The sequence below is a fragment of the Lepus europaeus genome, chromosome 1 (genome assembly GCF_033115175.1).
Source record: "Lepus europaeus isolate LE1 chromosome 1, mLepTim1.pri, whole genome shotgun sequence".
In the NCBI taxonomy this organism is placed as follows: Eukaryota; Metazoa; Chordata; class Mammalia; order Lagomorpha; family Leporidae; genus Lepus; species Lepus europaeus.
In genome coordinates, this window is record NC_084827.1 from 78,651,165 (window position 1) to 78,723,253 (window position 72,089).

Genomic DNA, 72,089 nt, shown 5'->3' on the forward strand with positions numbered 1-72,089 from the left:
AAAAGAAATAAGACAGACCCAGAAAGACAAAAAAAAAAAAAAAAAAAAGAGATCCATTCAACAGGAAGATATAACGATTATCAATGTATATGCACCTAATTACAGGGCACCAGCTTATTTAAAAGACTTGTTAAGGGACTTAAAGGGAGACTTAGACACCAATACAATAGTACTGGGGGACTTCAATACTCCACTCTCAGAGATAGACAGATCAACAGGACAGAAGATCAACAAGGAGACAGTAGATTTAAATGACACTATAGCCCAAATGAATCTAACAGATATCTACAGAACATTTCATCCTACATCTAAAGACTTTACATTCTTCTCAGCAGTACATGGAACCTTCTCTAGGATTGACCACATACTAGGCCATAATGCAAGTCTCAGCAAATTCAAAAGAATTAGAATCATGCCATGCAGCTTCTCAGACCACAAAGGAATAAAATTGGAAATTAGCAACTCGGGAATCCCTAGAGCGCGTGCAAACACATGGAGATTGAACAACATGCTCCTGAATGAACAATGGGTCATAGAAGAAATTAAAAGAGAAATCAAATATTTTCTGGAAGTAAATGAGGATAAAAGCACAACATACCAAAACCTATGGGATACAACAAAAGCAGTGTTAAGAGGAAAGTTTATATCAATAGGAGCCTACATCAAGAAATTGGAAAGGCACCAAATAGATGAGCTTTCAAGTCATCTCAAGGATCTAGAAAATCTGCAGCAAACCAAACCCAAACCCAGTAGGAGAAGAGAAATAATTAAAAATCAAAGAAGAAATCAACACGATTGAATCCAAAAAAACATTACAAAAAATCAGCCAAACAAGGAGCTGGTTTTTTGAAAAAATAAACAAAATTGACACCCCATTGGCCCAACTAACTAAAAAAAGGAGAAAAAAAGACCCAAATCAATAGGATCAGAGATGAAAATGGAAACGTAACAAGAGACACCACAGAAATAAAAAGAATCATCAGAAATTACTACAAGGACTTGTATGCCAGCAAACAGGGAAATCTATCAGAAATGGACAGATTCTTGGACACATACAACCTCCCTAAATTGAGCCAGGAAGACACAGAAAACCTAAACAGACCCATAACTGACACAGAAATTGAAACAGTAATAAAGGCCCTCCCAACAAAGAAAAGCCCAGGGCCAGATGGATTCACTGCTGAGTTCTACCAGACATTTAGAGAAGAACTAACTCCAATTCTTCTCAAACTATTCAGAGCAATCGAAAAAGAGGGAATCCTCCCAAATTCTTTCTATGAAGCCACCATCACCTTAATTCCTAAGCCAGAAAAAGATGCAGCATTGAAAGAGAATTACAGACCAATATCCCTGATGAACATAGATGCAAAAATACTCAATAAAATTCTGGCCAATAGAATGCAACAACACATCAGAAAGATCATCCACCCAGACCAAGTGGGATTTATCCTTGGTATGCAGGGATGGTTCAATGTTCACAAAACAATCAACGTAATACACTACATTAAGAGACTGCAGAAGAACAACCATATGATTCACTCAATAGATGCAGAGAAAGCATTTGATAAAATACAACACCCTTTCATGATGAAAACTCTAAGCAAACTGGGTATGGAAGTAACAATCCTCAATACAATCAAAGCAATTTATGAAAAACCCTCGGCCAGCATCCTATTGAATGGGGAAAAGTTGGAAGCATTTCCGCTGAGATCTGGTACCATACAGGGATGCCCACTCTCACCACTGCTATTCAATATAGTTCTAGAAGTTTTAGCCAGAGCTATTAGGCAAGAAAAAGAAATTAAAGGGATACAAATGGGGAAGGACGAACTCAAACTATCCCTCTTTGCAGATGATATGATTCTTTATTTAGGGGACCCAAAGAACTCTACTAAGAGACTGCTGGAACTCATCGAAGAGTTTGGCAAAGTAGCAGGATATAAAATCAATCCACAAAAATCAACAGCCTTTGTATACACAGGCAATGCCACAGCTGAGGAAGAACTTCTAAAATCAATCCCATTCACAATAGCTACAAAAACAATCAAATACCTTGAAGAAACTTAACCAAGGACGTTAAAGATCTCTACGATGAAAACTACAAAACGTTACAGAAAGAAATAGAAGAGGATACCAAAAAATGGAGAAATCTTCCATGCTCATGGATTGGAAGAATCAATATCATCAAAATGTCTATTCTCCCAAAAGCAATTTATACATTCAATGCAATACCAATCAAGATACCAAAGACCTTCTTCTCAGATCTGGAAAAAATGATGCTGAAATTCATATGGAGACACAGAAGACCTCGAATAGCCAAAGCAATCCTGTACAACAAAAACAAAGCCGGAGGCATCACAATACCTGATTTTAGGACATACTACAGGGCAGTTGTTATCAAAACAGCATGGTACTGGTACAGAAACAGATGGATCGACCAATGGAACAGAATAGAAACACCAGAAATCAATCCAAACACCTACAGCCAACTTATATTTGATCAAAGATCAAAAAGTAATCCCTGGAATAAGGACGGCCTATTCAATAAATGGTGCTGGGAAAATTGGATTTCCACGTCCAGAAGCTTGAAGCAAGACCCCTACCTTTCACCTTACACAAAAATTCACTCAACATGGATTAAAGACTTAAATCTATGACCCGAAACCATCAAATTATTAGAGAGCATTGGAGAAACCCTGCAAGATATAGGTACAGGCAAAGACTTCTTGGAAAAGACCCCAGGAGCACAGGCAGTCAAAACCAAAATTAACATTTGGGATTGCATCAAATTGAGAAGTTTCTGTACTTCAAAACAAAGTCAGGAAAGTGAAGAGGCAACCGACAGAATGGGAAAAAAATATTTGCAAACTATACTACAGATAAAGGGTTGATAACCAAAATCTACAAAGAAATCAAGAAAATCCACAACAACAGAACAAACAACCCACTTAAGAGATGGGCGAAGGACCTCAATAGACATTTTTTGAAAGAGGAAATCCAAATGGCCAACAGACACATGAAAAAATGTTCAAGATCACTAGCAATCAGAGAAATGCAAATCAAAACCACAATGAGGTTTCACCTCACCCCAGTGAGAATGGCTCACATTCAGAAATCTACCAACAACAGATGCTGGAGAGGATGTGGGGAAAAAGAGACACTAACCCACTGTTGGTGGGAATGCAAACTGGTTAAGCCACTATGGAAGTCAGTCTGGAGATTCCTCAGAAACCTGAATATAACCCTACCATTCAACCCAGCCATCCCACTCCTTGGAATTTACCCAAAGGAAATTAATTTGGCTAATAAAAAAGCCATCTCCACATTAATGTTTATTGAAGCTCAATTCACAATAGCTAAGACCTGGAACCAACCCAAATGCCCATCAACAGTAGACTGGATAAAGAAATTATGGGACATGTACTCCATAGAATACTATACAGCAGTAAGAAACAACGAAACCCAGGCATTTGCAACAAGATGGAGGAATCTGGAAAACATCATGCTGAGTGAATTAAGCCAGTCCCAAAGAGACAAATATCATTTGTTTTCCCTGATCGGCAACAACTGAGCACCAAAGGGGAAAGCTGTTAAAGTGAAATGGACACTATAAGAAACAATGACCTGATCAGCTCTTGTCCTGACTCTAGATGTACAATGTAATACTTTATCCTTTTTAGTATTTGTTGTTGTTGTTGTTGTTCTAGTACTAATGGTTGAACTCTGTAATTAACACACAATTATTCTTAGGTGTTTAAATTTTAACTGAAAAGTGATCCATGCTAAATTTAAGAGTGGAAAACGAGAGGGAGGGGATGTACAATTTAGGACATGCCCAATCGGACTTGCCCCAAATGATGGAGTTAGAAACGTGCCAGGGGATTCCAATACAATCCCATCAAGGTGGCATGTACCAATGCCATCTCACTAGTCCAAGTGATCAATTTCAGTTCACAATTGATCACACTGATAGGTCTAAGAGTCAAAGGGAGCACACAAACATGACAAGTGTCTGCTAATACTAACTGATAGAATCAAAAAGGGAGAGAAAGATCCAACATGGGAAGTGGGATACACAGCAGACTCATAGAATGGCAGCGTCCTAAACAACACTCTGGCTTCAGAATCAGCCCTCAAGGCATTCGGATCTGGCTGAAGAGCCCATGAGAGTATTGTAGGCATGGAAAGCCAAGACACCATGGAAAAGATAAAAAAAAAGAAGACCTAAATGAAAGATCTCTGTGAGTGAGATCCCAGTGGAAAGAACGGGGCCATCAAAGAAGGAGGTACCTTTCTCTGAAGGGAGGAGAGAACTTCCACTTTGACTATGACCCTATCGGAATAAGATCAAAGTCAGCGAACCCTAAAGGCTTCCATAGCCCTGGCAACTCATGACTAGAGCCTAGGGAGATTACTGACGCCATGAACAGGAGTGTCAAATTGTTAAGTCAGCAACAGAAGTCACTGTGTACTTGCATCCCATGTGGGATCTGTCCTTAATGTGTTGTCTAATGTGCAGTGATGCTATAACTAGTACTGAAACAGTATCTTTACACTTTGTGTTTCTGCGTGGGTACAAACTGATGAAATCTTTACTAATTATATACTGAATCGATCTTCTGTATATAAAGATAATTGAAAATGAAAAAAAAAAACCTGGTGTTAAATTGGAAATGGCATAGAAAATTAATTAATTTTTAAAAAAAATATTATGTAGGATATCTGTCTTTAATGTGCTGTACACTGTTATTTAATGCTATAACTAGTACTCCAACAGTATTTTTTTTTTCACTTTGTGTTGCTATATGGGGGAAACTGTTGAAATCTTTACCTAATATATACTAAACTGATCTTCTGTATATAAAGAAAATTGAAAATGAATCGTGATGTGATTGGAAGGGGAGAGGGAGCGGGAAAGGGGAGGGTTGTGGGTGGGAGGGAAGTTTTGGGAGGGGGAAACCATTGTAACCCATAAGCTGTACTTTGGAAATTTATATTCATTAAATAAAAGTTTAATAAAAAAAGGAAAAAAAAGTATTAATTTTTAAAAAAATCTAATGCATTGCCTTGGCAGTTTGGAATGTCGCAGGTGCAGAGATTTCCTGAGCAATAAACATTCCATTAGCCTTTAGATTATCTATATATTCCTCCAGTTTCATTAGGCCTGGGGATCCAGGCCCAGTGACCTAACCAGCTTGATCAGGCCTCAGTGGCCTAAAAGGTTCTACCAACTTTAATTCAAATACAAATTGACAGTAGATCTGAATAGTTTTCAAGGGAAGAAAGGAAATGGCCAACAGATACATGAAAAAAAAAAAAAAAGCCTACTGTGGGCAATACAATAGGGAGAGTGGCTACGATTCTGTTCCTGATTTTATGAATTAACAATCACATGGAGACAAGCAAGGGATTTCAGGCAAATATACTATACAGCCACAACACAAAGATGATTCCTTTCAATCTTTCAAGAGGATCTGAAATCAAGAGTATGGGTGCTATTCCTTTGGAGGGAAATGTGGGCGACTTCCTGAGAGTGGTAACATGGAGAACGGGAAGTTTTTCTGAGAATGGATTAGGAAGAGAAGCAGCTCACTCTAGAAGTAGCAACTGTTGTGAGGAAAGATCGTAGGCAGGATGTGCAGCACAACTGGACGGGAATGCAATGGCAAACCTACAGCAGAATGGAACACAGTTCTGGTTAATCACTGGGGGCCACAGAATGGCTCTACTACCTAACTTGGGGGTCAATGGGGGAGAGGAGTGGCTTTATCCAGATGAGCTGCTTTTTTTTTTTTTTTTTTTTTTGACAGGCAGAGTGGACAGTGAGAGAGAGAGAGAGAAAGGTCTTCCTATTCTGTTGGTTCACCCCCCAAATGGCCTCTACGGCCGGCGCATCGCGCTGATCCAAAGCCAGGAGCCAGGGGCTTCTCCTGGTCTCCCATGTGGGTGCTAATCCTCCGCCTTGTGGCGCCAGCACACAGGGTTCTAGTCCCGGTCGGGGCGCCGGATTCGGTCCCGGATACTCCTCTTCCAATCCAGCTCTCTGCTGTGGCCCAGGAGTGCAGTGGAGGATGGCCCAAGTGCTTGGGCCCTGCACCTGTATGGGAGACCAGGAGAAGCACCTGGCTCCTGGCTTCGGATCAGTGCAATACGCCGGCCGCAGCGCACCAGCTGCGTTGGCCATTGCAGGGTAAACCAACGGTAAAGGAAGACCTTTCTCTCTGTCCTCTCTCTCTCTCACTATCCACTCTGCCTATCCAAAAAAAAAAAAAAAAAAAAAAAGAATCTGAATATGGTAAGAAAAAAAAAACCTGTTGGGCTCTGTGTGACTCTTGAAGTAAACAATTTCTTCTTAACCAAGTAGCACAGCATACACCCTTCGTGAACAATTGTTCAATAGATGAGTATATAAATGAATGAATTTTATTTAAATTGAGTGCCAAGGAGAGGAATGGAAGACGGTAATAGAAGAAGCAAATGTTTGCTGGTCAGTTTGAGGGAGGGGAAACCTGGATAGAGATAAGGAACCTGCAAAGACAGGCCTGATTTTCCAGGTATGAGTGAGAGCCAGAAGGAACTAATCTACGCCACCACTTGTCTTTGTGCAGCCCATGAACTAGCAATAATGTCCACACTTTTAAATTGTTGAAAAAATCCAAAGCAGGGTACTGTTTTGTGAGACATAAAAACATGAAATCTGAAACACATTTTTCAGTGTTCATAAATAAAGCAATAACATTTTTTGGTTGTTTTTATTTTTTCAGAAGAAACCAACCTGCACTAAGTTATATTTAGTTAGGAATAAAAAGTTCTTGGGATCTATTGCATAATAAGGTGATTTAATGTTAATGTATTGTGTATTTCTCTCTATAAAAACAAAAAAACTTAGAAGATGAGATTTTGGATGTTTTCACCTTAGAAATGTTGAATGTTTGACAATATAGACATATTTAATATGATTTGACATTACACAATGCATACTTGTATTGAAAGCTCATATAGCAACATATAATGCGTATAATTTTGTTTGCTAGATTTAAAAAATAAAGCAGTAAAATGTCATTTAAAAATAAATTTATAAATTTAAAATGGGCACATGTAGACCATGTAAAAGCAGCATTCAGGAGCTCAATGCACGTGTTGCGTGTGGGTGGCAGTAACCCAACTGCCTGAGCCACTGCCTGCTGCCTCCCAGGTATATACCAATAGGAAGCTGGAATGAGGAGCAGAGCCAGGACTCGAAATCAGGCACTACAATATGGGATATAGGTGTCCCAAGTGGTGTCTGATCTGCTAGGCCAAATGCCCGCCCCTATATCATTTTTACTACAACTCTATGACATAAAATTCATTGTTCCCATTTACCAATGAGCAAACTGCAGCATATGCTTCAGCCAAGGGCACACAGCTCATTAGTGGCAGGGACACCGACATCCATCAAACCTTTCCAGCTTGGCTGTAAGAATAGTGAGACCAAGACATGCTTGTATAAAGGGGTTGGGAGTATTGTGGATGCTAAGAAGACAGTTTTGGAATTCAGTCAGTAAAAAGAAATATTTTAAGAAGACACATTTGCAAGTGGTTTACATGAATTGGGTCATTTAATTTGTAAAACTGCTCCATGAGTTGGACACTATTATTACCAACAGTAGAGTGTACTTCAAAAAATTCATGTAAAATGGAGTTAAGAGATGTTCACTGTGGTGTAACAAAGTTTGAAATCCATGCAGTTTTTAAAATTTTTGAAAACTCTATTATATGCATGAATTTCAACAATTTTTGAACCAGAATAAACTTCAATTTTAATTCAATTCCACTAACTCCAAAGTCTCATCATATGTTGGATAAAGAATGGTTTTGGAGTTGGCATTGTGGCACAGTGGGTTAATCTACTGCCTATAATGCCAATATCCTGTATGAGCACAGGTTCGAGTCCTAGCTATTCCATTTCCAATTCAGCTTCCTTCTAATGCACCTAGGAAAGCAGTGGAGGATTGCTCAAGTGCTTGGGGCTCCTGCTACCCATGATTGAGCCTTGGATGAAGCTCCCAGCTCCTGGCTTCATCCTGGTTCAGCACCAGCCATTGGGTCCATTTTGGGAGTGAACCAGGGAATGGAAGATCTCCCTGTCTCTCCTTCACTGTCTCTGTATGCCTTCCAAATAGATAAACCTTTAAAAATAAATTCTCATTAAAAAAAAAAAAAAAAAAAAAAAAAAGAGAGAGAATGATCTTCCAGCCACTGCCTAGACACAAGGCCCAGCCTTTGTGGGGACACTTGAAAGCTTTGTGTCCCTTGGTGGATGAGCCCATTGAACTTTCTTTTTTTTTATTAAATTTTTTTAAATTTTTATTTATTTTTTGACAGGCAGAATGGATAGTGAGAGAGAGACAGAGAGAAAGGTCTTCCCTTTTGCCGTTGGTTCACCCTCCAATGGCCACTGCGGCCGGCGCATCGTGCTGATCCGAAGCCAGGAGCCAGGTGCTTCTCCTGGTCTCCCATGCGGGTGCAGGGCCCAAGGACTTGGGCCATCCTCCACTGCACTCCCGGGCCACAGCAGAGAGCTGGCCTGGAAGAGGGGCAACCGGGATAGAATCCGGCGCCCCGACTGAGACTAGAACCCAGTGTGCTGGCGCCGCAAGGCGGAGGATTAGCCTGTTAAGCCACGGCGCCGGCCAAGCCCATTGAACTTTCAAAAGCAAATGCATCCAACCCAAAAACTGTATAATCCCATGTGCAGAGCAACTAGGGAGGATTTCTTTAGACAAACATTTGCCCTGCTGTCCTGCACTCTTTCCCAAGTCCTCTCTCAACCCTTTCATTCCCCTCCAATGCTGCAACTTCTGATACCTCTTGGCTAATAGCTCTTACGTGCCTCCCTAATGATTTAGTCTGAAGAGACTTCTTGAGACATATTAATGCTTTATTTTTTTACATCTAGCCAACATATAAAATTATATGCATTGATATGTCGTCAATCGGCACTTGAAGAAATGAAGCACAGAAGTTTAAAAGTGCCAGTGCTCAGGGACATGAAGGCAGAAGCTTCTGTGCGAAGCACAAAGGCAGGTGATAATCTTCTGCCAAAGATTTCAGGGCTGTAGATTTTTGAAAGTGCCCAGTAGCCCTGTAACTGTGCTGTTTATTCCTATGTTTCTTGCACTTCACAGCCATGATCCCACTTGGAATTCATTTGTGGCAGCTACTGACCAAATAGGAAGTGATTTGAATGCAATCTGTTTTTAAGGTTTTCTGTACAGCAGGGCTTTTAAAACAAGTTTTAGCTGTGGATTCATTGCCTTGCTTTATTACCTCTCTTAAAAAACAACTGGGCTGGGGTTAAAGTATCAGCCCAAAGTCCTGAACAAATACGGAGTGGCAAGTTCTGCATGCCAGCCTTAAATTCAGAGCAAGCATCGTCGTGTGTGGCTGGTGGTGTTTTTTTCTTTTGGATAGCAACTAAAGGGGGTGGGGAGAGAAAGAAGGAAATGAGGAACTGAAAAGAGAAGGAGAGGAAGTAACAGCTGACTTTCCTCCCTGTCTCCCTCAGAAAACTAAATATGGCATCTTCCATGAGGAGCTTGTTTTCTGACCACAGCCGCTATGTCGAATCTTTTCGGAGATTCCTCAGCCATTCCACGGAACACCAGTGCATGCAGGAATTCTTGGACAAGAAGCTGCCAGGCATAATAGCAAGGTAACAAAAAGGGATGTTTTCGTCAAAGAGACAAGCCTCTGCTCGCTGTACGCCGGTGATGGATGGAGCCGAGCTCGGCAGGCTGGGCACGGGGACAAGGGGAGTTACTGATAGCAGCTCCCTCTCGCCCCTCCTCGCTGCCCTGCTCTGCCTTCCTCCTGCGGTGCTTTGGCTGGCTGGCTGCTTGATGCTCAGAGCCGCCAATGTGAGCTGGATTTCCAGCTGCACAGAGATAAGCGTTAACCATTTGAAGGCACAAATCCCTGTTCATTTAGGATAAGATAGAAATCTTTGAACTTCGGTTTTTCAACTCTCCTCCAAATTTTACATTTCAAAAAAGTCCCCCGGGAAGTCTGGCATTCTTTTCTTTGGAATCAAATATAAATAATTGCCAAAGACTGTTTGCCCCTGAGGACTGAGTGGGTGCCTCTCATTTCTCATTTCTTGGATTATCCATTTTAATTCATTTTCCTTATCCATTATTAGCATTATTACTTTCACCCACCTCCCCCATTGTCTTTTCTTTCAACTTAATGTTAGCACTGTGATCCTTTAAAAAGAGCATTTTCCCATTATCAGTGAAACTCACTAATTCCCACCCTTCTTGCAGACTTATTTTTTTTTGGGGGGGGGGGTAGGTGGGGGAAGGGTGACTAATGTGTTCAATTTATGCCAGAACTGATAAGCATTATGAGAGTAACAGATTCTGTGTGCTAAAGATAATCAAATCACCTATCTGGGGAAGAATTGCCATACATAACTCACTCTGCTTTAGGAAATAATGATGGAAAACTAGGGAGAAATGATTGACTGTGGATCCAATTTGCAAACAGCAGAGGTACCAGATATTTTATCTCTTGCTGAGTTTCTCTATTGCAGGCTTGAAATTCTCTCGCCAGGGCGGTGCCTCTGCCTGAACAGAGCAGGCCTTGTTGGATGGATATGGAATCCTATTTCCCTTCTTATGTTCTATTTCACTTTGTTCAGTTTTAAAGATTCATTTCCAAAAATATAATATAATATAATATATTTATAATTAGTATGTAATAGGATAGCCACCCAGAATCAAAGCAGACAGCCAAGGCAGACAACTTCTTATCTGTGAAGTAATACACAGTCTACTTCTTTGATTCTTTTTGTTCATTTTTAAAATTAAAAGTAATGAGTTAATTTTTCAGTTATCTCCCAATACTAAAAGTATGGCTTCCTTGCTGTATTTAAGCCAGATGTTTGGTTTTCTTTAGCCAAATGGTTTGATTTGAAGAGGGACCCTGAATGGATATAACATCATGATGAACGGATGACCCCTTCCCTGTCTTCCAAGCAAATACAATCTCACTGGAAATATTGAATGTCACACTTGTGAAAGCCTAAGAATTTTTTTAAAGGCAAAGCTAAATGTGCACTATAATAAAAAATAATTAGGAATGATCTGAAATCAAAGTGTTATTTATTAAGAAGGTATTTTTTTTTCCTGAAGGTAGTGATTGAAATGAGATTTAGTTGAAGATCATTTAAAATTACTACTTAAAGTTGTTTGTAATTTGTGGGGCACTAAAAGACAGTTTGGAGCCTGTGTGTATCGAAGGTAGAGTTTGATAAGTGGGTGGCTCACCGTAGTGACTGGTTGTGGTCAGCTGTTTATTTGGGTGTGGACTCAAATTACTTAAATTTTAACATTTTTTAAACCAAAGCATGCTCATATTTTAATAGAACTAAAACTTCTAAAAAAAATAACAAAAACAAAAATATAGTCTTGTTCCATCCAGTCTGCCCCTAATTCCCACATGCCAAAAGGAGCCACTTTAAATACTTGGAAGTCTTTTAACTGTTTTTTATGGGATTTCCTTTTATAATTCTAAAACAGATGTTATTACTCAATTTTTTTAAAAAAAAATTATTTATTTTAAAGTTATAGGTATAGTAAGAGGGAGAGACAGAGATCTTCCATCTGCTAGTTTACTCTTTAGATGGCCGCAATGACCAGGGCTGGACCAGGCTGAAGTCAGGAGCCAGGAGCTTCATCTAGGTCTCCAACATGGGTACCAGGGGCCCAAGCTCTTGGACCATCTTCCACTGCTTTTCCCAGGCCGTTAACATGGAGCTGGGTCAGATGTGGAGCACCCACGACACAAACTAAGGTCCATATGGTATGCCAGCATTGCACGTGACAGCTTTACCCACTATGCCATGACACTGACCCCAATAAGTAAATCTCTTCAAAAAATGCCTTCTATGTTCATCTTTTTTAAGATAGTTTGGATATAGAAATGTATACTCAAAATGTTTCTGTATCACAAATTTAAAGGTATTTCCCCATTTTCTCTTAGCTAGTAGAATACCTATTAAGGAATCCAATGGCATTCAAATTCCTTATCTGTAACATGTGAGCTCTTTCTATTGCTTTGTTTCATTTTCCCTACTTTAAAGTTCTTAGGATCTTCTTATTTCTAGTATTCTAAAATTTAAGATACTAAGTTAGGGGTAAGGTTTCAAAGTCATTTGAAACCTGGATCATTTCATTTGGGATTCAGATCCATTAGTTTTGGGAATCTTGACATTTTTAATTTTTAAATTATTTCACTCTCTATTTTCTCTTTCTGGAAATTTTATTCACCAAATACCAGACCTTCTGTATGAACTGTCAAATTTTGATATATTTCCACTTTTTTTTAAAGATTTATTTATTTGAAAGGCAGAGTTACAGAGAGGCAAAGGCAGAGAGAGTGAGGTCTTCCATCTGTTGGTTCACTCCCCAAATGGCCATAATAGCCAGAGCTGAGCTGATCCGAAACCAGGAGCCTGGAGCTTCTTCCAGGTCTCCCACACAGGTGCAGGGACTTGGTCCGAATTCCATTGCTTTCCCAGGCCATAGCAGAGGGCTGGATCAAAAGTGGAGCAGCCAGGACTCCAGCTGGTGTCCATATGGGATGCTGGCACTGCAGGAGGCAGCTTTACCCGCTATGCCATAGCACCGGCCCCTATTTCCACGTTTTCTACAATGTTACCTGTCAGCCTTTCCACTAATGTCTCTCTTGCTTTTATATTTTGAGTTTCTAAGAATGCTCCTTTTTTATTGCATCCTTTTTGTCTGCCACAGATGTAATGCCTTCTCTTTTCTATTACAAAATTTTCCTCTGCTCTCAGTGTGTATCTTCTGAGTTTCTTTTTCTGTTTATTTTAGTCTCTATTTATCACGTAAGGGATCTCTCCAACTACCTGATGAGCTTGGATTGTCCATCCAATCAAATAAGGAGGCACTAAAAAGCAGTTCAGATTCTACTTGTATATATAAGGACAGGTTTTTGAAAAATTGCATTTATTTGAAAGACAGACATAGAGAGAGACAGAGACAGAGACAGAGATAGAGACAGATAGATCTCTCATCTGCTTGTTCACTCTCCAAATGCCTACAACAGCTGAGGCTGGGTCAGGCCAAAGATAGCAGCTAAGATTCATTCTGGGTCTCCCATGTGGTTGTAGGGACCAACCTACTTCACTTTGCCTCCCAGGGTGCATTAGCAGGAAGCCAGAATGGAGAGTGGAGCCAGGACCTGAAGTTAGGCACTGCACTATGGGATTAAGGCATCCCAGGCAACATCTTTTTTTTTTTTTTTTTTTTATTAGACAGGCAGAGTTAGACAGTGAGAGAGAGAGAGACAGAGAGAAAGATTTTCCTTCCGTTGGTTCACCCCCCAAATGGCCGCTACAGCTGGCGCTGTGCCAATCCGAAGCCAGGAGCCATGTGCTTCCTCCTGGTCTCCCATGTGGGTGCAGGGCCCAAGCACTTGGGCCATCCTCCACTGCCCTCCTGGGCCACAGCAGAGAGCTGGACTGCAAGAGGAGCACTCAGGACTAGAACCCGGTGCCCATATGGGATGCTGGCGCTGCAGGTGGAGGATTAACCCAATGAGCCATGTACTGGCTCCCCAGGCAACATCTTAAGTGATGTGTCAGAAGCCCACACCAAGAAAAAGTTATTGAATGACAGGTCCATTGTAGTAATTGGGTGTGGACTCAGCTCTTTCCTGGGAGATCCTCATATATCAATACAGGTAAGTCTGTTCACTGATGGTTTATTTCCTCAGGGAGGAAGTTTTCAATCTCTGATTTTGGGCAGAGGGTAAGGTAGGTATTGGGAGACTATGTAGCCGTAAATAGTAAACTTTATGGGTGTTGTGGTTACATGTTACATTCAGTTGCTTATCTGGAATACAATAAGTTTTCAGGAATTGTTAGTTATAATTATAATACATGAAATGAATAATAAAGGTGACCAACTCATAGAGGATTTGCGAGATTCAGAGAGTTAATTCATATGAATTGCTTAGCTTGGCCTAGAATCACAATAATTACTAATACATTTGTCCTCTTACCACCTTCCTTATTGGTTTTGTTAACTCTGCTTGATATCAAATGAAAAATTCCAGAAATAAACAATTTGTAAGTTTTAATTAACTTTTATTATAATATATCGCTGTAATTATTCTATTTTATTATTAGTCATTGCTGCTAATGCCTTACTATGACTAATTCACAAATTAAACTTTATCATAGGTGCGTATGTATTAAAAACCGGTAAATACTTATATAGGATTTGGTTCAATCTGCAGTTTCATGTGAACCCCACAGTCATGGAACATGTCCCTCACAGATCAGAGAGGACCACAGTCAATGTTAAGTGCTTGTCACATGCAGATTCACTTCTAAGGTATTTACAGGGATTAAATTATCCAGTTATCTTAACTCCTTCATAACTTTCAGATATAATTATTAACAGTTGTATAAAGTAGGTGGTATCATTATCCTCTGTCACAGAGAGGTCAAGGATCTTGCTCGAAGTAACACAGCATGAAATTGGGATTCCAACCTGGATGCTCTGCACCACAGCCTTCCTGGCTGTCTTCAGATATAAGTGAACAAAAGACAAAGATGGGGACAAGTGTGTAAAGACTCAGTATTATGAGCTGGAAGGTTGTTAGAACTCATTCAGACATAACTTTGACTCCAGCCTTCCCAACTTCCCTTAGGACTTGCCTACAAACTATGTCTTCACCTGATTGTGCGGTACAGGCTGTTTTACACATATCAGCCAAAACACAGGCAAGCTTACCATCCCACAGTGCAAACACACACCATCCCTTCGGTTCATCTTTCCTTCTAGCATTCCTCTCTTCTTCTCACCTTTTCAGCCTGCTTCAATATTCTCCAGAGTTTACTTCCTCTCTGTTGAGTTCACTTTTAATCCTACTGCCATCTGACTTCAGTCCTCAACCTCCTTTTAAAATGGTTATTATCAAAGACATCCGTACTGTGAAATTCAATGGAGAATTTTCCTTTTATAGTAGTACAGGCTGCTGCCTTTGACACTACTGATGGCTATCTCTGTCTCCAATTCTCCAAGCCCCTCTCTGACTTTTATCACCTTCCTTCTGTCTCCTTTGTGTATTCCTCACAACCCAATGCCTTTTAAAAGTGGGGACAGTATCATCACAACACTACTTTAGTAACTCTTTGCAATATGATTGGGTGATGGAATCTACTCTCCTAGTTTGGACCACTACTTACGACAATCATTTTTCAGAATATCCCATTGACCCTGCTGTTTCTCCTATCCAACTTAAATCTTGCATATCCAAATGCTTGTGAATTTAGTTTCATTTTAGAAAAAACTAACAAAATGTAAACAGGCTGCCAAACTATATTCTGAAGCTTCGAAAGGAAGCTGCCCTTTGCCCAGTTATCCAAGCTAGAAATAGGGCAGCCAATGTGCACTCGTATGTTTTTCTGACCTCTTCACATCCATCTAAAAGTAAGTCCTATTGGCTTACTTTCCAACCTGTCTATTCCACTCTATTTCTAGTACTAGAGTCATAATTAGGGTTTTATTACTTCCCATTTCAATTTGAGAGCAAAGTAGTGTCTCATTCATTTTTATAACCATAATGCCTATGATAGGCACATCATAAATAGTTATTTTTAATCATTTTTAAACTTTAATAAATATAAATTTCCAAAGTACAGCTTATGGATTACAATGGCTTTTTCCCCTCTACAACCTCCCTCCCACGCACAACCCTCCCATCTCCCGCTCCCTCTCCCATTCCATTCACATCAAGATTCATTTGCAATTCTCTTTATATACAGAAGATCAATTTAGTATATATTAAGTAAAGATCTCAACAGTTTGCACCCACACTGAAACACAAAGTGAAAAATACTGTTTGAGTACTAGTTATAGCATTTATTCACATTGAACAACACATAAAGGACAGAGATCCTACATGAGGAGTAAGTACACAGTGACTCCTGTTGTTGACTTAAAAAATTGACACTCTTGTTTATGGCGTCAGCAATCTCCCTAGGCTTTTGTCATGAATTGCCAAGGCTATGGAAGCCTTTTGACTTCACTGACTCCGATCTTATTTAGACAAGGTCATAGTCAAAGTGGAAGGTCTCTTCTCCCTTCAGAGAAAGGTACCTCCTTCTTTGAAGGTCCATTCTTTCCACTGGGATCTCACTCGCAGAGATCTTTCATTTAGGTTTTTTTTTTTTTTTTCACAGAGTGTCTTGGCTTTCCATGCCTAAAATACTCTCCTGGGCACTTCAGCCATATCTGAATGCCTTAAGGGCTAATTCTGAGGCCAGAGTGCTGCTTAGGACATCTGCCATTCTATGATTCTGTTGTGTATCCCTCTTCCCATGTTGGATCATTCTCTCCTTCTTAATTCTATCAGTTAGTATTAGCAGACACTAGTTTTGTTTATGTGATCTCTTTGACTGTATCATTTTGAACAATTGTGAACTGAAATTGATCACTTGGACTAGTGAGATGGCATTGGTACATGCCACCTTGATGGGATTATATTGGAATCCCCTGGCACGTTTCTAACTCCATCATTTGGGGCAAGTCCGATCGAGCATGTCCCAAATTATTATTATTCATATATTTGAAAGCAGAATTACAAAGCAAGAGAAGGAGAGATAGAGAGAGAGAGAGATCTTCCATCTGCTGGTTCACTCCCCAAAGGACCACAACAGCCAGTGCTGGGCCAAGCTGAAGCCAGGAGCCTGGAGCCTCGTCTCCTCTCCCACATGGGTTAAAGGGCCCAAGGACTAGGGCCATCCTCCACTGCTTTCCCAGACACGTTAGCAGGGAGCTGGATTGGAAGTGGAGTAGCTGAGGTCCGAAACAGCCCCCATGTGGGATGCCAGCTTAAACTGCAGCGCCACAGCGCTGACCCATATAAATGCTTTATGAAACATTTGTGTAGTGAGAAGAAGGTGGAAAGAAGAAAAGGTATAAGGCAGACTTCATAAAGATAGTGTGAATCCCCTATAGAATTTCCCCCAATTACAATAAATGATTGATTATATTATCAGGCTCTAGGGTCCACTTTTCTGCTCTTGTTCTCCTAACTGATGTCATCTCTCCCCTCGGAGATGTTCCTGGTGCTGTTTCCATATCTCTCAGCTCACGATTATTAATTAATGGAACCTATATTTTAAAGATTCCCTAAAGACAGCAGAATACTGGGATGATTGAGAGCTTTCCTGTTGTCTAGTTTTTATTTCTTTTTATAAGTCTTTGTCTATTCTCTGACACTAGCCTTGATAATCAGATTTTACAGAGCACTAAGTGCATTTTTCTTAAACTAGCTTTTTTGTTTTTGTTTTTCAGGATTGGGGATGTAAAATCAGGAATTAAGATTCTGAGCATAGGAGGAGGTGCAGGTATGAATAACGCATTTCAGAAATTTGCATTGCACTCCAAGTATCATGTTATTAAAATAATGTTTTCCATTCTTCAGGGAAAAGTACTTCCTTTTGCTTTTGAAGAAAATTTTCTTATTAAAACTATCAACATCATATAAACTAAGGATAGATTTATAGGGTTTAATTATTAGCCTTTATAACTATCTGTTAAATAAATGATCTGAATTTCTTATTCTTCTTTATATATGGAAAAAAATTATAAGAATAATTTTAAGAATCTATGGAAAATGAAATAAATATTTTAGGTTCATAAATTTTTTAATTCGACGCATGCTTTTTCATAAAACATTTCAATGAAATTTTTTAAACTTATTTCATTTTCTCTTCTTTTTAAAAAGATTTATTTATTTATTTGAAAGACAGAGTTACAGAAAGGCAGAGGGGGGAGAAAGATAGATAGATAGAGAGAGAGAGAGAGAGAAAACTTCCATTGCTGATTTACTCCCCAAATGGCCGCAACAGTTAGTGGGCCAATCTGAAGCCAGGAGCCAGGAGATTCTTTTGGGTCTCCCACGCTGGTGCAGGGGCCCAAGGACTTGGGCCATCTTCTACTGCTTTCCCAGGTCATAGCAGAGAGCTGGATTGGAAATGGAGCAGCTTGGACTCCAACCGGTTGTTACATGGGATGCAGGCACTGTTGGCAGATGCTTTACCTGCTACGCTACAGTGTTGGCCCCTTTCCATGAGCATTTTTAAAGACCCCTTTATAGGATAACTTCAAGGATAACTTATATCCAAAATGACCTACTGTTTACAGAAGAGGAAAATTTCATAAAATGTTCCTTTTACTTTGTGCCTCTTAAAGCATGGTCATTATACTGGTTATTAGTGTGCAAACTGTTACTGATCTGTGAAGAGGTTAGAAATGTGTACTAGAATGTAAATTGATGCACAGCTTCCTCATTGAGGAAGTCTCGCTATAGGGGAAAACATGCAGTTACCTTACATTATTGTGAATCTGCTCTTTGATTTACATTGGCCTACACCACTGCCTTCCTCTGACTGAGCTCTAGAACTGCCTTCTAAGTATTCAAAACTCTCCCCAACTCACTTTGACTTGTTTAAGCATTCCATAGCCTAACTGCTCTTAGAACTGGTATTTTTATCTTGGTGGAAAATTGACATGGATGCCATTGCTGAGTCTTTTCCCAGTGGACTATTTGACCTTGGCTGAAACATAAGCTTCAGTTTTCTCATCAGTAAAATGGGAAAATGATTTCTAATTTATTCATATGTTATCATATAGGTAATATTTACAAAGGGCTTAACACATTATTATTGCTCCTATAAGGTTGTTCTCTTCTGCAAGAATAAAGCAAGTTTCATCTCAAAACCATCTCATGTCAAACTCCTAAATAGTGACTGCTTTACTTTTAAGTTGCAAGTTACCTGGAAGTTTGGGTTAAAATATTTGTATATAAAAGTATGTTAACATTTTTATATTTTTATGACTTTAGTTAACACTTTCTTTTGTCTGAGTGATGGCTTAGTACTTGGTAGCAAGTGCACACTATACTGCTACTTGGTGCCTGGTGTGCAGTGGTAATTCCTTATGTCTGTTAAGCATGAATGCTGTAGGCCCAAAACATGAATTAATTGATTTCTTGCCCATATTACCAAAAAGATAACCATGATTCTTCTAATGAAATGAGATAGCTAGTTTTTGATACAATTATTTATTCATTATTCATAGAATACACTCTGATATAATATAATAAGAACTAATCCTTAAAATTATTTTCCATTATTGTCTCTCACTAAGAAAATAGAAACCAACAAGGAAAAATAATGAAGAATATTTCCATGAGTAATATTATAAACAGTGTTTGAGCTAAAATACTCTATTATTTCTTACAGATACTTTAAGCCCAAAGGATTATAATAGTGATGAATTGTCCAAAGAATACCCTATTAATTCCCTAAACCAAGACAGCCATTTCCAGTGTGTTTGCATATGAATTTCAGGCAACCAACAGGCAATGAGACTATCATTTGATAGTGTCACTTGTACTTAGAAAAGAAGAGAAGCCCTACAAGGAAAAGTAATTAAAAACAATCTCTATCATGACCAAGTTAATTGACCTTTCAATATAAAGTTAATTGAATTTCTAATGCAAATTTATCCAGATGCTTATAAGCTATCTAGAGAAGGGAACATTTGGCCTGCACAGTGATTCTTTACATAAATGTGCACATAGGAGCTAATATAGAAACTTTTGAAAATAAAGGGAGCATGACTTGAAGTTCTTCTGACTGAGCCCTAACATTGTATTAATAACAGGCTCTGCTTTAGGAAGAATAGGGCTGCCCTTTAAGGTCACCCTTCATAAGAAATTGATCTGAAGCATAAGAAGTCCAAGAAAATTCAAGTTTTGAATGCTTTGCTTTCACTATCCAATCAAGCTACTTGAAATAAAAGGCAGCACATTTAAAATCCCTTGGCCTATGTGCCTTTATTATGGAAGAAAAATATTTGAGAGGAATGAGCACTTTACTTCAGTTGGTTAGAATGCTCTTATAGCAACAGGGAGATAGTTACCTAATAACTTGTCATTGCCCAAAGAACAATGATGCATTATTTATAAAGGAAGGAATTCCCTATCCTCGTCTTAGAGAAATGGTTTCCCCCATGTTCTAGGATCCACAGTGTGCCACAGAGTTACATCATCCTGTGACATGAGTATCCCTTCAAGTCAAACACTTGATTCCAATCCCTGGTAAATGTGGCCATCAGCCCTGCACTGCACTTGGTGTTTTGTATATATGTTTTCCAGTTTCTGTTTTCTACTTTTTTCTTAAGATTTATTTATTTACTTGAAAGGCAGAGAGAAAGGGAGGGAGGGAGGAGGGAGGGAGAGAGAGGAAGAAGAGAGAGAGAGAGAGAGATCAATCTTCCATCTGCTGCTCATGGCCCAGATGGATGCAACAACTGGGTCTGAGCCAGACCGAAACAAGGAGCCTGGAACTCCAACAGGGTCTCCCACATGGGTGGCAGGGGCCCAAGCACTTCCATTGCTTTCCTAAGCACATTGGCTGGAAGCTGGATTGGAGGTGGAGCAGCAGGGACTGGAACAGGTGCTCATAAGGAATACTGGTGTTGCAGGTGGTCAACCTCTCTGTTCTCAATTCCTAGATGTTCTGTTGTTGGTTGCCCAGACCCCTGTAGATTACTTTAGACATCTATTGCAAATATTCTCTCGGCTTTGATAATTGTGCTGCCCCTTCTGCCACAAATGAAAAACATACCAAAAGAAAGAAACTAATAGCCTCTTTAGGTTAAATTCCTGCTTTTATTACCACTACTGCCCATGTTCCTGTGGCCCTATTTGATTTTCTTTTGAGGAATATGAGTACAGAGGTGGTATAAGTGCAACCTATCTACTAGCTTTTTTTATTCAGAGGCTGATGTTTGTGTGGAGAGTTGCCATGACTTAAGAAAGAATGTGAGTTATAAAAAAATATGTTTGGCACTTCAGTGCTCTGAGAAACTAGACTAAAACAGGCAATTGATGGCAAACTCTGGTGTAGTCTATGTAGTGTGTATCTCAATAAAATACAACTGATAAGTAGTATTGTATCCAGGGTATATATAGTAATGTTAGTAAATGTATGAAATTAACAGCATATGACCCTGATAAAATGAAACAGAGGAAATTAAGGGGAAAACAGATCATAAACAGAAATATAGAATACATGGCTTTTATGGAGGCCCAACTGGGCAGTGTAAAGATATGTGTATGTGTACCTGCACATGAGTGTGTATACTTTAATGAAACACAATGGAAATCTGTGATTGCTTTATTCAAGGTCTCAAAATATTCGTATCATTAACTCCAGCAACTGGTTTTGGGTTTCGAAAGTAATTGCCTTATATTCTAAGTCTCATAGATTCTGTTTTTTGGTCCGTTGTCAACATTGGTGCTTCCTAAAATTAAACTACCCAATGCAGTTTCATTATTATTCAACTTTTAATGAGTGTTGTCTTTATGCTAGATGGTACAGGAGAAAAAGAAACTGATATTCTTGTTGGTAAGGGAGAATGCTATTAATTTACAGTGCATACATTTATGCCTAGAAAACCATCCCAGAAGGCAGTAATGGGCAATATGTCCTCCTTGCTTTGGGCTCTGCCCAAATGAGAAACATTTTATCTGCCCCAATGTTCAATTCTTATGTTTAAATGTCAGGAAGTTTTATATGTTAGAATTAAAACAAATGATCTCATTGTATTCAACTTTCTGTTTTTATTTTCATTAACCTATTGTATACCAATTCAATTGCCCTATCATATATAATATAGGTGTATATATGTTTATAAATAATTTTTAATCCAGTGAAGCAACTCATATATAAAATATATGTGGAATAAATGATTTCAAAAAAATTTTTAGTAATAGTTTTACTGATGTATGTTGAAAATAGTAGGCTTATGTGATTTTCCTGTTCTGCAACATTTGGATGCCAAATGGACAGGTAGATGAAGAATACAATACAGAGAGAAGCAGGAGCTGCTTATAGCTCATGAATTTAAAATTTTACATATAAGCGTTCCCACATCAGAATCTCTGATATGGAGTGCTTTTCTGTAACTTTCTGAGAGTGCAGAGGAGATGTGGAGGTGTTTTCTAACTTTCTGACATTAAAATCTCAGATGTGGCGTGCTTTATGCATCTCAGATGTGGGGTGTTTTCTGTAACTTTCTGAAACTGCAGAACTCCTACACAGGCTAAAAACTAGAGAACGTGGAGGCCACTGACATACTCACTTTACAAATAAGAAACCTGAGGGCCACCAAAGCACAACAAGTTCTCCAGCTTCAGTCCAGTAAATTATACTAAACAGAACAAAACTATTCAACTTGGCAAAGGGGACATGGGGTACTTAGTAATAGACAGCTATTTGAATTTCAAATATTATTAATCTTGTCTCCTTTCATAAATGACATGTTAAGGTGACACAGAAGTTCAGTGTTTTAAGCTGGATGGATAGCCTTAAAGGAATGTAAATAGAGTAGGAACTGGAAGAGCTGGTGTGTCAGGTTTAGAAACCAGGAGGTGGTAGGAATAGAAGCAAAGGTCAATGTTTTCTAATTATCCCAAGTAAACCAACAGCCTGGATCAAGAGATGAGGAATGATTGGGGAAATATAGAGAAAAAGCATTTGCATGTGCTAGTTGCCCACTTTAGATATTTCTTTTAAGCATGCTACAGAAAGTTTGCTCCAAAGAGTCATTGGTTGAATGCTGAAAGCTCTAATGAGTGATTTTTTTAAAGATTTATTTACTTGAGAGATAGAGAATATGAGAATCTTCCATCCACTGGTTCACTCTCAACATGGCCACAACGGCTAGAGCTAGGCCAGGGCAAAGGCCAAAGTCAGGAGACAGTAACTACATCCAGGTACCAAGTACTTGAGCCATCCTCTGCTGCTTCCCATGTGCATTAACAGAAGAAGAATAGCTAGGACTCAAATCAGCACGTTAATATGGGATGCAGGTATCCCCCAAGGAGTGATTTCTTGGTTCAGTATAAGAAATTAGCAATGATCAAACCTGTCCAGAAATGGAAACACACATCTTGGGAGATAAGAACCATCTGTCACTCAATAAATGTTAGCATAGGCTGGGAAAAATACTTTTCAGAGATGCAATGGAAGGGACTCAAACACAGAATTCTTGGGTGTTTGCCACAGTAAAAGTATTTTCAATACTGAAAAATCTCTGGTTTTATAAATAAACTTCTAGAAAATGGTAGGCATGGAGGCCGGCGCTGTGGTGTAGTGGGTAAAAGCTGTCGCCAGCAGTGCCAGCATCCCATATGGGCACTGGTTCGAGTCCCAGCTGCTCTACTTCTGATCCAGCTCTCTACTATGGCCTAGGAAAGCAGTACAAGGCGACCCAAGTCCTTGGGCCCCTGCACCCATGTAGAGGACCCAAAGGAAGCTCCTGGCTCCTGGCTTTGGATCAGCGCAGCTCAGGCCATTGCGGCCAATTGAGGAGTGAACCAGCTGATGGAAGACTTCTCCCTCTCTCTCTCTCTTTCTCTCTCTCTCTCTCTCTCTGCCTTTCCTTCTCTCTGTTTGTAACTCTGACTTTCAAATAAATAAATAAATCTTAAAAAAAAAAAGAAAATGGTAGGTATTTCTCTAAGATTGGATGACTATCACCATATTTGACTATATTGAAGAAATGGAATTTTAAGGGGGTTTTGAGACATGCAGACAGTTTTTGCCACAGATTCTAATTGCTTATAACTGAAAACCAATAAAAACTGATTTACTCACATGCTGCATGACAGCATTATTCCATGACTAGAAGGATATAGACTGTAGGGATACACTAATGACTAGGATTTAAGGCTGTCTTCTTTAGATAACCACAGTTTTGCATGTAAAGGATTGCTAAAGGCATTCATAAACTTATAACGAAAATATATACTTGTCTTCATTTATAATTTTACCAAAATAATTGACTCCATTGTACTGAATTGAAAACTTTCAGTGAACTAGAAACACTGTTAAAGACAAACCCATTAAAGATTTGAGAGAATGGAGGATAATGCTGCAACATCAGAATCACTGTCATTAAAAACAGAATGAACAGGATTGTTCTGGCTAATTTAATAAGGCTTGAAACGGAAAAACAAAGGATAATGGGCAGAATGAAGACAAAACTATCATTATTTGCAGATTAAATGACTGTATACTTACAAAGTAAATAAACTCAATTGTAAAGTGTTAGAATTAATAAGCATGCAGCAATGGCCCTACACAGGTAAAACAGAGCAAAAGCAACATGGTAGATTCTAATTCTTTTGTTGTTGTTGTTAACATTTGAATGTTTTTCATTCACAATTTGGATTATTTACAATGTACAGGAAAGCCCTTGGCATGTGGTTATCTTAATTTTGGTGATGGAGAAGTTTGTATTTTGCCAGTTTTTGTACCACTTTGGGAACGCAGTCTCATGATTAGTGTACAGTTTTCCATTTGACATTCACTATTGAATAAAACCTTGCAATCTAATACACATACTCAAGCACCTGTGCAACAGAAGTCTGTTGTTATCTTCATTTTGTAGATGATGAACCTAACAATATATTCCACAAGGAGTGGTGACCATTACAGAGATTAGAGTCAACACCCAGGGTCTCCTGCAACGTTATTAGCAGTAACAAGCTGAGAAAAAAAGGATAAAATATTTACTTTGTGAGATAATAATATATTTGATAAAACATAAAAATTTTGAAGAAAAGTCCAAATTTCACTAAGAAAAATTCAAGAATTAAAAAGGCAATAATATGTATTACTGATGACGTTACAGTGATTTGCACACTCTAGTCCATAAAAGATAAGGATAAGAAATGAAATAAAATTTTCTAGAATGTAGTTCAGCATTACATATGAAGAATAGTTCTAATTTTCATCTGATATGCACTGGCTTGGCCTTCCTGGTTATTAAAATATTGAAGAACCTGGTAAATAGCCATTCCCCTGCTTTCTCATCACAAACCTCACAGGTTGCATCAATGCCATCTCCTAGACATTCCACCCTCTCCATCTTGTTGTTCCCTACATCCAGGCCTCCAGCAATGGGACTGATCCTGTCCAACCAGGAGACCACGCTACAATTCTTCTGCTCATATCTTTTTGAGTAGCTTGTACCCTTGTCTTTGCATTTTTGTTGTTTTAAAATGTATTTACTTACTTAAAAAAGAGAGAGAGAGCACACAAAAGAGAAATATCAATCTTCTATCTACTGGTTCATTGCCTAAAGGCTAGCACAACCAGGAATGGACCTCAATCCAGGAACCAGGAGCTCCAAATAGCTCTCCTACATGGGTGGCTGGCAAGGACTCAAACACTGAAGTTATTTTCAGCTGAATTTTTAGATACATTAGCAGGAAGCCACATTTAAAGCACAAGAGCTAGAAGCTCACATTGTGGTGCAGTGGGTTAAGCTACTGCTTGCAACATTGATATCTCACATTGGAGTACCAGTTGAGTCCCAGCTGCTCTTCTTCCAATTCAGCTTCCTAAAAATGTGCCTGGGAAGGCAGAAGATGGTCCAGCTTCTTGGGCCCTGCCACCGAAATGGATGAATCAGATGGAGTTCCTGGCTTCTGGCTTTGCCTAGGATCAGACCTGGCTAGTGTGGGCATTTGCAGAGTGAACCAGCATATGGAAGATCTGCCTCCGTCTTTCCCTCTCTCTATCACTCTGCCTTTCAAATAAATAGACATTTAAAGAAAAGGAAAATAAGAAAGAGCAAAAACTTGAACTGGCATTCACATATGGAATGGATCGTCCAAAATGGCAATGCAATACCTACCCGATGTTGCTGTTTTAAATATGACCACAGAGGAAGAATCTCATTCTAACCTTTGAATCTAGTTTTTGAAGTTAAGTTTCTTTTTTTTTTTTGTTTTTGGAAAAAAACTCATGACTAATCATTGGGCTTTTCATGATTGCAAAATACATAAAATTAAATATATCTAAAACAAACTAGGTACATGTAGTTAATTATATAGCTCTCTCTATATAGTATATTGAATTCACATATAAGATATATATTTTCATATACAAATGTATATGTATTTCTATACACAAATTGATATGTAATATATGCAAATATAAATTTCTATAAGTATGTATGTCTGTTTTGTTTATATTATACTAAAAAGACTAATAGGTCAATTATTCCAGAAATCCATTTAAGAATTATAGCTACTGGGGCAGGAGCTGTGGCGCAGTGGGTTGAAGCGCCTGCATCCCATATGGACACTGGTTCGAGAACTGGCTGCTCCTCTTCCAATCCAGCTCTCTGCTATGGCCTGAGAAAGTAGGAGAGGATGGCCCAAGTTCTTGGGCCCCTGCACCCACGTGGGAGACCAGGAAGAATCTCCTGGCTCCTGGCTTCGGATCGGCACAGCTCTGGCCGTTGCGGCCAACTGGGGAATGAACCACCGGAATGGAGGACCTCTCTCTCTCTCTCTCTCTCTCTGCCTCTCCTTTTTCTGTGTAACTTTTTCAAATAAATAAATAAATCTTTTAAAAAAGAGTTATAGATACTATAACAGATTCAAGTAAATTTTTATATATTTTATCAAAATGTCCATCCTACCTAAAGCAATTTACAGACGCAATGCAATCCCAATCAAAATACCAATGATATCCTTCTCAGATCTAGAAAAAAAGATGCTAAAATTCATATGGAAACACAAGACACCCTGAATAGCTAAAACAATCAACAAATAATAAAAACAAAGCTGGGGGCATCATAATACCAGATTTCAAGACATACTACTGGGTACTTATAATCAAAACATCTGAGTAGTGGCATAAAAATAGACATGAAAATCATTGGAAAAGACAGAAAGTTCAGAAATCAATCCACACATCTATAACCAACTAATCTTTAACAATAGAGCTAAAATCGATCCCTGGAAAAAGAATAGTCTTTTTCAATAAATGGTGCTGGGAAAATTGAATCTCCACATGCAGAAGTATGAACAAGACTCCTACCTTACATGTTGCACAAAAATCAATTCAAAAGGGATCAAGGATCTAAATCTACAACCTGATACTAGCAAATTACTTGAAGAAGACATTGGGGAAGCTCTATACGACACTGACATAGGCAAAGACTTCTTGGCAAAGAACCCAGAAGCACAGGCAATCAAAGCCAAAATAGATAAATGGGATTACATCAAGCTAAGAAGCTTCTGCTTAGGAAAGGAAAGGAAACTGCAAAGGAAACACTCAGCAAAGTGAAGATACAACCTACAGAACTAGAGAAAATATTTGTAATCTATGCAACCAAGAAACTATTAATCTATAAAAAGCTTGAGAAACTTAACAACAACAAACAATCCATTTAAGAAATGGGCAAAGGACTTGAACAGGCATATTTCAAAGGAGGAAATCCAAAGGGCTAACAGACACGTGAAAAAATGCTTAGGTCACTAGCCATCAGGGAAATGCAAGCAAAAACCCCAATGATGTTCTACCTCATCCCAGTTAGAATGACTGTCATACAGAAGTCAACAAAAAATAAATGCTGGTGAGGATGTGAGGAAAAGTGTATCCTAAATCCATTGTTGGTGGGAATGTAAACCGGTATGGCCACAATGGAAGACAGTATGGAGATATCTCAGAATCTGATGGTAGATCTACCATATGCCCCAGAAATCCCTCCTGGGAACTTACCCAAACAAAATGAAATCAGCATATGAAATAGTTATCTGTACCCTTATCTTTATTGCAGCCCAATCCATACTAGCTAATATATGGAAACAACCCAGATGTCCATTAAGTGATGACTGGATAAGAAAACTGTGGTGCAGGTGTGTGTGTGTGTGCGTTATGTGTGTGTATGTACAGTGGTATATGTATGTACAGTGGTATATGTATGTATTGAATACTATTTAGCTATAAAAAAGAATGAAATCCCATCTTTTGTAACAAAATAGATACAATTGGAAACCACTATACTTATTGAAATAAGCTAGTCTCAAAAAGACAAATATCATGTTTTCCCTGATCTGTGGTAGTTAATAGAGTAAACCAAATAAATGTAATGATTATGAGTTAAACTGACATTTTGAAATTCAGTGATTGTTTATAGCCCTTGTCTCTACTGTTAGGGAACAGTGTATTTTTCTTTTTACTATTGCATTCTTTACTTAATGTAGGCTTAATCTTATGAGTATAAAATAAACTGAAAAATCATTGTAAAAATGAATAGAGCCGGTGCCGTGGCTCAATAGGCTAATCCTCTGCCTGCGGTGCCAGCACCCCGGGTTCTAGTCCCAGTCGGGGCGCTGGATTCTGTCCCGGTTGCTCCTCTTCCCCATAGCTCTCTGCTATGGCCCAAGTGCTTGGGTCTTGCACCTGCATGGGAGACCAGGAAAAGCACCTGGCTCCTGGCTTCGGATCAGCGTGGTGCGCCGGCCGCAGTGGCCACTGCGGGGTGAACCAACGGAAAAGGAAGACCTTTCTCTCTGTCTCTCTCTCTCCCTGTCCACTCTGCCTGTCAAAAAAAATGAAAAGAAAGAGTAAGAACGGAAGGAGGAGGAAGGATGGAAACATAGGCTGAAGGGAGGGTATGGTGGTAAGTATCACTATGCTTCTGTATGAAATACATGGAATTTGTTTACCTCAAAAAATTGTTTAAAAAGTTAAAAGTCTAGATAAATGAAATAATTAAATATTTTTATCTTCATATTATAATTATACTTACAAATAAATACTATCCCTTGATCACTTGGTATCAGAAAGGTTTGGCTATAAATGTTTTTCCTTATTTATTTCTATATAATTTATTGTTTCAGTTTCTACTATTCTTTTTTTAACTTTTCATGTATATGATGTCTTTCAAAATTTAAAATTTAAAAATCTTAAAGCTGAAAAAAATTGACATATTTATGGTTTAATCCTCAAGGGAAACAAGGGAAATAATTCATATACATAGTGATCCAATCAGGTAGAATAAAAAAAATATTTACAGAAAGACCAAAAATAAGTTCAGGAGTATATAAACCAGAGTGTTAATATTTGTTTTCTCTAGATGTTAATTTTATTTTCCACTCCATACCTTTCTCTGTGTCTTAGGTTTTCTACAATATTAATTTTATGGTCAGGAATGGAAAAAATAAACCCAATTAAAATTCTAATTTTGCACATGAGTTCATGGGAAGGACCAAACTCACAGGTTTGTCTGGCAGCTCCTTTGGCTCCATGACTGTATCCCAGACCTCTGCCCTGAAACACACAGATTTTGATGAAAATTTTTCTTTAGCAGATTTTGATTCACCTATAATATTATTGTAATTGCTCAAAAACTGTAAATTCACCCTGGCTATGTTCTCAGTTAGCAGGGCTTTTCTGCAGAGCCCACAGATGCCTGGCTCTTTGAACATGCAGCCCTGATGAGGGTGAGGATGATGCTGATTGAGAGAATGTGGGTGTCCTCTGGCAGCTGGGACACCTGATGTTTTCTGTGGTTTATCTCCTGCATTCTCCTACACAGGAATGACAGGCTCAGACTGTTTCCTCACATGAGGGTATAAATGACTGATAATTTTATTCAGCAAGGTTTGTCATTTAACCATTATTAATGTGGCAGGCTAATGGAATAAAAGTCATGTGAAAGTTACTTGAGAGAGAAAGAGATCTGGTATTCAGGAAATCATGACAATTATGTGATTATGTCATCATCTTCTACTATCTCCAGTTTGTGGAGAAATGGAATTAAATAAGTATTTTGTGCAGTTTTTAAAAATTTCATGGAGAGTCTTTCATAGTGTGTATTTTTTCATGAATTTTTGAAGGCTCCCAACATGCTTAGATTTCAAAATTTTTGCACCAAAATAAACTTTCTTTTTTTAAAAAAAAAATTTATTTATTTATTTGAAAGTCAGAGTTACACAGAGAGAGGAGAGGCAGAGAGAGAGAGGTCTTCCACCCACTGGTTCACTCCCCAGATGGCCACAACGGCTAGAGCTGCGCCGATCCGAAGCAAGGAGCTTCTTCCGGGTCTCCCACGTGGGTGCAGGGGCCCCAGGACTTGGGCCATATTCTCTGCTTTCCCAGGCCATAGCAGAGAGCTGGATTGGAAGTGGAGCAGCAGGGATATGAACCGGCGCCCACATGGGATGCCAGCATTGCAGGCAACGGCTTTATCCGCTAAGCCACAGAGCTGACCCCACACTTACTTTAAATTCCATGTTCCAGGTGCTTTTAAAATCAACTTGTATAGCAGGAATAGAATTCAGTCCTCTTTCTAGGTAGGTCCTGAAGTAGAATTCAAGTACCTATATACCTTTAAAATTTATAAATCAAAAATTAAACATTGGAACATGTTTGTAGCCTAGAATTTAAGGCATAAAGTAGATGCCTGCATCCTACATAGGAGTACCTGGCTTCAGCATCTGTCTTGGGCCCCTGACTCCAGCCTCCTGCTAATATAGGGTCCAAGAGACAATGGTGATGGCTCCAGCAGCTGAGTTCCTGCATTCCACATGGAGATCTGGATTGAGTTCCTAGCCATTGCTGGCAGTTAGAGGGTGAACCAGTACATGCAAGATCTCTCTGTGTCTCCCTTTCTCTTCCTTGCCTCTCAAATGAATGAACATTAAAACATAAACATTAAGGCAAAATGCAGTCTTTCCTGAGTTGTTTATCAAACATTTCTATACTCCAGTGTTCAGCTCCCTTTGGGACATTCTCCCTCTGTTTGGATTTCAGAGGACATGCTGGTGATTTGGCTTTTCTTAGGTTTCCTGCAGTGACAGAGCATTCAGGCAGTAGATTTCCTGGGCCAAGGGCCAGCAGACACATGAAAGCAAATGGCAATGCCCTTTTGACTCGGAATTTGTATTTATAATCCCTTTATTGAGACCCTACAGTTATGTTAATGCTCTCCTCTCATCCTTCCATACTGACAGAAATGTTTCAACATTCAGGCACCCAGGGGAGGGGAAAAGAGATGGAGAGAGAAAGAGACTAGGAAAGAAAAAATGGATCTTTTCAAGGACCTCCTTTCTTTCACACTGCAGCTCCCATCAGATGGTTCTTGCTCTGGCTGCAAACCCAGAGCTGAAGTCATTCTTCATCACCAATCGTGGAGTTATCTGGGCAATCTTTCTTCCCAGAAACAAATTATTTTGGCCTGAAATTCTCGCAGAGGGAACAACGGCGATGATAATCTTATTGCAAAGTAAAATAAAATTTTTCCTGCTGATAATTTAAAGAATTTATATATATTTGGAGATGAGAAATGAATCAATAATAGACTGAAATCAAATGGCATGATATTAAAAACCCTAATCTTCAATCCTCCTTTTTCTTGACCTGCAGATTCTCTCATCTGGGGAAGCCTCAGTGTTCTTAGGCTGGGGTCTGTGTTTAATTTGATGTAGGATCTATCAGAAGGACAAGCCAAACATCACAAATATATGACAAGTGCTTTTCTAAGTTGTCACCATATTATGGAACTGCCCACTTAGAAAGGCAAGTCTTCATTCCCCTCGTTGCCATCCTCTGTCAGGCCTCTCCAAAGGCCACTCTTTCATGACACTTACACTTGACCAACTGAAAACTGCCAAGCCTCCACATCACAATTTTCCCTCATTCATTTTTTTAAAAAGATTTCCTTCCTTCATTATTTATTTATTTGAAAGGCATAATGATATAGAGGAAAGGAGAGAGAGGGAGAGAGACCTTCTATCCACTAGTTTACTCTCAATATTCAAGTAGGATTCAACCAGGCCAAAGCCAGGAGCCAGGATCTCCATCTGACTCTCCCACATGGGTGGCAGGGATCTAGGCACTTGGTTCATGTTCCACTGCTCTCCCAGGTGCATTATCTGGGAGCTAGATTGGAAGCAAAGCAGCTGGGACTCAAACTTTCACTCCAATATGGGATTCTGGCTTTGTAAGTGGTGCCTCAACCTGCTGCTCCATAAAATTGGCCACCTCCTCATTCTTTTGCACTTTGACTTTTTGTTTCCTTGGGGCTTATTGCTATCCATAAAGTTTGGATTTTTTTTTTTGTCTGTTTTATTCATTGCTGGATCTTCAGTGATTGGATCCAGACATATGCAGATACTCAAAAATATTTGTTGGATTAATATACAATAATAGCTTTACTTTATTAGGTAATTACTATATATCATGGCATTTGGTATATTATCTTCATATAATACCTATAATCAGTTCAGTGACTCTTGACATAGACCACATTATCCCCACTTTACAAAGACAATTTAAAGGACCAAGAAATAACATAGGCAGTAGATAATCCATTTGAATTTAGTTTTGTCTTACTATAGTCTCCTAATTTCTACACTTCATCTTTATCCCATCATTAATTAAATGATTTGGATTTTTTAAAAAAATATAACATTCCTCTGTGAGCTCATTAAATGTATCCTTGAAGTTCAAGGAGTGGAGAAAAGATGTCTGGAAAATGAGACAATCTCTTTTCCTTGTTACTAAACTTAGTTATAAGTTCCACTCTCAGATCTGAATCACATGCCCCTCATGAAATACAGGCAAGATGCATTTAACATGGAGCTTTGTGAAAGCGAGATATAACCACAAAAATATCTGATTCTACACCTCAGGAAGTTCATGTAGCTCAGAGAGAGACATGAGAATTCACACTAAAGTTAAGGGAGAGTTGAGGGGCAGGGTGATGGAAAGAATAGGGATCTGGGGACAACGTTGTGGCACAGGTTAACCCACCACTTGTAACACAAGCATCTTCTCTTTCATTCCAGCTTCCTGCTAATGCACCTGGGAAGCCCCAGTGCTTCAGGCCCTGTCACCCAAGTGGAACATCCAGGAGGGGGTTCTAGCTCTTCGCTTTGCCTTGGCCCAGACCTGGCTATTGTGGTCTTTCAGGGAATGAAACAGCACATACAGGACTTCTTACTCTCTCTCAGAATCTCATTTCGTCTCTGTCACCCTGTCTTTCAAATAAATAAACAAATGCTTTTTAAAAAGGAGAGAGATTTTCTGGGAAGGAGATTAAGAATTGCAGTTTTCATGTAGCTTCCCAAATCAAAAAGTCTGAATATTCTGTTTAGTAAAAAATAATACAAGGGTGAAAAGAAAAGAAAAATCTATAATCCAGCCTACCAGAAAATAACTTTTGATTTAACTAGAATTTATCAATTGTTGAAGTAAATTATGTCCACAGACCTTCCTAGAGTTCATTGATCAATGTTTTTCAATGAAAACTTGTTTTCTTCACCTTTATTTGTTGTAATAACATAAGCCACCTATGTATCACATATAATGAGTCTTCAAAAAGTTCATGAAAAATGCACATTATGAAAAACTATGCATTGATTTGACTTTTTCACCAATATAAATGAATCTTACCATTCATCTCCCATTAACCTTTTTTCAAAGATTTTAAAAATTTCATTTGAAAGGCAGAGTGACAGAGGGAGAGACAAAGAAGGAGTGATCCTCCATCTGATGGTTCACTCTCCCATTGCCTGCAATAGTCAGGGCTGGGTCAGGCTTAGGTCAGGAGCCACAAGCTCCATCCCGGTCTCATATGACAGTCAGGGGCCCAAGAATTTGGGCCATCAGAGCTGTGTCCCAAGCACATTAGCAGGAAGCCCAGTCTGTGCAATTGCCAGGACCCAAAATGGAACGTTGATATGTGATACAGGGTCCCAAGAGGCAGCTTAATGTACTGCACTACAGCACATGAACTTCTTGAAGTATTATCATATTTTGCAAGTGGAATCATAGAGGAACTAAACTTTGTTGAAGGCATATTATTTTCTAGGCACTTTTTAAAAATTTTTTAAATTAATTTATCTATTTATTTTGACAGGCAGAGTGGACAGTGAGAGAGAGAGAGACAGAGAGAAAGGTCTTCCTTTTGCCATTGGTTCACCCTCCAATGGCAGCCGCGGCCGGAGCGCTGCGGCTGGCGCACCGCACCAATCCAAAGCCAGGAGCCAAGTGCTTCTCCTGGTCTCCCATGCAGGTGCAGGGACCAAGCACTTGGGCCATCCTCCACTGCACTCCCAGGCCGCAGCAGAGTGCTGGCCTGGAAGAGGGGCAACCGGGACAGAATCCGGCACCCTGACCGGGACTAGAACCCGGTGTGCTGGTGCCGCAGGTGAGGATTACCTATTGAGCTGTGGTGTCGGCCTCTAGGCACATTTCTAAACATTTGACATATGTTATCGCAGGAGCTTCTTTTGAGTCTCCCATGTGGGTGCAGGTGCCCAAGCACTTGGGCCATCTTCCACTGCTTTCCCAGGTGCCTTAGCAAGGAACTGGATCAGAAGTGGAGCAGCCAGGTCTCAAACCAGTGCCACTATGGGATGCCAGCCTCACAGGCAGTGGCTTTACCTACTATGCCACAATGCCAGCCCCAGGGCATAGCTTTTTAAACACTGTATCTTGAAATGCAATGCTCTCTAACTATATACGATTATGGTTGACTCATCCTTGAAACTGCCTAACTTTGCTCAAAACCACACATTGATCTACTTAGAAAATCACTTATATCATCTTAACATGCACAGACTCCAAGGTCACTTGCTTTGCTACTCATAAAAGGGAGGACAAAAAGAGAAAAGAATGATGAATCACTGCAGTAGAATTGTCTAGTTCTAGTCATTATTATTTTTACAATTATTGTAGGGGACTTTGCAGATTTTGTTCCTGCAGGGGAAACATTTAGTATGTCATTACTTAATAAAGCTTTAGTTAACCTAAACAATTGTTGGTGTGCAAGTATTCAAAGATTTCAAATGTCAAAAATATGTAGTTCACGAATGTCAATGTTATTATTTAACAAATACTGAATGCTTGGCCCACATATAAAAGGAGACTGACTATAAACCAAGTATTACTGCTTTACTTGCCTTAGATGCTCTTTCCTGACAATTTAGAATTCTCAGAAAGCTTTGCAATGTTCAATAAAAGCAGAATGTTGGCTTCCACATCACTCTTATTTACCCCTAAATTTGCTGAAATTTCATAACTCTTGGATTGATTCAAGTCCACTTTACTTTCTGCCATGTTTGTGGCACATTAATTTGGTTTGTGTGCTCTCTAAAAGCATTCACAGGGTACTTAATGCCTAACACTGAAACACATTCATAGTATAATGGTTCTTGCTCTGGAGGATTCAGTTGAGAAAGAACAAATGGTCTTTTCCTTCTGTTGTTGTTTTTGAATCTCTTTTTACTGCTGGCTCCTGCTACTAGAGGGTCTGATAACCCCTCAAACGCTTTTCCATGATTGATGATCAAACCTGCTCAGTTGTTCACTCTAGCATTTCGAAGTCCTTGATTCTTTTTAGCAAACTTATTGGAATCAAGCCTTTGGTAGTGAATCAAATAAGTGAAGAAAAGCAATAATTTAAGTCAGAAAAGATGAGTAGGTTTTATCTGTGTTGCCAACTCCAGTTAATTGATGGGTAGCTGCTGTCTGGAGGATTCTAGAGCTCCTTCCAGGCTCCGTGGGAAAGACAACTAAGATAATTTGTCATGTGTAGTAGAATTTAAGATGCACGGGAGTTAGCCAGAGGAAGTGAAGAAGGGAAGGAAAGTATTCCTGGCAGAAAAGAAAACATGGGCAAAGGAAAAAACATGGGAAAGAATGGTGCTTTGGGGAAGGAGAGAGGATACAAGCAATTCCAGGTTTCTGGACCTAAACATTTCAAAATATAAAATTATGAGAAGATGGGAATTGGGAAGCAGACAGGGTGGACTATGTTTAGGCAAGGACTTGACATTTACCCAGTTGATCAAAGTTACTGGAAGATTTTCAAGCATGGAAGTGATGAATTTACTTAGATTAGGGTTTACATGGTTGTCATGGTGATTGTTTAGAGTGACACAAGACCAGAAGTACACCAACCTTTCAGAATACTACTGCTGAATTCCAAGAGATGGATAATTTAGGCTGAAATATGGGCATTCACAGAATGGATAGAAAAGGTAGAGAAACATTAGTTGGAAAACTTCCTGATGGCCAGAGAAGGAGAATAAAGGAAGAAATGAACTTGGGTGTCTGGAGAGATAATGATCAGCACAGGTGAAAATTTCAGGAAAATTTATGCATTTAACTGCTAAATAAACAACTCTATAACACAATCAAAGATCTAAACTATTGGTTGACTCTTTTTTTCTGGAAAATAAGTTTTTATAACTTTTAATATTTATTTTAAAACCCAGAATTCAATCTGGGATTACCACATGGGTGGCAGAGGCTCAAGTACTTGAACCATCACCTAGTTCCTCCAGGGTGCATGTTAGTAGGAAGTTGGAATTGGCAATGGAGCTGGGACTCAAATCCAGGCACTCCAATATGGGGTACAGATGTCCCAAGCAGTATCTTAAGCACTGCCCAATCTATAGCAGTTTTATATGTTTGAATTTTACTTAGATCAATTCCAGAACTACATGTTGAAAGGTTGACTTTATTCCACTGTATTTCCTTTACTCATTTGTCAAAGAGTACCTGATTGTATTCATGTGAGTCTATTTTAGGGTTCTCTATTCTGTTCCATTGAGCTATTTGTTCTTTTGCCAGTTACCACATTGTCTTTATTGCTGTGGCTTTGTAGTAAGTGCAGAAGTAAACTGAAGTGTCAGTCCTTCAATTTGGTTGTTTTTCTTCAATATTGTGCTGGTTATTCTTCATAAAACACTTTTTTAAAATGCATATCTCCTATTTTTAACGAACAATGAAAAGCAAACTGCATAGAATATGAGAACCAAGAGCATATTATCTTACAGTCTCATATGTGTACATATAAACTTACATATATGCACATATCCATATTTATGTACATAGACATTTTGTATGAGAGATCTTCACAAAATTTTGTAAAAACATTTATTGGGAAAAAAGATCTATGCATGGGTTTCAAGATTTTTTGCAGCAAGTTTAACTCACATTAACTTTATATGTCTGGATGGTGTCTGTTTTTAGGCACAAGGAAGGATAAGACATTAGTTTGAAAAAAGACCCTATCAGAGCAGAATAAATTATGTTATAATTGAAGAATAAACATTTTATTTATAGTGAAGCTTTTGTAGAAAACAGTGAATCACTCAATTCTGAAATTTGTATATATGAAATGCAGAGGTGTGGATACCTTAAATGAAATTAAGAAAAAAAAGAAATAAAACTTACACAGCTTTTGCCATAAGAACAAGAACAGTGAAATCATTGATGCTTTACAAAAAGTTTATGACGACAATGTCCTCTTATCTCGTTGCTTAACTTAGGAAATAATTATTTCAAAAGTGATTTTCATAAGTTAAAATGTATTATACTAAATTTATTAATAGTTTAGACAAGAAAACACAACCAGATAGGACACTAAGGAGAAAAGCATAGGGACTAGTTTTGTGGTGTAATTGGTAAAGCCCACATCTGTGATTCCAGCATCCATTATGGGTGCTGGTTTGTGTACCAGTCGATGCACTTGCAATGCAGCTTTCCGCTAATGGCCTGGGAAGAGTGGTGGAATATGATCCAAGTGCTTAGGCATAGAAGAGACAGGATGAAGCTACTGGCTCTTGGCTACGGTATGGTCCAGCGCTGTCCACTGTGACTATTTGGGGAGTGAACCAACAGATGTAAGATCTGTGTCTCCTTCTCTCTCTGTAACTCTTTCAAATAAATAAATAAGTCAGGAGCCAGTGCTGTGGTGCAGTGGGTTAAAGCCCTGGCCTGCAGCACCGGCCTCTTGAATGGGCTCCAGTTCAAGACCCAGCCACTTCACTTCCAATCCAGCTCTCTGCTGTGGCCTGGGAAAGCAGTGGAAGATGGCCCAAGTCCCTGGGCCCCAGCACCCACATTTGGGAATCTGGAAGAAGCTCCTGGCTCTGGCTCCTGGCTGCAGATCAGCTCAGCTCTGGCCATTGTGACTGTCAGGGGAGTGAACACGTAGATAGAAGACATCTTCTCTCTGCCTCTCTGTAACTCTGCCTTTCAAATAAATAGACATCTTAATAAATAAATAAATAAATAAATTTTTTTGGAGAGAGAGAGAGCATAAATGGAACTGTCCCTAGATAACATAAAGTACAATCACTCTACTTCTAAACTCAGGAAGATTTTATGTGCTTACTCCTGAGGAAATAGTTTCATGGTCTCCTCTTGTTGTTCTTTCATTTTTGCTGGGGCTCCAGCATACATTTACTTAAACAATATAGTTTGCCAGGCAAACTCATGGTCTCTATATCTCAGTTGCAGTTCTAGCATTGTGTCCTCTTTCAATGTCCTGAGGGAGGGACTGCCCAGCTCTGAACATGCCCAGGGCTATGACAGATGCTTCTTGCCATTTAAGCAGATCTGAGATGTCGACATCCATCCTAGGAGCAGGAGAGCTCATCAATCCCTAGAATGGAGAGAGATCTTTCAGTCCCTTTCTCAAAATGCGGGTTTGTGATCTTCATAATTGATATTTTAATTTAAAATATGTTGCTAGGCTTATAGATGTAAGAAGAGACCTCTGTTCTTTTAGGGCAAGCTGGAATCTATTTCTCATTGTACCGCAGCATTTTGTTTAATATGAGATGGATGGAGGGTGGGAGTAAGGGGGGGAAGGGGGAAAGTGAGGATGGGGAGAGAGAAGAAGAAAGAGAGAGAGAGAGAGAGAGGGAGGGGGAGGTGGAGAGAGGGAAAGAGGGAAAGAGGGAGAAATGGATTGACAGAGAGATCTCATCCACCTGTTCATTACCCAAATGCCCATAACAGCTAGAGATGCACCAGGCTAAAGCCAGAGCTGAAGACTCAATCTGGTTCTTCCAAATTGGTGTAGGGGACCCAAAAACTTGAGATATCACCTGATGTCTGTAGTAGCAAGAAGCTGAGGTCAGAAGTAGAACCAGGACTTGAACCTGGCACTAAAATATGGGATGGAGGCATCCAAGTAAAGGCTTACCTACCAGGACAAATGACTGCTCCTGACAACTTGTATTATTTTGTCTATTGACTTAGCTATATTTTTCCTTCAAAAATAGTTATTGTGGAGAAGACTATTTTAAGAACTTTTAGTATTTGGTTTCTTCCTATCAGCATTCAAAAGAACACTTTATTATTTAGACAGATATGCCATGTAAGTATTTCCTGATAATCAAAATGCATCCTCTTATCCAGCTGGGAGAAATATTATTATGTTTGTCATCAAGATTAACTTAGATGTTGCAGCAAAGTGCCCATCATAGTTTTTGGCAAATGATAGATGGCCAATAAGTGGAATCTGTAGATAGCAGGGAAGGAACAAAAAGTTTGCTATGAAAAGGGCTTGCTTGGGAGACAATTGTCACATAAGCTCCTTCACCCCCTCCCCCATTTTTACCTTCTTCTCATTCTGACTCCTCTCCAGCCACCTACACCACTTACATCATAACATGGAAGAAGTACTAAGTACCAGTACTTAGGGTACCCCTTATGCTCTGACTGTCCTGTCTTTGCCTAGCATCTTCTGTTCTTGTTTTGTCTTCATTATCTCCTTTTCAAACTTCCCTTATTATGACCTATGTTTTTACCATCTGCCATGTCTAACCTTCGAACTGTCCTGTTAATGCCAATTATGCCAAAACATTAAAGACTAACATAATTTCCATATGCTAATCTTGCCAGGAGGATTTCCATTTTAATGAAGGTCAGCATCATAACCTAATCGAATAAAATTTCAAAGCTTAAATTGGAGACATCAACAATAGGGCAAGAAAAGACATTTTAAGAGAGACACTCAAGGAAATCAGTGAAAATAGTAACAGCTAACATTTATTCAGTGCCAAGTCTATTATGGTATCACCTCATTAACCCTAACCTAACTCATAAATTAGGTACTATTATTATTTGGTTGTTGCTGTTGAGTAAATAAAACTTGGAGAGGTAAAGCAAATTGCCCAGGGTCACACTCATTTAGTACATAGATAAGAAAAGTTTGGATCTGGCTGAAGAGCCCATGAGAGTATTGTAGGCATGGAAAGCCAAGATACCATGGAAAAGAAAAAAAGAAGAAGACCTAAATGAAAGATCTCTGTGAGTGAGATCCCAGTGGAAATAATGGGGCCATCAAAGAAGGAGGTACCTTTCTCTGAAGGGAGGAGAGAACTTCCACTTTGACTATGACCCTATCGGAATAAGATCAAAGTCAGCGAACTCTAAAGGCTTCCATAGCCCTGGAAACTCATGACTAGAGCCTAGGGAGATTACTGACGCCATGAACAGGAGTGTCAAATTGTTAAGTCAGCAACAGAAGTCACTGTGTACTTGCATCCCATGTGGGATCTGTCCTTAATGTGTTGTCTAATGTGCAGTGATGCTATAACTAGTACTGAAACAGTATTTTTACACTTTGTGTTTCTGCGTGGGTACAAACTGATGAGATCTTTACTAATTATATACTGAATCGATCTTCTGTATATAAAGTTAATTGGAAATGAAAAAAAAAACAACCTGGTGTTAAATTGGAAATGGCATAGAAAATTAATTAATTTAAAAAAATATTATGTAGGATCTCTGTCTTTAATGTGCTGTACACTCTTATTTAATGCTATAACTAGTACTCCAACAGTATTTTTTTTCACTTTGTGTTGCTATATGGGGGCAAACTGTTGAAATCGTTACCTAATATATATTAAACTGATCTTCTGTATATAAAGAGAATTGAAAATGAATTATGATGTGATTGGAAGGGGAGAGGGAGCGGGAAAGGGGAGGGTTGTGGGTGGGAGGGAAGTTTTGGGAGGGGGAAGCCATTGTAACCCATAAGCTGTACTTTGGAAATTTATATTCATTAAATAAAAGTTTAATTAAAAAAAAAAAGTTCGGAACTCAGTTTCTTCTGACTTACCACTACCATTTGCAGGCTGGATTTCCAGTCAGGCAGGGATCTATGTGCCCTCTTATCATCATTTGCTAGGGCTTAGTGCAGTGCTTGGTACATGGTAAATAGCTGATTAATATTTGATGAATGAGTTAATGAATAAATATCTATTCTTCCTGCAATCTCCTCTCCATTTACCTGAGATCACCTCTTGCTTGGAGGCTCTGCTATGCCCAATATTCTAAGAACTCTGAACTAGTAGTCCCACATGTATTACTGACTTTGTGCCTCTGTGTTCTGTACCCTCTTCCTGTAGTCCCTCATTTCACAATCTCTGGGCCCTCTCTCGCTTCCCTGAGAGAGACAGAGGGCAAGAGTGATCTTCTTCCATGATACTCGCCATCACTCTGGACTCTTCTACCTCTCCCTCAATGTTCCCTCCCCTTCCCCCGCTCACAATCCAATGTAGTCAGGGTGGTTTACACGTCTGTCTCCTCCACTACAGAGTGGTGTTTTTGAGGGCAAATGTCTGACAAATTGTTGAATCCTTCATTTGCACCTGACACACATTTGTGTAGATTTTTAAATCTGACATTAAAAAAAAAAACTCTTCTGCCCTATCCTAGTTTACTAGTTCTAATGTACAATTTTAAAAACCTTTTAATATATATGATATTTTGCCTTCCTATTGATAAAATATTAAAGTTATGATTAACAGCGTTTTTCTGACTTAGTAGAACAAAATAATTACCTGCTATAGTCAATAGCATCTTTAACTTAGTGAAATACAGTGATAGATATTAAATAATGCTTATATAAGGGACATTTATCCAAGCAGCTAAGATACCAGTTAAGTGGAACCTGGGTTCAATTCCCAGCTCCAGATTCCAATTCTAGCTTCCTGCTAATGCAGACCCTAGGAGGCAGTGGTGATAGTTCAAGCGGTTGAGTCCCAGTCACCTATATGGGAGACCTCTATTGAATTCCCAGCTCCTGAGTTTGGCTTGGCCCAGCCCTGAACATTGTGGGCATTTAGAAAGTAAGCCAATGGTTGAGAGCTCACTCTCTCTCTCTCTCTCTCTCCCCCCTTCCCTGCTCTCTGTCTCTGTCTCTCCATCTCTTAAATAAATGAATATGCTTTAAAAATTATATGAATGAATGAATAGCATTCATATTTCTCCTCAAATCCTATTATTATTATTTACAACCCATCTTTCTGCATCATAGGCATTGTGGCAGGGCAAGTTGAGAATTATTTTTTATTCATAATTAACTTTCCTATTATAAATAGTAGATAGTAAATCAATTCCATTTGTTCTTAATTGCTTCTTTCTGAGACAATGTGATTTATTCATATATTCATCTTCTAGGTGAAATTGATCTTCAAATTCTCTCCAAAGTCCGGGTTCAATTCCCAGGAGTTCATATCAACAATGAAGTAGTTGAACCAAGTGCTGAACAAATCACCAAGTACAAAGGTACCTATAACCTAAGTTGCTAATTGCCAATACCTATCCCAAAGGGTTATCATCTTAAATTTTTATCATGAATCATTAATATGATTACTGTGGTATGCTCTTTGTAAGTTTTTTGGGAAAAGGAATGCATTAACTCTTGGCAGATATGACTAAATACTTCAGAATGTGAACAGAACTGGACTCTTTTATTGACTCCCCATCTATTCCCGTGTCATTATCAACTATTATTTTTTATGTTTATTCTTAGGAACAAAGTCATTTATTCCTGCATTCAGAAATATTTAAGCAAAATCCCTGACCTTGAACAGTTTATGTTTAATGGGACGTGGCAGGAATCAGGAAATTATTTTTTTTTCTGAGAAGGGGCAAATAGCAAACATTTTAGACCTGGAAACTATTCAGTCTCTGTCCCAGCTAGTTAATTATGGCACAAAAACAGCCACAGATAAATGTAAACTGAATGTGGGTGTGTCCCAATAAAACTTTAAGGGCCAGCGCCACAGCTCAATAGGCTAATCCTCCGCCTGCGGCGTCGGCATCCCAGGTTCTAGTCCCGGTTGGGGCGCCGGATTCTGTCCTGGTTGCTCCTCTTCCAGTCCAGCTCTCTGCAGTGGCCCGGGAGTGCAGTGGAGGATGGCCCAAGTCCTTGGGCCCTCCATCCGCATGGGAGATCAGGAGAAGCACCTGGCTCCTGGCTTCAGATCAGCACGGTGCGCTGGCTCTCACTGTCCACTCTGCCTGTCAAAAAAAAAATTTACTTAAAAACACTCAAATTTGAATTTAATATAATTTAAATATTACAAAATATTCTTTTAATTTACTTTCAGCCATGTCATTATGTAATGACATGACTCATGAATGACAAAGACATGAAGTCAGGAAGTAGAAGAATGCATGTTTTTTGCTAGTGGTCCATATAACTTGGTTCACATCCCATTTTCACTGATAAAATTTACCAGTTGATTCCCTGTTAATATGGAGATAATATAACCTATGTCTGACCAGTGTTCTCATATTTATTATTGATTCTTCCTTTCACCTCAATTTCTTTTAATACTAAAAAAAGAATGAATTCTTTAATTTCCCAGAGCTACAAAAAAAGTAAAAAAAAATGCTTTATATCTGTTATGTATACAACATTGATTACATTAAAATTCTAAATGGAAATGGGTTCCACATTTGCAATTAAAATTGATGGTGTGTCACCTCCTCTATGTGTTTTAGAGCTTGTAGCCAAGACATCAAACCTCGAGAACATAAAGTTTGCTTGGCATAAGGAGACATCATCTGAATATCAAAATAGAGTGATGGAGAAAAAAGTGCTTCAAAAATGGGACTTCATTCATATGATTCAGGTAAAAAATATTTATTATAATATATCCTCAGAAAGTAGATTTTTCAAAACATATGTATGGAGTGAATAATATTTTAATTTCAAAAGAAAAAATCTCCATATTTCTAATTTTGCAAGTGAGCACTATGTTGAAATAGAGAAGTTGATAATATTAAGAATCTCTTGGTCAGTGCCATGGCTCAACAGGCTAATCCTCCGCCTGCGGTGCCGGCACCCAGGGTTCTAGTCCCGGTCGGGGCGCCGGGTTCTGTCCCGGTTGCCCCTCTTCCAGGCCAGCTCTCTGCTGTGGCCCGGGAGTGCAGTGGAGGATGGCCCAAGTGCTTGAGCCCTGCACCCCATGGGAGACCAGGAGAATCACCTGGCTCCTGCCTTCGGATTGGTGTGGTGCGCTGGCCACAGCGCGCCAGCCGCAGCGGCCATTGGAGGGTGAACCAACAGCAAAGGAAGTCCTTTCTCTCTGTCTCTCTCTCTCACTGTCCACTCTGCCTGTCAAAAAAAAAAAAAAAGAATCTCTTAAACATTCAAAAAGCCAGTTTTCTCTGATGCATAATCACCTTTTTTTAGAATGTTGGCTGAATTAGTCTTTTGAGAATGGAGAGTTCACAAACAGACTTGAGGACAATAGAGTAGTAACATATCCTATCCAGTTCTCCAGTGTCTCTAATGACCTGGAGAGACAGTTGTTCCAGAGTTTTTCTGAATCTTCTTACTTTTGCCTTGTGAAGATGGCCTGGACAGGGTGACCATGGTAGAAGAGTTAGGTTAGAGGATTCTTCAGGTCAATGAGGCTTTACTGATGTCACCCACTTATTAAGTAGGAATTCATTTCCTTGGTCCAGTATCACTAACAGACTAGGTAGTAGCAGATGAATATCTAGTAGTGGATTTGGGGGTAAAGTTCCATGGATCAGAGATATTTATGGATAGCATACATGATGTGTAGGCTTTGGGAATTAGCTATCATCGGGAGATGTATATATTTTTGATACATCACTTGATTTACAACAAAACATTTTTTCTTTCTGTAGTCCACAACCATGGTGATCCCATAGGAATAAACTTATGAGCAACCAAACAAAGAAATGACTCCAAGTTGACAGATCTACAAAATCTTACATCCCTCCTCCTCTATCTGGCAAACATCCTTTGCCTATGAAAGAGTAGTTGGCATTGTCCAGTAAACCTTGGAAGTTTCTTTGTTAGGTTTCCTTTCCTGCTCCTCACATAACTATGTTATGACTCTCATTTCTTCTTACTCTTCCTGCAACCTTCCCTAAACTTTAATTCCCAACAAATGACCTCACTTTAAACAGTATAGAGAAAATACAAATATAATATGGAAATCCATCTTTCACTATATGAACTTGCAAACAGATACCTATTCATTTTCCATTTTATTATAAAAGTCTCCTCTGATCAAAAGCCAATTACCTATACATTTATGCCCTGGATCCCGTTTCCTTGTTTGAAAATGGCGTGGCTTTAGGCTGGTGCTGCAGCTCAATAGGCTAATCCTTCACCTGTGGCACCGCACCCCAGGTTCTAGTCCCGGTCAGGGTGCCGGATTCTGTCCCGGTTGCCCCTCTTCCAGTCCATCTCTCTGCAGTGACCCTGGAGTGCAGTGGAGGATGGCCCAAGTCCTTGGGCCCTCCATCCGCATGGGAGACCAGGAGGAAGCACCTGGCTCCTGGCTTCGGATCAGCGCGGTGCGCTGGCCGCAGTGGCCACTGGGGGGTGAACCAACGGAAAAAAGGAAGACCTTTCTCTCTCTCTCTCTCTCTCTCTCACTGTCCACGCTGCCTGTCAAAAAAAAAAAAAAAAAAAAAAAAAAAAAAAGAAGAAGAAGAAGAAAATGGTGTGGCTTCAATGAACGACTTTTATTTCTCTTGAAATCTCTGTGGAAATTCATTCTTATAGCAGCTCTGCTTCCTTCTATTTCCTTTTCTATTACTCTCTCTCCTCCCACTCCATTGTCTCCTCTGTATTTTTCTGTGCTGTGTCTATGTCTTGTCACTTCTCCATATAGTCCTAGAAATACAGTCTCATCAAAGTTCTTCAATTTAATGTTCACTATCAACCTGGAGAATCTCAGTGTTTCTTAGATAAAAATTCAAGGCCATCTGCCATGGCCCACTTCCTCATATTTTGCCAGGTTGGGTCATAGATTGCTAGCCATCTAATGAATTGGCTATATTTGGATACCTATCTATTGTCCCTGCAGTAGATCATGTGAACTAACACACTAAAAAGGGCCCTTAAGGCAGCATGGGCCATGTACTGGTCCATTTTATTTTGTCATGTGGTATAGACATTGCATAAGTCATTCCTCCTCTATGCAATGAATTCTATGAGAATGTTACATGGAATGTTGAATTCTTTTCTAAGAGAGAGATGAACATGAGATATAAGAAGTGTCTGTGTATGTATTGGGTAAGGGGGCAGGGAGGGCAGGATTCAAATGAGGCAAGACAGCACAGAAAGTGCTCCACTCTCAAAGTATAATTCCAAGCCCTATGAGATGAGTGCAAAGGTATACACTTCACTAGGGATTGGCCTAGAAATACTAAAATGAATGGGCTGATTCTAACATTCTGACCAAACAAGTAACCTCTTGCTTCCTCCAGTCCAATTTCCAAGAGAATATGTCAATGTCAGAGTCTGTCACATTTCCTGTGATTTAAAAACAGCATCTGTGAGCATATGGAGAAGCTAGTGCAGAGGGCTTAATTTTAAGCAATGTTCCATGAAATGGGGCCTGTTTTTATGGTGCTGGCACCATTTTCTCCCAAAAGAACTAAAATTCACAAAATATAGAATAGGCAGAGGATGAATACCCCCACGTGAAATGGAGACTAAGCATCTCCAGCTATAAAAGTATGTATTACAGAAGACAGGAGAGTAAATTTAAAACTATTTGACTCTAGTAGAGTGAATACTATAGACTTTCCCTTTCCCCAAATATTTTGTCACATCGTTGTTCTATCTTTCCATATAAAATCTAAATCTAACGTTTAGATTTCGTAAATGTTTTGTTGGATAAAAATCCACTCAACTTGAAAATCATATTTTATAGTAACTAGTCCAAGAAACAAAGGATTCAACATTGAAAACTATCTCATTTCTCTTTTTCCTCCTTTCAAGATGCTGTATTATGTAAAAGATATCTCAGCTACCCTGAAATTCTTCCATGGTCTCTTAGCTACAAATGCAAAGATGCTCATTATTCTTGTGTCAGGTAAGTTATTTTCATTCAGCCTGAATTTTAAAACAGCAGTAATGCATGTATGCATAGTTTCATGTTTTTGAAGAAAGCAAGTTTTTTTTTTTTTTTTTTTTGCTGTGAAATTTTCCCTGGTCTCTGATCATATCCAATACATTTTCATAGTATTAGGTGTTGTTCATAAAGAGTTTTCAATTTAGTGGGTGTAGTGGAATTTAACATTTACTTCTTTCTCTTGGAAAGATGTTTTTATCTTCTACATATCAATTGATTTTTATAACTCAGAGGAAACAATTGAAAAGAACTCTTAAATGAAGCTTCTTAAAATAACATATTTATATTTACCTATTTACATCACTTGAGTATCTCTTTTCCCTCTGTGATGTTTATTAATAAATAAGGTTTAAATATTTGAGATGCCATCATAATTCATTACTTAACATTCCTAGAATCATCAACAACATGTTTCATTTCAACTTTTCTCAAATATCTACCAAAAATGATTCACTTGTTTTCCTTTGTGTTGGTGTTTTAATTTCCAAAGAAGGCATTTGATCATGCTATGTTGCTTCCAGAAATATAGTAAGCACCAACAAAGAACATAAAGATGCATTTTTAAAAAATGAAACATTAGTGTTGTTGACATCATTTTTTCATGACTCCTTTCATTTAGTAGGCGTTATGGTTTGTCTGCCCATAGTTAGAGAGTCTCTACATTCTTAGGCTTATAGCAGGTCTCACTCACAAAAAAAATATTACAAAATACATTTGTTCATAAATATTAGGAAAATTTGTAAAGATGGCGAAGTAATTGCTTGTAATCCCAGGTCGGAATTTAGGTGGAAGTTTGGCAATAGAGAGCTCCTGTGCATAATCCCCTCCTCAAGGGAACATAGTGATACACAGTTTTTGTTGCTAGTTATTTAAAAGTACTCATTTATGTAAGAAAGGTCTGGTTTCTCATTTAGAACAATTTAGGGAAATTGGATCATTCTTACTAACCTCTCTAGATGAGGACATTTGGCTGAAGTGCTTTATACAACATTTAGGAACACTAAACTCAGTTATGAGCATTGTGGGAAGTCTATTGTTGATAAACTGAATCAATAATAAAAAAAGAAATACACATGAAAATAGCAATTCATCCAAAAGTCATATATGTTTGATTTTAGAAAATAGTTTATATAAATAGCAGTTCTATCATCCAATTTATATTTGGTTTATTCTAAAATAATTTCAGAAAGTTAAACATTTGGGTGCTAGAAAGCAGTGTTCTATAAGTGTGAATACCTATAAGATAAAGCCAGCCTGAAGTTTAGCAAGTATATGATTTGTCTTATTATAAGCATCTAAGAATTGTCTAAGTACCCTTATAGATTTCAGTATTCTGCAAGCTCTATCATGAACGAGTTGACATGATCCATGAAATTATTGGCATCAAGACATGTGAACTAAAATAGATGCAGTGAAGTATATGGTAATACAAAGCAAGAATGCTGAGGTTCTCCTAGTTGTGTGAACTTGGTCTCTGAAACCTTAGCTTATTCGAGGGTATTTCCTGGATTCTGATGCCTACATTATATGTCTCCATAAATATGGTTCATTTGTATTATGTAAATACATATTCTTAGAGGAAAACAAAAGAAAAGGAGTAAAGACTCAAATCATTTAGCTTCTTTGTTTTTTTTTTTATTTAATAAATATAAATTTCCAAAGTACAGCTTTTGGATTACAGTGGGTCCCCCCCCCCATAACTTCCCTCCCACCCACAACCCTCCCATCTCTCACTCCCTCTCCCATTCCATTCACATCAAGATTCATTTTCAATTATCTTTATATACAGAAGATCAATTTAGTATATGTTAAGTAAAGATTTCAACAGTTTGCTCATTTAGCTTTCTTTAAGAACTATTTTTAGTCAAAAATTATTCAATCTATATAATTTGATGTTGGAAATTACATTTTATTCACTTAACCAATATTCAATTCACAATGTACAATATGGCTTATAGCAGAGGAGACAGATGTCCGAAAGAGAAAAACAATGTTAAATTTCCTAGACATAAAAATGCAAAAATAACATTTGTTATTATGATTAAAGAGTCTCTGACAAATCCCTTCCTTTACCAAATTCACTTAAACTTAGAAGGGGTTTACACAAACAAGAAAGAAATATCAGATGTATTTCTTCTTAAAAGAACTGCTTGGGGCCGGCCTTGTGGCATAGCAGGCTAAGCTGATACTAGATCCTATACGGGCACCGATTCATATCCCGGCTACTCCAGTTTCCATCCAGCTCCTTTATAATGTACCTGGGAAAATCAGCAGAGGATGGCCCAAGTGCTTGGGGCCCTCTCTGGATCCACATGGAAGACTCAGATGAAGCTCCTGACTTCCACCTGGCCCAGTCTTGGCCATTGTGGCTATTTGGGGAGTGAACCAGCAGATGGAAGGTTCAACTCCCCTCCCCCAATCTCTCTGTAACTCTGCCTTTCAAATAAATATATAAATAAATCCTTTTAAAAAATGAACCAATTTTCAAAAGAAGTAAATGTGGACAGATGTTAGGCCCAGCAGTTAAGATGCCTCTTGGGATGCCTGTATCCCATATTGGACTGCCTGGTTTTGAATCCTGGTCCATTTCTGACTCCAGCTTCCTGATAATGTGAAGTAGGGAGGCAGTGGATGATAGCTAAAGTACTTGGATCCTTGACACCGCCCAGCCTGGCCTTAGCTGTTGTAAGCATTTGTCTATCTCAGTTTCTCATCCTTTTAAATAAAATGAATATAAATAAACATTTTTCAAAGGAGAAAATAGATTTATATATATATATTAATTTTGAATATTCCACTTCTGTCTTTCCTAAGGATAAAAGCGTCTTAGTTTCTTAACCCATACTCATCAGAAGCACTGATTACATGAATTAATTAAATATAAGTTTAAATTTCTATTTACTTTGCAGTTAAAGAAATTATTCTACCTGAAAAGAGAAAGAGAATAGCCGAATATATTGATTGCTGTCATCAGTTTAGTGCAACAGTCTTCCCCAGTCTTAAGGGCTCACACTTCATTTTAACAACCCAGAGTAAATGACTAGAGCTCTCATCCCAACTAACTTAGGTAGTCCACGCTACTCCCCATCCCTTCTTTACTCAGCAGGATTCCTGGAGGTCATGCTTGCAAACACCTGTGTATTCTAGACTCTGTGTATTCCAAATTTCTATTCACAACTGAACTTTATATATATATATATATATATATATATATATATATATATATTTGACAGGCAGAGTGGACAGTGAGAGAGAGAGAGACAGAGAGAAAGGTCTTCCTTTGCCGTTGGTTCACCCTCCAATGGCCGCAGCGGCTGGCGCGCTGCGGCCGGCGCACTGCGCTGATCCGAAGGCAGGAGCCAGGTGCTTCTCCTGGTCTCCCATGCGGGTGCAGGGCCCAAGTACTTGGGCCATCCTCCACTGCACTCCAGGGTCACTGCAGAGAGCTGGACTGGAAGAGGGGCAACCGGGACAGAATCCGGTGCCCGCACCAGGACTAGAACCCGGTGTGCCGGCGCCGCAAGGCAGAGGATTAGCCTGTTGAGCCACGGCGCCGGCCTCACAACTGAAATTTTGATACCTTCTCTCCAAATCTTTCACGAATCGTAATGCCCCCTTCCTCATCCCAGCTGCTTTACCCTATGCACGGACATAGCCTCCTTCTTTCTGAAGTAGCACTGGTTGATTCTGGGAGATGTTGAGACTCACAGGAAGGAAGAAGAGTAGAGAACAGAAACTGACCTAAAGTCCCACAGCCACTGTCTTTCTGGCCTTCCTCTTGCTGTTTCTGGGCCTGCCTCCTGTGGGCCTACTTTCACAACTTCTCTTGACTTCCCTCATATTTCTTAGCTCAGTGCTAAAACACCAACTCTTCACTTCCTGACTCCAGTCCTCTGATTTGTTTTATGAACAGTTTAACTCCGTCTACTTGACCTTGATCACCTGGATAAACCTGGGTACCCACAAACCTGTGGTAACAATGTGTTTCCTGGAAATAAATCCTGTTGTCCTCAGTGGATGGGAGCGACTGTGCTTTCCTCTTTTAAAAATAGCAATAGTTGTTCAGACTTGGTTAATGCCACTCTTAGGATCATTGGTTACTATCCCCACCCTGTCTTTTATGACCTTGTCTAAATATGATCAGAGTCGGGGAACTTGGAAGGCTTCCATAGCCTTGGCAACTCATGACGACAGCCTAGGGTGGTTACTGGTGCCATAAACTAGAGTGTCAATTTGTTGGGTCAACAACAGGAGTCACTGTGCACTTGCTCCTCATGTGGGATCTCTGTCCTTAATGTGCTGTACATTGTGATTTAATGCTATAAGTAGTACTCAAATAGTATGTTTCATTTTGTGTTTCTGCGTGGGTGCAAACTGTTGAAATCTTTACTTAATAAATACTAAATTGATCTTCTGTATATAAAGAGAATTGAAAATGAATCTTGATGTGAATGGAAGGGGAGAGGGAGCGGGAGAGGGGAGGGTTGCGGGTGGGAGGGAAGTTATGGGAGGGGGAAGCCATTGTAATCCATAAGCTGTACATTGGAAATTTATATTCATTAAATAAAAGTTAAACAAATAAATTAAAATATTAAAAAAAAACAATAGTTGCTTTTGGTATTAATTCACCCACTAAAAATATGTGGGTCAACTTTTAGAAAAAAAATAGATGAAACTTAGTTTCCAATATCAGAAAAAATTTCAGTCACAAGAAATTTCCAATCAGGTTTTTTTTCTATCAGTGTCAATGTGCATATTTAGGGATGATCTACATTGTGAGAAATCATTTTTGTCATCTGATGATGCAGCATCAAATCCTTAACTAGTAGACTAATGTGTGGAAAGAAAATGACTGAAAATCCTCCCCAGGTCACCTGAGGTACCATTTCTACACATCTTCTCAGCCATGTGTAAGAACTACTGGCCTAACCTGCCTTCTCAAAATTCACCATCCACTTACCAGATTAAAACTTTTGTTACTTGAATATTCCCCTCAAACCTGGACCACCTGCATTGAAATCGTTCACGAGGCTTTTTTAAATCAAAATTCTTGCTGTCACTGTCTAAATGGAATTCATTCCACAATTTCCTAAAAGTGAAGATGCGTATGACTATATTACCTTTGCTTCGGGGTAATATTACTATCTATACCTATTGTGCAATGCAATCTAAGAACTTATCACAGGAAGATTTAGAACAACCTAGAACTGTTAATAAATTAAATTTCTAAGAGCATTCCTCTAGCAAATACCTCATCTGGGTAATGTGTCTAGATGGCCAAGATCAACACGATGTTCTAAGGTAGCAGTGGGGAACCTTTCTTCTGCCAAGGGCCATTTGGATAATTATAACGTTATTCACAAGTCATACAAAATTACCAACTTTAAAATTAGCCTGCTATAGATTTATTGAATGCTGAATCCCACCTATGGTTGCCTTAGCAGGGCGAGAAAATACAGCCAAACATTCCCCACACTAGCAAGGGTTATCTTAGATACGACGTGTAGCTCTGGTTCTTGCCTTCTTGTCTCAGAGACCGATCTATTATCAAATTCATAAGCTGTATCTTTGAATAGGTATTTCTGTTCATTGAGTGCTGTATGAACACTCATGTGTGGAATTTAATAGGTTGTACAATAATAAACAATGGAGTCTGTTCCTCAATTTAATTTTGCAGAGGATCTAGTTTCCCTCAGGCACCATGCGTGTTAAGCCATATACAAAGCACAGCTGTACTCTTGGTTCCATGCTTGCTGCATGAGGTAGTGATGTGTAGATTGGGCACATTCTGCTTATTGAACACCTACCATCAGTCAGTAGTAGACTCTGAAGGCTGCAAAGATGATTTTACCTTCTCTCTGCCTTTGAAAGGCTCCTGCCCTAATGGAGGATCTAGGCATGGAGATACTCTCAGCATTGTTCCAAGTCTCCTTTCAGAAGCATACAGGGAACTTCAGCACAGTTCCCAGGAAGGTCTCTCTCATTTCTATTCCCATCTTTGTAAAGCCTTTGACACACAGATGATACGTGACAAATGTCTCTACAGTGACTGTTTATTATTTTTGCATTATAATACTAGAACTGCAATGAACTCTGAATATCTATCCAAAAAAAGGGAATTGCTTTTTTTTTTTTTTTTAGAAAAGTGCATGTGGGTATGCACATGCACACATACACATTCACATACACTCATTGCACATGAAAATAGCCAGACAAGGGCAACAAAATAAAGAAAACAAGTGTAATTAGGGAAAGAAAGAGAAACTGAAATCAGAATTAAATGCACTACCTGATGCCCTATTATACATGTTGCTTGAGAGAAGAACCTTTTCTCTGAGCTCCGAAGTATCCATAACAGAGTTAGCTCAGCACAGTAAGCATCAATTTAGTGATAACTAGCAGAAATTCCTGATTGTGAAGTTGAAAAAGACTTGATTTGGGTAGAAGAAGAAAGAGAAATGAGACGAAAGAGTTAGATATTTTTTAAAAATGAGGAGTATCCCACACTAAAACACTAAAATGTCAGCAGCATATTCTTGACAAATGTTGCAGTTGAGTATTGGTTGGGAGACACGGTCATGGAAAAGCAACCTATCTGATTAAGGGCAATGAGCCAGAGGAGGTGCCCGAAGTGTTTCTCTGTCCTCTCTTTGTCCAACTAAGGAAGTAGGCAAATCATGGTGCATTATTTTTAATACAGTGGGAAAAAGAATCTGGTTTCTATCATGCTGAAAATGAAAGTAACACCATATGTTGTGCCCACTGAGAGTCATTATGATAATGCATTGGTCAGACAGTGTATAATTGCTCAGCTCAGAAATGGCACCAATTCATAGTCCTGATGCTATCAAATTTTCTGCAATTAGTGATTGGTTCCTTTTCCTCTGCCAGGTTAACAGAAATAATCGTGGTGACAACAGAGCCTGTCTTTGAACATTGACATGCTTTATAGTCTTGTTAAGTCTTGTTTGCAGGCAAATTATTTGAGACGACAATCCACTGTCTTTCAAATGAAAGATTTTTAAGTACATATTCACGACCCTCATTTTTTCATTTGACTGAGGTGTAACTTTTTCTGCTTTATTCCAGTTCTACCTTCCCCTAGAGAATATCTTGAAGTTATTGCTCCCTCTTCTGAAATATTAGTAGAACATCAGTTATCTAGGCTATATTTTATTTACCATTTCCTATCAGCAGTAATATCTTGTGTTGAGGTAAATCTGGGAATTTGAGCCTGATCCAACATGAAGCCAGAGGTCTGTAAACACTGTATAATTACTGTATAATACATGACTTTGTGGATATGTACTGTTTGTGTACTCTTTGTAGAGTCAATTACTTTCATTAGATAAGGGAGATTTGGGGACCAAAAGAGCTTAATGTTGAAATCTTCCTGGAAACACATAGAAAACATAGGCTCTCTCTTAAATTTCTTTGACCAAATCCATCTTCATTTCCTAATATTTCAGCACTGTTTACTCTGTGACAGCATGGTTCTAAATACTTTACTTTATTAACTCAGTCTTTGCAACAAATCTAGGAATAGAGTACACAAGATGATTCCAAATAGTTTGTGGAAAAATTGAATTACAAAGCAAGTTTAGGAGCAGACATATTTATTACCAGCCAATCCCTGCAAAAAAGAACCTGGGTTTGATTCCTCTGGCTTCTAACTCTAGCTTCCTGCCAATGCAGATCATGGGAGGCAGCAATGATGGCCTAAGTAGATAGATTTCTGCCTCCTATGTGGGAGACTTGGATTGGCTCCTGGCTTCAGCCCTGGGCATAGTGGGCATTTGGTGGATAAACCAGTGGATAGCTTGCTCTCTTGCTCTCTGTCTCTCCCCCTTTCTCTATCTCTCTTTCCTGTCTCACTACTTCTCAAGTATAACAATCAATCAATATTTTTAAAAGAGCAGCTTATTTTGGTACAAACATTTGGAAATTCATGCACAGTTTTTTCATAAGACAGATTTTCCATGAACTTTCTGAAGATCTCTTGCATTGTCATGCCTGTTTTCTAGAAGATAAAACTGAGTTATAGGTTCATAAACCTAGCAAGAGGGAAAGCTAGGTTTTATACTCAAGTGGTTGGACTTTTAATTACTACACAACACTCTGTGGGCAATGAAAAGGTATTAGAAGGTCCATACATACAAGTTCAACTGTTACTAGTACAAATTTATGAACAGGAGGTTTGCTTTTTCAAGTTCATATTTACAACTAATGACAATTCACTAGAAAACAACTTTTTTTTTTATTTTATGAGCATGTGTTATTCTGCTGTCATGTACTTACCAATGTGCAATTATTCATATCCATTATCTCAATGATTACTTTCAGCTGCATTCCAGGTAAGCAGGGTAACCCTCATTTTACAGATGAGGAAACAGTTTCTGAAAGACCGAATAACAGGTCTCATCTCATCCATGAAGCGTCAGAACAGTTAGTCCATGTCTCTCTCTTTCTCATATGACATAACTTTTAATGTCTACCTAGGCTGACTTTTCAAAATTACAACAGACAATGCCAAAATGTCTTCTGAAACTTGGGACAAAATTTAAAGAAATACATCTAGTTATTGGCATCTCATGATATACATGCATACAAGAGATCCTTTTTCTTTAACTCTGTCATTATTTATATACTGTCCTCTTTCCATTTCAATTTTTATTCTTAGAGCCTCCCCTCTGAACTTCACACTAACAGAATTACCTTCCTCAAATCAGCACATAGATATCCAATAGGTATCTCAAATTTGCATTTCTAAAACCAGGTACCTGAGGATACACTTAAAATTACTCCTCCTTTGATCTTCCCATCTCTAATAATGGCAATTCTACCTTCAAGCCAAGATTCCTGGGATCATCACTGACTCTTCTTTTGTTCACAATCTATATCCAAATTGTTGGCAAACCCCAGGGGAGCTTTTAACATCCAACTGCCATTCTTCCCCTCCCAGATTACTGGTACAAATTACCATTGTTTGTCACGCAGATTATTGCTGTAGACTTCTAGGTTTCCTCCCTGCCACTGTCCTATGGTCCCTAGTCTTTTCGCATCTCTGTGTGCAGAATGACCTTATTAATACGTGAATGAAGTCACTCTCATTTTGAGCTGTCCAATATAGAAGCTACGTTTGACTATTGAAATTGATTTAAATGAAATGAAACAAAACTTAAAATTATGTTCCCCAATTTTGCGAGCCATATTCCAAGTGCTCCATAGCCACAGTAGTGAGTAGGTACCATATTGGAAATACAAGTGTAGAACACACCAGTCCAGAAAGTTCTATTAGATAATATTATAATAGTTTGCCATCTGGCCCCATGTGATCTGGCATTTAATCTATTCCCTTCACCCTTACCTCTGTCCATTCCCCTCCTGTCTACTCAATTCCAATCTCACTGGATTTCTGGTTAGATTTTTAAATATTACAAACATGGTGCCAGGTCCCTTGAGGCTGCTCTTCTTTCTACCTGGAGTAATCTTTCCTGTGCTATCCACAGGGCTTGCTATCAGGCCTGTAGTCAAACACTGCATGATTACAGCCCTTTAGTGACCACCACCCTAGATAAACATCAGTCTTTCCAACTCTTTGATGCTCTTTTTTTAAGATTTATTTTTACTTATTCGAAAGGCAGAGTTAGAAAGAACAAGAGAGAGAGAGAGCGAGATTGATTGATCCTCCATCTGATGGTTTACTCCCCATATGGCTGCAATGGCCAGGGCTGTGCCAGTCCAAAACAAAGAGCTCAGGAATTCAGCCGGTGCCACGGCTCACTTGACTAATCCTCCGCCTGTGGCGCTGGCACCCTGGGTTCTAGCCCTGGTTGGGGTGCCAGTTCTATCCCGGTTGCTCCTCTTCCAGTCCAGCTCTCTGCTGTGGCCTGGGAAGGCAGTGGAGGATGGCCCAAGTGCTTGGGCCCTGCACCCTCATGGGAGACCAGGAGGAAGCACTTGGCTCCTGGCTTTGGATCGGTGCAGTGCACCAGCTGTAGCAGCCATTTGGGGAGTGAACCAACGGAAAAAAGGAAGACCTTTCTCTATGTCTCTCTCTCTCTCTCTCTAACTCTGCCTGTCCAAAAAATAAAATAAAAAAAAAGAGCTCAGGAATTTGCCTGTGTCTACCATGTGGGTGCAGGGGCCCAAACACTTGGGCCATCTTCTGCTGCTTTTCCAGGCCATTAGCAGAGAGTTGAATCAGAAGTGGCACAACCAGCTCTTGAACTGGTGCCCATAAAGGATACTGGTATCTCAGACGATGGCTTAACCCCCTAAGCCACAAGGCCAGCTCCTTCTTTGACCCACTTATCCCTTCCTCTGTTAATTTTTGCACTTAGCTCATATCGTTGTCTAGTGTACAATATAGTTAGTTACTTATATGATGTTCTCCCTGCTCCTTGCCACTATACTCCTTAAGTGAAGCTGCACAAAAGGAAAGGAGATTATTTTGTTCATGGTTTTATTCTTAGCATTTACTGCCTGGCAGAAAGACAATGAAAGCATGAACTTTGTTTTACTCTTCAGGAACCAGTGGCTGGGACAAGCTGTGGAAAAAGTATGGATCCCGTTTACCCCAAAATGACCTCTGCCAGTATATCACATCCTCTGACCTCACTGAGATGCTGGATGACCTAGGGATTAAGTACGAGTGTTACGATCTTCTCTCTACCATGGATATATCTGACTGCTTCATTGATGGGAATGAAAATGGAGACCTGCTTTTGGATTTTTTGACCGAAACCTGCAACTTTAACACAACAGCACCACCTGATCTCAAGGCAGAACTCATGAAAGATCTACAAGAGCCTGAGTTTAGTATTAGGAAAGAGGGGAAGATTCTTTTTAATAATAATCTGAGTTTCATAGTGATTGAGGCATAGCTATCAATGAACAGGGTAGATTCAAAATTATATTTTGAACAATGTTAATCAATCATTTATTTCCATATTAAAATTACTAAATAGGTCTCATAAAGGAGACAGAGCATTGTCTCACATATAACATTTAGAAAATTCCAAGATATTCCTAGTCTTCCATGCAGATTCATGTGAGATACTGCTGGATTTAGCATGTTGTCCCTCCATATAGATACCATATGTAGGATAAAGTGGGGCAACTGAGTTTCAGTGGTGCACTGACACTAAAATTCTTTCATTTTGCTGATTGTATTGGAGTTTATGAGAATACTAATAAAATATATGTTATGGATTCTTTGAATACTTGTGAAGTATATATGTTTATTGGTACGTTGCATACTAAGAAAGTATTTTAATTGATATTTTCCTTGTTGTGAATAAATTCAAGAATAAAAGTGTTTGTGGAAAATGGATTTCAAATATGTTTATTGTGGCACAAAATTTTTGAATTCTGTACATAGTTTTTTTCATAACACACATTTACATGAAATTTTTGAAGAATGCTTTGACCCCTTTTATTTGTCTTCTGTTATGCTTTCTGTCTTAATTTTTTTAAGATTTATTTTTATTTATTTGAAAGAGTTACAGAGAAAGAGGTAGAGTCAAAGACAGAGAGAGAGAGGTCTTCCATCTGCTGGTTTACTCCCCAGATGGCTGCAACAGCCAAAGCTGAGCTGATCCAAAGCCAGGAATCAGGAGATTCTTCCGGGTCTCCCACATACATGCAGGAGCCAAAGGACTTGGGCCATCTTCTACTGCTTTCCCAGGCCACAGCAGAGAGCTGGATCGGAAGAAGAGCAGCTGGGACTAGAACTGGCACCCATATGGGATGCTGGCACTGCAGGCGGAGGCTTTATCAGATACATCACAGCGCTGGCTCCTTCTGTCTCACTTTTTATTCATTATTGAAAGTACTTTTAGAATATTACGAAAGTAACTCTTTTTCATATATTATTACTTCTCAGTTTTTCCTCTTGTAATTTTATCTACTATTTAACAGTTTTTTTTAACATACTGAAGTTTTTCTATCTTATTTAATCCAATATAATGTCCCCTTTATTTCTGAATTTCTGATATATTTTAAAAAGAGTTCTAAAACCAATTTTCATTAAGAAAATAATATTTTGTCATAAGAAATGGTTTAACTTTTTAGAAAAATGAAGTGCTTAATGTTTGAAATTTATATAAACACAAAGAATGGGATTGAAAGCTGTTTCTCCTTTCCTCAATAATAGACAACCATAGAAGCAAAAATTACTGATCGAAAGATTCCACTAGCTTGAAATGCACCTAAACTGTTTACTACACTTCTAGAAAACCTTGAATACATTTTGTTAGTAAAACTGTACCATCTTTTCTGTGGCACCGTCTATGCCACAGACGCCATCTTAGGCTCTGGCTCCCATGGCCATCTTGCACAGTAAGCTTTGGTCCTAAGCCCCATGGCCCAACCACAGGTGTCAGCTCTACCCCACCTTAATAGGATTCCTTGCTCCTACTTCCCTGCCCCTGGCAAATGTATAACAGGACCTGGTTCCAGCACATGTGCGCGCTCTCTCTCTTTCTCTCTCTCCTGATTCCTCTCTCTCTTACTCTCTTTCCCTCTTCCCACCCTCCCCCAGCCCATTGGGCTTCCCCCACCCAACTATAAACCTTTCCCTTAACTCTGGTGTTTGGTGTGTTTTGTGGTGGCCTTACATGGGTGCTGTGACTCAGATCCAAGCTCTCTCATCAACCCTGCCCTCCCTTCAGGGATCTGAGCTGCTTTGGGGTCCTGAATTTCTGCCAGTCACAAAACACACTCCCAGAATTCCTTCTACACCACTGAACACTCTGTGATCTCCATCCACACATCAGCATTTAAAATCTTGAGATAATAAGCGGAATAGGAATTCTTTCATGGCAACCTCTACTACCACTCTACTCCATCCCGAAGTCCTGGTACCAGGCACCACAACTCCTATGGCCTCATGACTCTACAGACTCTGTGTCCAGGCAACAGTGGTTGTGGGTGACAACTCAACCCATGTTTCCCTTCTATAGGCTAAGTCCTGGGCTCCAGTAGGTGTGTAGGTAATGACCTCTGCCATCTGTTCCCATATTCTCCTGTCGGGACAGCCATGATCTCAGGGATGCCTGATATCCACCAATCCAACTCAACGTTCGCCATGGGAATTCCTTCTTCCCACATTCCATCTGATCTTCCTCTCGGTTATCTCCTACCTCGGCAACTCAGTCCAAATGGCTGCTTAATGACATGTTTAACCCCAACATTATTGGGATCTCTATCATTTCTCTGAGAATTCAGAAAAGTGGAAGATTTCCTATATCTAAGCCTTCTAACCCTGCTCTTTGTTCTCCAGCTCAAACTCTCTTAACTTTCAAAGCTCTCACTAAACTAAAAAGCCAAAACTCTTTCTTCTACCTTTGATCCTGCCAAAGCCGCCGCTGCTGCTGCCTCTGCCTCCATGGTCTCCTTCAATCCAGCTGGCTGATGAACCCCTCCATCAATCCAAACCACAGGCACCAGCTCAACCACTTCCTGGGGCCCCAGTGGCTCAGGCCCCTGTGCCATTATCTCCCACTTGACAACCACAGAACCCACGATCCACTCCAGCCATCACTGTCTCCTCACCACTTCCCTCTCCTGCCCAGGAATACCAGGAGGTGGCATTGGCTTCTACTGCGGCTCTCACTGCACCTGCCCCTCAAATCTCCTGTTCATCCTTTTCTCAAAACCATTCCCTGCCCATGTCTACTCCCCCCAAACCCTTTGTCTTGTCGAAAACTCAATCTATATCTCGACCTCCATCCTCTCCCGCTCCACCAAACAGACATTCCACCCTCACCCAGTCCCTCCCCTCCCTTCTCAAAAGTCCAGTCCCTGAGTCACTTGTTCCAGAACAGCTTTAGACCCCATAGTCAAGGGCTGGGCACCCTCTTGATGGGCGCTGGCCTTAGCAACAGTCCTCACAAGAGTCAAAGAAACTCACCTTTGGCTCACCATTCTTTCCTCAACCATCTATCAGAACTCCTAACTTACAAGGGCCTCCAATCTCTCCCACTATCTCACATTCTGGCTCTTTAGGTGGCACTAATTGAGGACCCATCTCTCACTTTTAAACCCTGTCCTCCCTTAACCCAGCTATGCTTCTCCCTCCCTCCCCCCATCTCTGGATCACTCTGCTCCTTTTCAATACTGCATTGAGACTATCGAACACTTACTACCTCATCCGTCAAACATCCAGAAAGGTCTCCTCATTAACCCCACTCTAGTCTGGTTCACAGACAGTAGCTCTGTCTTTCATGAGGGAATAAAAAGGGCAGGATATGCTGTAATATCAACCACTGATGTTGTTGAGACAGGACCACTCCCTTCCAATATTACTAATCAACCAGCTGAGCTCTATGCTCTAACCCATGCCTTTATGCTGGCAAAAAACAAATCTATCACTGTCTCTTATAACTCAAAATATGCCTTCCACATTCCCTATTCCACTCAGTGATTTGGAAAGAAAGGGTCTTCTTACTACTAATGGGACAGCCATCTCCAACACTATTTTCATAACCCCTCTCCTAGAGGCAGCCTGTCTTCCAACACAAATCAGACTTGTTCACTGTAAGGCTCATCATATTGATAATTCTGCCATCAGACAGCTCGTCAGGTGGCATTGTCCTCTACTCCACCTGCTATACTAGCAAAGCACCCTCAAGACTAACTGTCTCAACAGCCCTCCACTCAGGCTATCTAATTCTATGTCCACCATTTGTTTCATCTCAATGTCTCTTCTCTGCTATTGTAGATGAGTAGATTATCAAACAATCTCTTCCCCTCTCACCAGAAGATATCAAATATCTTCAACAACTCACCTTTTCTTGTTCTGTGTGTCAAAGAACAGACCCTAACACTAACCTCCATCCTCCACCCTTCGCTTTCCATTAAACCAGAGGACACCTGCCAGCCTCTGACTGGCAGGTTGACTTCACCCATATGCTCAGAGTACAACCTTTTCAATATCTCTTGCTATTGGTAGATACCTTCCCAACTATTAACAAATCGGAGCTAACAGTTTTCAACATCTTTCAGGAGATTATCCCCTGTTTTGGGGTCCCTGGCTCTCTGCAGTCCCACATCCCAGGTAACTCAGCTACTTTCCAAGGTGCTTAACATTCCCTGGCATTTCCATATCCCTTACCACCTTCAATCCTCAGGAGAAGTAGAACGGGCAAATCGTATGCTAAAAAATGCTCTGACTAAACTTTCCCTTGAGCTCCACTTGGACTGGACTAAACTACTCCCAATGGCCCTACTCTTTTTGAGGGCCCTTCCAAAAAACCTCTCAATATTTCACCTTTTGAACTGATGTATGGACATCCCTTTATTCCTCCAACTATAAACTCTCAGTCTCCACTCCTGCCATTACCATCTACTCATTCCTCTCAGACATCTAGGAACAGAGTTAAGGAAATATACAGACCCTACTGCTCAGCTCAAGGTCCAACTACCTCACATAGCTCCCCTCCCATCACAGTGGGAGATAAGGTCTTCCTGTCCTCGTCACACTCCTCCTTGCCCTCTACTCCCACTAAATTACAGGCTAAATGGACCGGACATTACCGGGTTACTCTCACTACTCTTACAGCAGCGAAGTTACAGGGAATCTCCCATTGGGTCCACCTCACCCATCTTAAGCTTTACCATCTCCCTCATCATACAGGGCCATTCACAGCCAAGTTCACCCAGACTCAAGTTCTATTACCAATGGTACCCGAAAACTCAGACCCTTCTGCACTTAATGAACCCACCTCAGAGAAGCAGTAACCACCCAGCCACTCGCCATTTCCAACACCAGATGAGTACTGACCCCTCTTATACTGCTACCAACTCTTCCTATAACTCCTGTGGGAAGAGTATCAGACACACTCCTTACCCATCTACTCCTCTGGGCTCCTTTCAGATACTGAAGATTTACACTTCCAGGGAACCTTCTCAGACTTCACTCCCTCTGAGATCTACAATTTTCCATATCTTCTCATATCATCTCACTCCCTATTCTATACATCACGATGAATTTCCCAATAATCTCATCCCTCTGCTCTTCCGTGTTTGTTGCATATCTACAGCAGCCCCTAGAACATGTTGTGTGTGGCAGTTTCAGATGTACAACACTTCCACTCCTGGCAAATTATTTAATGTGACCTTCTGCCCCATCATGGGCTGTGCAGGCCCTATCACACTATACTTCAATTTCACTCAGGCCCGCCCATGTAATTGTTATGACTGGACTAGATATAGTTTATCTCATTTCATAGCAAATTCATATTACCTCTGCCTAACTAAGGACAACACAGGATCATGTAATTATGATTACTGGAAAGGGTACTCATCATGGTCCTGTAATTACTACCATACCAATTGTGGACATGGTCTCTCAGGAAAACAATTTTATAAGGGCCTCCCTCAGGAAAAACCTGCTGTAACTAGGAAGCCACGGCTAGGCACAAACTACTGGACCCAATCCCTTTTAGCCTTCAGTATAACTGACCACTAACTTCAGACCTGGCAAGATGGGGTCAAGGGATCTATCACTGTGTATGGGGGAAGTAACCTGTGAGATCCCCATAGAACCATAAAAATTATCAGGGTCTACACTCAGCTCCCGACAGCTCTCATGGATGTGGTGGTTAATATAGTAATGAAGTCCTCTAAACAACTGTCCCAGCTAATTAACCAGGCCAAACCTCCCTTAATGTGGCTACAACTCATCGATCTGTCTCTTGCCCTGCTTTATCAAGTACCCAATTCTACATTATCCTCAGCCCTTTACCAACAACAATGCTTTATATCTGTTCCCCTTGGGGAATCTCCTATTGCAGCTACCCTACTGACCAGTGTTCCTACTTCTAAGAATTCTTGTACCCCCAATCCTCAGAGAATCATCAGTCATCTTCCTTTTGATTCTGGAGGTCAGGATGCAACGTGTTGGATTACCACCATAACAGAACAACCTAACGGGCTTTGGCCACCTAACATTTCCTGGGTCATTAATATAACCTTTACTTGGACAGCTTCCTTCTCTAGCCCACCTGGAACTTCATTTCTCTGTAATCATACCCTATACACTTGTATCAACCATTCTACACCTGGTCTATGTGTATTGATGCTAATCTTCCGCATCTAATGTTACAGGCTAATCCGTCTACCTGCAAGAAATGAGCAATCTTTCAGTCCTGGTTGGCATCAGCTTTGCAGCTTCCCAAGCCAAAGCCTTCACCAACCAGACAGACAACTAAATGCTGCTACAGGGCTACACTCAGCTCCCCACACGGGAGATAGTGGCTTCAGATTCGTCTCCCTAGGTCAGCAGGAAGCAGCTATAGAAAATCAACCATTGCCCCTTCACCCCTCCTGGAATTTTGGGCCAATGTAATCCTGTACAATGTCTGCTTTATAAAAAATAAAAGGGGAGAATGTAGATAAAATGGTGCTGTCTTATCTGTGGTGCCATTTATGCCCAGGATGCCATCTTAGGCTCTAGCCCTCCATGGCCTTTTTGCACAGTAAGCTTCAGTTCTAAGTCCCTTGGCCCAACCACAGGTGTCAGCTCCACTCCCACCCTAATGGGATTCATTGCTCCTACTTCCCTGCCCCCACGGCAAACACATAACAGGACCTGCTTCTAGCACACATGCTCTCTCTCTCCTGATTCCTCTCTCACTCTCTCACCCTCTTTCCCCTGCCTAGCCCATTGGGCTTCCTCCACCCAACAATATACCTTTCCCTTAACTCTAGTGTTTGGTCTGTTTTATGGCAGCCTTATACATTTTAATATTCTTTAGTCCATTATGTCATTCTACTAGCCCTTTAAGATGGAGAGTCATCTTTGTACAGTAGGATTTCAAGGTTTTAAAAAAAGTTTTATTTATTTATTTGAAAAGCAGGGCAAGAGAGAGAGAGGTATGGAAATGGATACAGTAACAGCAACAGCAACAGAGACAGAGAGAGATCTCCCATCTACTGGTTCACTCCCCAAATGTTTGCAGCAGCTAGGATGGTCCAGGCTTAAGCCAGGAGCCTGGAACTCCAACTGGGTCTCCCACATGAGTGGCAGGGATCCAATTAGTTGAGGTTATCATCTACTGCCTCCCAGGGTGCATAGCAGCTGGAGCTAACAGAAAGCAGCATGAGGATTTGAACCCAGGCACTCTGACTTGGAGTGCAAGCATCAGAACAGGAGTCCTAACCACTGCACTGAAAGCCTGTCCTCAAAGAAGTTTTAAGCAACTTGTTTGATATTTCTTATTTTCATTTAATAATGAAACTCTATCATTCTTATAAAAACTGTACACCTCTTTGGGTAAGTAAATGGTAAGTAATTTAATAATTACTACTGTAATTGCTAAAACTAAGTAAAGAATTACTACTCCTTGCCAAAATCAAATCAATAGTAAGGCTTTACTAAAGAGCACATGAACTCTCAGTCGCCCGGTGAGGAAGCCTTCAACCCAGTCTGATATTAGTTGTTTCATACCATAGGACCACCACTTAATGATGCACTGTAGTCACATAATGGAGCCAATGTTCCTGCCTAACCCCCAGCTTTTCCCCTGGGAGTACATCAGCCTAGAGAGCCAATTTACACAAATGAATTGCCATGCTTTGTTTTTCATAATAAGTAAAATTGACTTGCATTGCCCTCTTTTCTTAGACAACTTCATCAATGGTTTTTGAATTATAGGTTCCAACAAATGAAATGACAGTTACCCTATCAGATTTCTGAATATGAACACTAAACCATTAATCATATTGATATGTACTACTGACAAAGGAAATCTGGGAGACACACAAGACTGATGGATATAGGCCATGATGACCTTGAACAAGTTCATCAGATGGATAATAATCAAGTCTCTGCAGAGCAAATGATAGCTTTTTGTAAAAATCACATGTGCAAAAACAAGCAAAAATAGAAAGAACATTCTATTTGAAGATAGAACATAATGTTTTATAGTATAGTATTTATAAATATGGCCTTTTCTCCCTCCTATAAAGTCCTTAGCATAAAATATAAAGACACCTGTTTCAGTTTAACATAATGGGAACATAGAATTTTTTTAGAAGAAAAATAACCACAAATACCTATCAGTTAATGATAGAATGTTCTATAATAAGTTCAAGGGATGGAAAAATTGGCTTCTCCCTATAGGGTAAAATGTTACAAAAGAGTAGGTCAGTCACACACTGATTCATCAAGTTAATTTATGCAGTTCAGGAAAAAAGCATGAATTAATTTAGAATGCTGCATTATACATCATCATATATTCTCAAAGTTTAATATGCTGCTTTGCATATGGTAGATACTAAGTAATGATGATCAATGAATTCGGTTTTTCTCAAGCACCTTATACCATATGTGTTTATATTATCATGGTGACTTAACCAGAAACCCATCAAAATTATAATGTTGCTGTTAGCATTAGTGTGAATCTTAACTTATTTAGAGCAATTTCTGTTACTTAAAATTGTTTTAGAAAATATCTATTCAAAAGGAAGTGAGAAAAAAACTAAAGTGAGAGAGAGGGAGAGGGAAAGAGAGAGAGAGAGAGAGAGAGAGAGAGAGAGAGAGAGAGAGAGAAATCTTCCCTATCTTTCAACTGCTGGTTCACTCCCCCAAATGCCTACAGCAGATAGCTGGACTGTACCAACCCAAAGTCAGGAACCTGAGATAACATCTGGTTATCCCACATGGGTGGCAGAGACTCAAGTGTTTTAGCCATCATATGATGCCTACCAGTATGATTTTAGCAGGAAGCTGGATCCAAGCAAAATAGAGTAGCTGAAACTCAAACTAGGAATGTCTGATATGGAGTGTGGGCATCCTAAGTGGAAGCTTAACCCACCACACCATAACATCCACTAATTAGATATTTTATTTTTTTGCATTTGTTATTATGGAGTATTTCCGGAATCCAAAATGAAAGCAGGATTTTAGGATCTTGATATATGCTTATTATAAAAATCAGCAACTTTCTCAATTGAATGCTCTGCTATTGTAGATCATTAAAACCATGAAATTTCTAGCATATATTCACAAAAAAAGATGCAAAGTCTCAGAGAATATTACCTCTTAAGTCTATGAAATTACAGTGATATAAATGTATCTTTAATGTATTTTGAAAGTTTATTTAGTAGAAATTGCATACACTAAATATTTTGTCACTTTAAATGCATTTGTAAGTATTAGAATGTTATTTCTGAAGTAGAAAAGGACTTCTTGATAAGTCACACAATAGAACAAGTGTGGATGATTCTGTACCTGGCTGGGAGACTGCCTGCCTAGCCCATGCAGAGGTTAAGAGGGCATGGCACGGCATGCTCCCAGGTAAAAACCCTGGATGAAGGCTCAGCATACTGGGACCCCCACACACATGACTTGGCTGCTGCCAGGCGCATTTCCCCCACCCCCACTTCCTGTTGAAGGGCCTTGTAATTGTCAACTAGGCAAACAGCTCCCAGCCTAGACCCATAAAACCACCTCGAAGGCTACATAGGCTATGTGACCTTCAAGCTGATTGGAGAAACATAGAGCAACCAGTATTGGCTTTATCCTATAGAATTAGTGTTGCTACCTTGAGCTAGCTATTCTCCTTTGCCTGCCCTATTTAAGCCTGTGTCTGATTGTTAATATTAAATGGACACATTCACCAAAACCTGTTTCTGGTGCTTCTTGTCATCCCCCTCCCCCATCCCAACACTATGCGCCTCGCAGGATGAGTCCGTGAACAACTAGATAAAAATAGCCTTGCAAGATGGCATTGTGAAACCAGACTTCCTGGGTTCAAACACTAGTGTGTTAACTGCTCATTAAGTGACCTCTATTCCCATGTACTTTCATGTGTCAGTTAAATGTTGCCATGATACCATCAAAGGATGGTCATGGGGATTCCAGAAGTTACATACCAAACTCATAAGGAAAACTCAAAAACTTTAACTACAGTGATTATTAGTTGGTCATGAAAATACATTATTAAGAGCAGAGAAAAATAAAACAACTTTCACATTAAGGGAAATTATGACTGAGGCTAAACAGCAAGTACCTGGAAAAGCCAGCCTTGTTCCTGAGATTCTTAGCCAAAGGCACACAGCCTTTCTGTGCCGACCTGACTAAGCTGATGATCCAAGTAGCCCAAAAAGCCATCTGGGCTAGGCCACGGAAGCCCCATATTGAGGGATGTGAGAAACCTCACTTAACCCCAATGCTATACATGCCTGTGCTCTGTGCTATGTGAAATAGCCCCATGGCTGCATACTCTAATTAGACAACGGTGAAACCCGGTCATTTGCAACAAGATGGAGGAATCTGGAAAACATCATGCTGAATGAATTAAGCCAGTCTCAAAGAGACAAATATCATTTGTTTTCCCTGATCGGTGACAACTAACTGAGCACCAAAGCGGAAACCTGTTGAAGTGAAATGGACACTATGAGAAACAGTGACTTGATCAGCCCTTGTGCTGACTATTGATGTACAATGTAATACTTTATCCTTTTCAGTATTTGTTGTTGTTGTTGTTGTTGTTCTAGTACTAATGGTTGAATTCTGTACTTAACACACAATTATTCTTAGGTGTTTAAATTTTAACTGAAAAGTGATCCCTGTTAAATATAAGAGTGGGAAAAAGAGAGGGAGGAGATGTACAATTTGGGACATGCTCAATCAGACTTGCCCCAAATGGTGGAGTTAGAAACGTGCCACGGGATTCCAATACAATCCCATCAAGGTGGCACGTACCAATGCCATCTCACTAGTCCAAGTGATCAATTTCAGTTCACAATTGATCACTCTGATAGGTCTAAGAGTCAAAGGGATCACACAAACAAGACTAGTGTCTGCTAATACTAACTGATAGAATCAAAAAGGGAGAGAACGATCCAACATGGGAAGCAGGATACACAGCAGACTCATAGAATGGAAGATGTCCTAACCAACACTCTGGCCTCAGAATCAGCCCTTAAGGCATTCAGATCTGGCTGAGGAGCCCATGAGAGTATTGTAGGCATGGAAAGCCAAGACATCCTGAAAAAAAAAAAAAGAAGACCTAAATGAAAGATCTCTGCGAGTGAGATCCCAGTGGAAAGAACGGGGCCATCAAAGAAGGAGGTACCTTTCTCTGAAGGGAGGAGAGAACTTCCACTTTGACTATGAACCTATCGGAATAAGATCAAAGTCAGGGAACCCTAAAGGCTTCCATAGCCTTGGCAACTCATGACTAGAGCCTAGGGAGATTACTGATGCCATAAACAAGAGTGTCAAATTGTTAAGTCAGCAACAGGAGTCACTGTGTACTTACATCTCATGTGGGATCTGTCCTTAATGTGTTGTCTAATGTGAAGTGATGCTATAACTAGTACTAAAACAGTGTTTTACACTTTGTGTTTCTGTGTGGGTGCAAACTGATGAAATCTTTACTTAGTATATACAGAATCGATCTTCTGTATACCAAGATAATTGAAAATGGGAAAAAAAAACCCTGGTGTTAAATTGGACATGGCATAGAAAATTAATTAATTTTTTAAAAATATCATGTAGGATCTCTGTCTTTATTGTGCTGTACACTCTTATTTAATGCTATAACTAGTACTCCAACAGTATTTTTCACTTTGTGTTGTATGTGGGGGCAAACTGTTGAAATCTTTGCTTATACTGAACTGATCTTCTGTATATGAAGAGAATTGAAAATGAATCTTGATGTGAATGGAAGGGGAGAGGGAGCAGGAAAGGGGAGGGTTGCAGGTGGGAGGGACGTTATGGGGGGGGGAGCCATTGTAATCCATTTCCCTGTTTGCCGGTATACAACTCTTTGTAATAATTTCTGATAATTCTTTTCATTTCTGTGGTGTCTGTTGTTACATTTTCTTTTTCATCTCTGTTTTTATTGATTTGGGTCTTTTCTTTTTTTAGTTAGTTGATCCAATGGGGTGTCAACTTTATTCATTTTTTCAAAAAACCAGCTCTTCGCTTAGCTGATTTTTTGTAATTTTTTTTGGATTCAATCCTGTTGATTTCTTCTCTGATTTTAATTATTTCTCTTCTCCTACTAGATTTGGGTCTGGTTTGCTGCAGTTTTTCTAGATCCTTGAGATGACTTGAAAGATCATCTATTTGGTGCCTTTCTAATTTCTTGATGTAGGCTCCTATTGCTATAAACTTCCCTTTCAACACTGCTTTTGTTGTATCCCATAGGTTTTGGTATGTTGTGCTTTTATCCTCATTTACTTCCAGAAAGTTTTTGATTTCTCTTTTAATTTCTTCTATGACCCAGTGTTCATTCAGGAGCATGTTGTTCAATCTCCATGTGTTTGTATACTCTCTAGGGATTCCTGAGTTGCTAATTTCCACTTTCATTCCACTGTGGTCTGAGAAGCTGCATGGTATGATTCTAATTCTCTTGAATTTGCTGAGACTTGCTTTATGGCCTAGTATGTGGTCAATCCTAGAGAAGGTTCCATGCACTGCTGAGAAGAATGTAAAATCTTTAAATGTAGTATTGAAAGTTCTGTAGATATCCGTTAGATCCATTTGGGCAATAGTGTCAATTAAATCTACTGTCTCCTTGTTGATCTTCTGTCCTGTTGATCTGTCTATTTCTGAGAGTGGAGTATTGAAGTCCCCCAGTACTATGGTATTGGAATCTAGTTCTCCCTTTAAGTTCCTTAACATACCTTTTAAATAAACCGGTGCCCTGTAATTAGGTGCATATACATTGATAATAGTTACATCTTCCTGTTGAATTGAAACCTTAATCATTATATAGTGTCCCTCTTTATCCCTCTTAACAGTTTTTGTGCTAAAGTTTATTTTGTCTGATATTAATATGGCTACAACTGCTTTTTTTTTTTGGTTTCTGTATTCATGGAATATCTTTTTCCAACCTTTCACTTTCAGTCTGCATGCATCTTTGTTGGAAAGATGTGTTTCTTGTAGGCATCAAATAGATGGGTTTTGTTCCTTAATCCATTCAGCCAGTTTGTGCCTTTTAACTGTAGAATTGAGTCCATTAACATTCAATGTGACTATTGATAAGTAGTGACTTTGCCCTACCATTTTCCCAAAGATATTTTCTAGTATATGCTTTGAGCTTCCTATGATCTTTTACTGGTAGGTTTTCTTCCTTTACCTTCTTTCATATTGATGGCCGTGTTTCTGTGTGTAACACATCTTTAAGCATTTTTTGCAGGGCTGGACAAGTGGCGACAAATTCTTTCAATTTCAGTTTGCTATGAAAGGTCTTTATTTCACCTTCATTCACAAATGAGAGCTTTGTGGGATATAATATTTTGGGCTGGCAGTTTTTCTCTTTTAGTACCTGGACTATATCTCGCCATTCCCTCCTAGCCTGTAGGGTTTCTGATGAGAAGTCAGCTGTGAGTCTTATTGGAGATCATCTGAGAGTAATCTGACATTTCTCTCTTGCACATTTTAGGATCTTTTCTTTATGTTTCACTGTGGTGAGTTTGATTACAACATGTCGTGGTGAGGATCTCTTTTGGTCATGTTTATTATGGGTTCTATGAGCTTCCTGTATTAGAATGTCTCTGTCCTTCTCCAAACCTGGGAAATTTTCTGCTAGTATCTCACTAAAAAGGCCATCTAATCCTTTCTCCCTCTCCATGCCTTCAGTAACTCCTAGAACCTGAATGTTGTGTTTTTCAATAGTATCCTGTAGATTCCCGACAATATTTTTTAGATTTCTAATTTCCTCTTCTTTTCTTTGGTTTGACTGTATATTTTCCTGTTCTCTGTCTTCTAATTCCAATATTCTCTCTTCTGCTTCACCCATTCTGTTTTTAAGGCTCCCTAATGTGTTTGTCATTTGAATTCATTTCATTATGATTTCTTGTCACTATCACAGTTTCATGTTCTACTAGTTGCTTCATTTCATTTTGATTCCTCCTTAATATTTCATTTTCGTGAGAGAGATTTTCTATCTTGTCCAGTAAGGATTTCTGAAGTTCAAGAATTTGTTTTTGAGAACTTCTTAATGTTCTTATCAATTTTTTGAGATCTGCTTCTTGCATTTCTTCTATCTCATCATCTTCATAATCTTGAATTGGGGTGTCTTTTCATTTAGGGGCATCATAGTGTCTTCCTTGTTCTTGTTACCTCGGTTTCTGGCATTGTGGAGATATTTGGTTTCTTTGCTGTAGTGCTTTTTCTCATTATACTATGACTCTAGATTAAGTGGACTGTC

The 72,089-nt window shown here is 39.4% G+C and overlaps 1 protein-coding gene across 1 annotated transcript; it reads left to right on the plus strand.

Moving 5' to 3' along the window:
- Nucleotides 1-9,401: 9,401 nt before the first annotated feature.
- HNMT (histamine N-methyltransferase) lies at nucleotides 9,402-58,249 on the plus strand. The gene is made up of 6 exons (XM_062199386.1): nucleotides 9,402-9,697; nucleotides 17,379-17,431; nucleotides 42,179-42,286; nucleotides 43,511-43,641; nucleotides 46,782-46,875; nucleotides 57,445-58,249. The coding sequence occupies exons 1-6, from the start codon at nucleotides 9,561-9,563 to the stop codon at nucleotides 57,798-57,800; spliced, it is 879 nt and encodes a 292-aa protein (XP_062055370.1). The 5' UTR covers nucleotides 9,402-9,560; the 3' UTR covers nucleotides 57,801-58,249.
- Nucleotides 58,250-72,089: the final 13,840 nt, after the last annotated feature.

Excerpts from the sequence above, each read along its gene's own strand:
- HNMT (XM_062199386.1), top strand. The coding sequence starts at position 9,561 with ATGGCATCTTCCATGAGGAGCTTGTTTTCTGACCACAGCCGCTATGTC. Across the intron at positions 17,432-42,178 it reads GAGCATAGGAGGAGGTGCAG|GTGAAATTGATCTTCAAATT; the intron begins GTATGAATAACG and ends TTCATCTTCTAG. Across the intron at positions 42,287-43,510 it reads ACAAATCACCAAGTACAAAG|AGCTTGTAGCCAAGACATCA; the intron begins GTACCTATAACC and ends TATGTGTTTTAG.